General features: G+C 35.5%; 4 protein-coding genes across 5 annotated transcripts; all 4 read left to right on the top strand.

The window, feature by feature from the left end:
• The first annotated feature begins 12,274 nt into the window (after positions 1-12,274).
• Positions 12,275-16,513, top strand: LOC132030304 (large ribosomal subunit protein bL19cy-like). Its single transcript, XM_059419880.1, has 5 exons — positions 12,275-12,452; positions 12,850-13,158; positions 13,940-14,026; positions 14,124-14,257; positions 16,176-16,513. Exons 1-5 carry the CDS (start codon positions 12,429-12,431, stop codon positions 16,282-16,284), a joined length of 663 nt encoding a protein of 220 aa, XP_059275863.1. The 5' UTR covers positions 12,275-12,428; the 3' UTR covers positions 16,285-16,513.
• Positions 16,514-19,291: 2,778 nt separating this feature from the next.
• Positions 19,292-27,068, top strand: LOC132030303 (vesicle-associated protein 2-1-like). Of its 2 annotated transcripts, none has more exons than XM_059419878.1 (8): positions 19,292-19,492; positions 19,649-19,743; positions 23,185-23,279; positions 23,384-23,465; positions 24,232-24,341; positions 24,436-24,555; positions 26,041-26,115; positions 26,758-27,068. In XM_059419878.1, exons 2-8 carry the CDS (start codon positions 19,686-19,688, stop codon positions 26,890-26,892), a joined length of 675 nt encoding a protein of 224 aa, XP_059275861.1. In that variant the 5' UTR covers positions 19,292-19,492; positions 19,649-19,685; the 3' UTR covers positions 26,893-27,068. The 2 variants fall into 2 exon arrangements, with proteins under 2 accessions (XP_059275861.1, XP_059275862.1); XM_059419879.1 differs by having other exon boundaries at positions 19,296-19,492; positions 23,209-23,279.
• Positions 27,069-29,568: 2,500 nt separating this feature from the next.
• On the top strand, positions 29,569-35,957 carry LOC132030302 (uncharacterized). Its single transcript, XM_059419877.1, has 15 exons — positions 29,569-30,092; positions 30,177-30,226; positions 31,462-32,442; positions 32,535-32,601; positions 32,698-32,760; positions 33,301-33,364; positions 33,483-33,576; positions 33,668-33,751; positions 33,832-33,921; positions 34,023-34,050; positions 34,253-34,735; positions 34,834-34,895; positions 35,093-35,202; positions 35,287-35,374; positions 35,469-35,957. The coding sequence occupies exons 1-15, from the start codon at positions 29,696-29,698 to the stop codon at positions 35,775-35,777; spliced, it is 2,970 nt and encodes a 989-aa protein (XP_059275860.1). The 5' UTR covers positions 29,569-29,695; the 3' UTR covers positions 35,778-35,957.
• A 1,424-nt stretch (positions 35,958-37,381) lies between these two features.
• LOC132030301 (bax inhibitor 1-like) lies at positions 37,382-40,728 on the top strand. Its single transcript, XM_059419876.1, has 6 exons — positions 37,382-37,560; positions 38,671-38,814; positions 38,946-39,037; positions 39,735-39,921; positions 40,030-40,185; positions 40,304-40,728. Exons 1-6 carry the CDS (start codon positions 37,444-37,446, stop codon positions 40,355-40,357), a joined length of 750 nt encoding a protein of 249 aa, XP_059275859.1. The 5' UTR covers positions 37,382-37,443; the 3' UTR covers positions 40,358-40,728.
• The last annotated feature ends 31,361 nt before the right edge of the window (positions 40,729-72,089 follow it).

Below are 72,089 nucleotides of genomic sequence, written 5' to 3'. Positions count from 1 at the left end.
TTTATTTTTGTAAAACGTTTGTACATATGAGAGTTTTGACTCTTTCTTCTTTTTTACCGTCATGATAAAAATGGGACACGATTCATTATGATCGTTTGGTCCGCATAACTATTGGAGGCTATGGCGGTGGCGGTCGCGGGCCTTATTTTACGTAGCAAAATTTTGGATCTCTTGTCACTTTAATCGGTGTCGTCGTCGGTGTGAGCACGGTACTCTGACAATCCGAGCCTTGAGGCGGGTGAGTCTTTGTTTTCCTACTCCGGGTGAGTGCTCGTTTGCCACTTGTACTTGTTCGGTAACCATTGTACTTGTTACCTCGTTAAAAACCTTGTCGGAAAACCGCACCCGGGAAAACCGTTACTAAGAAAAAGAGGTGCAGCACGTGTTTTCGAGCCTAGATTCTATTTTCCATCCAGATTCACCGACTTCTGCCAAAAAATAGAAAAGGTTAATGAGAAAGTACGGCTCGCTTACCTTACTTGATGGTATCTCTTTAGGTGAGCCACGTTCCGGTTGTTGCGTAGTCGTTGGCCGTCCATTGACTCTAGCCCGGTACGATCTTTGCCCGTTATACCGGTCACCTTGTACGAACGCTTCCAATTCGGACAACTTCCCGTCGTTGGGGTTTTTGGTGTACGAGTGACCTTTCGAAGCCTTTAAGTCCCAGGCTTGGAAATGCGAAGGAAGTGGATCTCGGTTGTAGTATCTTTCCCGTTCTTTGTTTTTGGGCCGCTATGCGAATAGACGCGCATTCGCGTGAGTTCATCCAGCAGTCAGTTTCCTGGCTCATGGCTTCCTCGTTTGACTCCCGGTGGAGTCAAAAAAGGGAAAGGTCGGTTCCCCAAACCTCTGGGGGATAAAACCGGGCCCCCGGGGGGTTAAACCCAGTGGGTTTCCCGGTTTGCCGGCTTGGATGTGGCCCTGTGGGCCCCGGCCCTTCCCGGGCCCAATACGTCTTTCCAAGGGTTCCGGCCCCCGAGCCCCCCATCGGATTTTGGGAATTGTTTTTTTCATTATTTGCCCGTTCCCCGCGTGGGTGATACGGGGTTGATACGATTTTCTTGATCTTCGATCCCGGGGAGCGGCCCCGCGCCCCCGGGGGCCCGGGGGCCCTTTTTCCGGTTTCTCGGCCGGGGGGTGCCCCCGGCCGGGGTGATCCCCCCTTGGGAAATCGGGTTTTTTTCCTTTTTCTTTTCTTTTTGGGGCCGGCTTGGCCGTTTAGAAAAATGTGGGGCATAAAAAAGAATAAACGGGCCTTAAAAGGGGCTTGGGGTAGTGGGCCCACGTGTCCTTCCCCCGCCGGGAAAAGCGAGGTGAGATGACGAAGTCCCCCCCCCCCGTGCTCACCGGGCCGATGGATCATCGGGGGCATGTTTCGACGACCTCACATTTCGGACAAAATTTCTCGCGTCCTCGTCCGTCCGATTCCAATGGTAACCGGCCACACGACTGTTTTCGTGCCAAAAGCACTCCGGAGTGGTTGCCGCCGGGTTCCTGCGTGTATCTCTCGTACACGTGCTGCGTTTCGCCCGGCCCCAAACGTTTGCAGCCGGGGGTCCGAGAAGGGCTGTCGATACGGCGGTCATCCGCCTAAGCAAAAGCGTGCGACCAGTGGTCCGTGGCGACCGTGATTCTTCCGGGTCATTTTGAAGTTTACCGTCGCGCGGTAGTCGATGTATTTGTTGCGTAATCGGGTCAAACCCATCGTACATGTTCGGCGCCCCGGTCTGCAGCAGGCGTGTTTGTCGGTGTATGGTTGAGCCGGGGTTGGTTTCCTCCCCGTTAACCGAGGATCCTAAATTTGCTGAGCGTCGGCCTCTTGTTCTGCTCCTCGGTATGTCTGCACGGTCCGTTCTCTAAATACGCAGAAAATACCACTTGGGCTTTCTCGGTGCCCCACATCGTCCCAGATTCAGGTCCTTGACCTCGAAAACACCGTTCGCACCGGTTTGCGACCAAGAGCGGTCGCGTCGAGCCTCGGAATTCGGCTCCCGTGCGCCGAGCCAACTCGAACTGCCAATCATGGCCTCGTGCTCGGCTTCATTGTTAGTCAATTTAGCGAGTTCTATCGGCCCTGTCCGAATGATGTCCCCAAAGTGGGACTTTTGAGGACGATTCCCGGCCCCCGGAACACTTTGGGTTCGAGGGGCCCCGTCCGTATGTAGGTCCAAATGCCCGTGGTTTTCTCCCGAGGTCAGCAGGGGTTCATCGACCTCGGGGGACCTAGCTGGGGCAAAGTCGGCACGAAAAGTCGGCCAAGACTTGGGATTTGATGGCCGTTAAAGGATTTATGTCGATATACGTGACACGGCCCAATTTCCCTGCGACCCATTTGTTGACCTACCGGACAGCTCTGGTTTGTGCATGATATTTTTTAAAAGGGAAAAATGGTCACAACACTTGGGTGGCAATTTAAAAAAAAGGTTTGAGTTTTTTAAAAGGGGGGTTCCCAAAGCTAAGCCAATTTTTTCCCAAAAGAGGATACGGGTTTCCACTCCCCAAAAATTCTGCTAATAAAGGGAATTTGCGGGTGATTCCTCGGGGCCAAAACGCCGCCCCTTTTCTCCAGGCAAATGGAAGGAAAACGGCTTCGGCCCGGTTGCCGTAAAGGGGGACGGTCAAATCCTTTTTCCTCGTGGGGCCTTTCCCACACTCCCTTTTCGAAACAGTGGGTTCTTCCAAAAGAAAAACGGTGGCATTTTTGGAAAGGGCCTTGAAAGAAGCGACTTAATTTGGGTTTTTCTTGGTGAGCCTTTGTACCCCTTTTTTCCGGGTTCCCACCTAAAAGTCTCGATGGCTTTGATTTTGTCGGGTTGATTCCCATCCCCGGGTTTGTTATAAACCAAGTTTCCCGGGCCCGGGCGCCCCCCCCGGGTTAACTTCATATTGTGCTCGGAACGCTTGTCGAAGGTTTTCTTGCAAATACTTTGAAACGATCCCTCTTATTTCCAGGGAGACTTAACTGCTCCTGCTCGTTAATATAAACTTCCATCGTTTTCTATATGTTCTTGAACATTTAGATTAACTAAGCGTTGGTAAGTTGCCGCGTTTTTAATCCGAAAGGCATGGCGTTATAACGATAGTCCATATCAGGTTATGAAGGATGTTTCTCTTGATCCAGGAATTACATCGGTTGGTTATACCAGGTAAAGCGTCGAAGAAAACTTAACATTTTCATGCCGGCCCGATGGCGTCGATCATTGTCGATGTGCGGCAGCGGAGAATGAATCCTCGGGCACGCCTTGTTTAAATCTTTATAATGGACACACAGCGTGAAATTTATTACCTTTTTGGGCACCGCTTTTGCGTTAGCGAGCCAATCAGATATCTCGCCTCCGGATGGAACCCGTATTAAAAGCTTTGTTACTGCGTCTTTGATGAAGGCATGCTTTGACTCCGACATGGGCCTCCTTTTTTCTTGGGGGGGAGAACTTCAGTCAAACTTGGTTTTTGTGAAGCCAAATTCGGGGATATACTGTCTGTTTTACGACCTTTCCAAAAAATCGGCTTGGGTGGGAAAAATCGATTAATTTGTGCCGGGCCGGGGTAAGGCCCCTGCCCAGTGCACCCGTACGGGAGGAACCCAAAGGGAAAGATGCCCCTCCGACCTCCTTAAATTTGACCGGTTTCGTCCAGGGTTTAAATACCCCGGGGTGACGGATCGGGGCATCCCCAAGTCATCCACCGGCCCCGGATCCGCCCCTTTCTTTGATTGTAAAGGGGGGGTCCTTCCCCGGGCACGCCCACCCCCCGGGCCGGTTCCTGGGCCCGGGGGGCGGTTCCTTCCCGGCCCCAACTCTTTCCCCCTTGGGGCCCTTTTAACCCCGGATGGTTTTTCCCCCCTCCAAAGGGGGGGGAAGTTGATGCCCGGGGTTGAAGGGACCGCCCTCTCTATGTATCCCGGTACGCGATAACGCGTTATACTTCGTATCCGCCGATCACGTAGAATAGAATGCATTGAATGGTGACCTCGATGTTTGTAGACGTTGAGATCTCCTTTTATTGGTTTCGCTTCGCCATGTTGAACCAGTACCGGGTTGCCGGTGCGATTCGATCGAAAACGTCTGTTGTTCGACCACTCTCCATCGAATTATGTTGGTGAGCTACACGGATCGATCAAGATACGTTTAACCATAGTCTTAAAGATAAGTACAGTGTACGACGCGTCATTGTGCGGTTGAATGAGCGCCTGCAACGTCGCGTCGTCGAAGGAGATGGAGATAGGATAAATGATCTCGAATGCAGCTTTCGAACAACGGAGATCTTTGTCCTTCATTGCCGGACATCCAGGGGACGTCCAATCCCCCCGACTATCATATTGATCACATGCTGGTGTTCGACTGGTTCCGATCCTTCGATGAACTTCTCTCCTTATAATGGCTTTTGGCTCGTTCCTCAATAGGTCTCGGAGGTGGCCGTTTTTCGGCAACCGGGCTACCTCTTCTCTCAGCTTGGCGGCAATCATCGGTTTGACGGTAAGGTTCCGTGATATTCCATAAACAATACTCGGATCCGGTTGCCGGGATCATCGTCATAGTTTCGGCCACCCAGGACATCCGAAACACGACCGATGGCGAGGCGAGATCCGAGTGCGGCGTTGAAGTTGTACTCGAAATCCTTGAAGGACCTTTATTCTTTGGCTGAACTCCCGAACTGTCGACACGAGCAGGGGCCCGAGGTGTTCGGCGGACGTGTGTCCGTTACGCTACCGGCCCAGGAGGGCGGCTCGGGACTTCCCTTGATTTTTCCGTCTTGAAATTTGGTCGCTCCGGGTGCGAGTATGGCCGAAACCTTTCTCTAGTCGATTCGGACTTCGCTTCGTAACTCCTTCTCGATTTCTCGAAGCTTGGTTCATTTTTGACCTTACGGAGAGAGCTCGAAATTTGGTCATTCTCTGCCCGAATCTTCGACTCATCACCGATTGTGGACATCGGCCCATGTTCTGACCTCGTATTCTGACAAGTTTTCCTTCAACTTGGCCGAGGCAACCGAGCTTAGCATATTGAGCCCCTTTGTGGCTTTGTGCGGCCCGATTCTTCGGCAGGAGTAATTCCGTCCGTTCCTACGGGAGAGACGAACTCCCTTAGTAACTCATCGTCCCTTTGCGCGGCCTTACGGGCCTGCACCTTGATGGCACCGGCATGGGCCTTTACGAAGGCGTCAGCCAGCATTTCGAACGACGTGATCGAGTGCTCGGGTAGATGGTCATACCGCGTCGGTACTCACTTGACGGAGGTTCTCCCGAACTTTTCGGCCAATACCGACTCAATTTCGTCTTCTTCCATATCATTGCCCTTTATGGCGCGGGTATATGAGGTCACGTGCTCGTCGGGTCCGTAGTGCGCGTCGTGTTTACGTATGTACGGGGCATTTTAAACCTCTTTGGGATCGGTTTTGGGGCCGCGCTCGGTGGGAAAGGCCTTTGAATGTACCTTTTCGAATTCGGCCCCTTCGACCAAAGCGGGGCCCCCGGTATCGGTCCACCCGAGAGAGTTGTATGTCTCCTTCTTCTCGGTCGAATCACCCCGTTTTGCCAAAGTCTCAAGCATCTTTAGGACCTCGGTGGAGAACCGGCCCCAGGCTCATTGCTGCGACCACCCGCGGCTCATTCCTTCCCGCTCTCCAGTGTGCCATGGCCTTTTTCAAGCCCAACTTCCCCTTGTCCGCCTTGCAACCGGGCAATCGCCGATTCCTTGCTCGGCAATTGCTGCTGCTTTGTTCTGTGACGTCTCGAAAATCGAGGGACGCAAATTAATGCCGTCGCTCGGTGCCCTACGATTCCCCGACTTTGAGTCGAGAACAATGCAACGAGTTATGAGTTCTTAGAGGATCAGTGGCCGGTAAGCGGCATTCTCTTGATCCACGGTGTTTTGCAGATTGAGCCCCTCCCTCGAGTCGGCGGGTTCGGGTCCGGGGATTCGCTTAAACGACTTCGTCGTTCGTGCCACCTCATTTTTACGCCACAATTTCGGTGTTGTTAACGTGGCCAGGATTGCCCGACGTCAGACCATAGATTTGTTTTTTGACGGGGACGAAACCGGGGGTTACGGTTTAAATGAGTTTGATAAGAATCAAGACTAAGAACTATTATCTTAGCCCCACGATGGGCGTAATTATTACCCGAAATCGGATAACGTTGAATTTGTGAATGGGTATAGGATATGTGCTTTGTTCTTGACGTATGTAAGATAGAGAAATATAGATTTGAAGGCTCGCCACTAAAAGCGACCAAAGATGTGAACGTTAGGAGCAATGAATTATCTTATTAGCAATAATTCTGAAGAATGACCTTGGCCGAATAAATGAGAAGGAGAATAAATATATGATTAACCTCTTGTAAGTGTTCTTTGAAAGATAAAAAGGAGCCAACCTCCCCCGAAGGAGGGTGCCCCATGTTTATAATCTTTGCCCACATGAAACCTTCGTACAATGTGAGCTAAATAAAATAATAATAACGAGCTTGCTGCGAGCAGTTTGGTGGGATTAGGCCGGGCGCCGTCGACACACGCATGGTTGGTGGGCGCCCGTGGCCGGGGGCCCTGCGACGCGTGGCTCACGTGCGAAACGCGGCATGCCGGACCAACGACCGCACGGTCCGCCGGCTACACGAACAACGGCTATGCGGACCGAGCGCTAAATCGGAACAACGGCCATACGGATCGTGACTATACGGACAGCTGCTAATTGAACCATGACCGTACGGATCAACGACTGTCTTGGGACAGTATTGCCGGAACAACGGCCATACGGATCAACGATAAAGGTGGTGGACCAAATGGTCTCCTTGCTCAGCTCCGGTCTAGGCGCCCCTCCGGTTCAGTTCGAATGTCATCGGGCACGTTCCTCTCTTCTTTCCCTCGGTCCTCATTTCATCGGTTTACGTTATATCCGGTATTGACCGTATACAGCGGTAACTACCCCTTCATTTTTACTTAAAGATCTTGAGTTCAAGTTTTGTGATTGAAGCTGCCTTTGATATGGACCATTTTACTCTCCAAGTGGACTTTTCGACGCAAATCTGAATTAGTCCACCTCAAAATGAGTACCGAACACCGGGTGTAAAACAATAAAACATTTTTGGAATTGGGGCTTAACGACATGAATACGGATTAGTCAATACTATAGCATACCAGTGCGAACACGTGGAAACAAAAAAAAAAACACATTAGTTATAAATGTTGGATATGGTATCCAAAGGCGTATGTAGCATATTAGATAGTGGTTGAATCCCTATCTTTCGACACGGAACATAAATTTATATATAAAAATTTACTAAAATTGCAATAAATAGTAGATATTATTGAAAAAATAGTTTAATAGCTCAAAAAGAAATATTATGTTTGCTATTAGAGTTGTAAGACAATTAAACCACCCCATAAATAGCCATCAATTGGTGATTCAATTGTAACGTTATAATAGTCATTTACTATTCCATTTGACTATTGGATTAATGGCTGCTAGCTTTTAACACTCAATTGAATAGTCATTATAATCTTTATTACTAATATAGTGAATAACGTTACCCTCTGTCTAATTTGTGACCTATATAATTACCTTCGCTCAGTTTGAAGGAAAAAAGCAACAAAAGAGATAAATCGTTCAGCCATTTTTGTATAACCATATATTTATTTCTTTGTCTTCTTCTGTCGTGTTAGAAATATATCTCAAGACAAATTCATCCTCCCATATATTATGTGTGTTGGGTTTTCTTTTATTAAATCTTTGTTAGATTCTGGCTCTTCGTTTTGTACTAGAAGAGCTTGTTGAATCTGGGAACATCCATCAATGCATTGGTGAAATATCCTTAAGGACGATTCTTAATTGACATGCCTCAAGCTTTCAAAATTAAATACGGTGTTAAGTGATCAAGTATTTTTTAAGTAAGATTTTGAATAGATATAACTCTAAGTAACTTTAAAATATAATTGGTTAATCTTAATAATCTTAAAATCGAACTCATAAAATTTAAATTAGAAATCACCACCTATGATGGTATCTGTTACGCTACATTTTTAATTGAAAACATGTTGTCCATTGATTAGTGAGAAGGACACGTGTCGAAGAATCAACACGCTGTTTGAGGATACTGAAGCCATATGATATGATGCTGCGTGAACTGTGAATACTTTAGAAAGGCAGATTTCAATATTTATCAGACCATCAAGCTTTAATATTTAAACATGCAGAACAGGTTTCCAATATAAGGCAACAAATTATGATATAATTAACCAATTAAATATTCAACGAGGAAGTAATTCAGAACTAATTATTTTGTGAATATTACACCCTCGATGGATAAAGATGATTATTTCGGATTTTTACACAGTATCTCACTTTTAAAGATTATTGACAATAGAGTATTTCCTAGATATGAAATTGAATTTGATCCATATGCTTGACGAATGAAGTATACTGTCTAACATTTTGGACTTCTTGTGGTGCGGTAACCAATTTTGTCCCTCAAATGGAACTTATACTAGTGGGACTAGTTAACTTTTAAGAAATCCGACAAGTTGTTTGATTCATAAACTTATGCCAAGCAAACGCACAGTTGAAGGCAAACCATACAATTTTTTCAAGAATTAATTGCGGTTTTCCACTAAATGGGTAGTCTTTAATTTTTGTCCTTCAAATGAGCTGTTCTTTAATTTTTGTCATTCAAAATCGAATTTATCTTAGAAGGACATAGAAGTTTTAAAGGGAAATGACATAACTTGTGTATATTATTATGTGTAACTTATGTCCCTCTAGACATAAATTCGATTTTGAATGATACAAATTAAAGACCGGCCCATTTGAAGGGCTAAAATTAAAGACCAACACAAAATAGGAACAAAAGTGCAAATGACCCTTTTTTCGGTATGACCTTTATTGGTGCTATTACGGGCCAGAACTATAGTAAAGGCCCAGTTACAAAACAGATACATTTTTTTGCGCGGAGTCTTACTTCTTTTAGGGTGGTCTTTGGGATCCCCTGGCTATTTGAAATGTTTAAATTTTGCCCTTTTCATTTTCCCGGAGTTCCCTTCGTTTGGGGTCAAAATTTTAAAAAAAAATTCGCAAGGCGATCTTTAAATTTGCTATGCGCCAACACCAGGGAATTACACATTTTATGCGGACACGCGCGATCTAAACCTTTTAAAAAAATTAGCAAGTATCACGTATGCCGGGATGCTTTATAATTCCTTCACAAATTTATCTTGGGGGCTTATACTTTTAATAGACAAAGACTTTTATGCGGACCGCGTAACTTGAAGGAATTATCAAAGTTATCTGGGACCGGATCTTAGCGCCATAAGTATCTTTGGTCCGTATCTTTGGTAATTCTTCCAAGAAGTTATCTTGGAATTGAGGCATCTTTTAATGGGCAAACTTTTATCTTGGGATACGAAACATAAACTTTTTTAATGATTATCAAAGTTATGCGGACCAGACATACTTATGTAAGTCCCCTTAAGGCATAAGTATGCGTCGGGGGCGGCTATTTTGGTTCATTCACAAGTGTATGCCGTTGGGGGCATATAAATTTAAACTTGCCTTACATTTTTTTAAAATTTTTAATTGCGCGTGGTTGAACACAGAACCTATGGGTTTATCTGAAGAACAAAATTCAAATTTGAAATATGACGAATTTAAAGACACCCCAAACGAAGGGCAATTAGCAATTAACCAAACAGAGGCGGTCGCCAAGGGCCCAAGGGCTTAAGATCCTTGGCTCGAATAAGTAGAAATGGCACCAAGGTTGCCAATTTTAAGGAACCTTTTAAAACATATTCAATATTTAAGTGGCTAAACTGCAGACCTTATGGGTCGTTTGGCGTGAAGGATAAGCAAAAATAGTCCCGAGATAAAATTTTAGTGCCTCCTTATCCCATGTTTGGTTGGAATAAAAATCCAGGATAACTAATTCCAGGATTAGTTATCCGGGATCAGAAATTATTTATCCTTTGAAAGTGGAATAACTAACCCCAGGATAACTTATCTCGGGATTAGTTATCTCGGGATACGTTGTTTCCCAACCAAACGAGCCCTAAGGTTGAAGTTAGACTCATGAGATAACTTCCAGCCAAACATTTGAAGTTTAAACTGCATTCCTTCAAACTTTAGATTGAGTAGGCGTTTGGACATGCGGTTTGAAATCATGAGATGAAATCAGCGTTTGAACATGCATTTCAACTCATGGTTTCAAACCATGATTTCAAAAAATTTAAATTTAAAACTTGACCCATATGTTTATATTTTATAAAAAAAAAAAAAAACCATAAGTTGGTAATATTTTTAACAATTACTCTCACCAACCATTTACCAACCTCATTAACTTCCACCAACCTTTATTTATGTATACCATACGGGAGAATTATATTAAAGAGTAGTTACATTACTATTCATGTTAAGTTTTCTTTTTTATTAAACTAAAGTTTGATCAATTGATGTTGTATTTTTTAGAAAAGTCTTTTAGTAGTGTATTAATTTTGTTATGAACTATGACTTGCTCATTTGGTAAGATTGTATAAGAATTGGGAATGTTTTGATAGTTTTCACAACTTGTGGGTTTTTATGTTTATAAGAGAAAATACAACTTAAAATATCAAAATTACATGTCGAAACATGGTTTCAAACCATGTCCAAACGGCTCCCGAGGCTTTCGCAGTTTGAACTTTGAACCTAAGGTTTAAAGTTTAGCTATCTCAATATCAAACCTTAGAAAAACATTGGACATTCATATTTAAAGTTTGAACTATCAAAACCTAACTTCAAACTATCAAACTTTCGGTTGGGAAATGAAGATTTTAAATACTTATTTGTGAGATTTAAAACTTTAGATCATTCATAGGATTAGCGGTAAAATTTGTTAAATTTAAAACTTGAACTTTCATTAATTTTTGAAAAACCAAATGCAAAACGTTAAGTAAAATATCTAAAAGGGGATGATTTATAAAGATAGCCTTGAAGGTAGGTGGTCTTGAACTTTTGACCCATTTTCCTATCAAGAAACTTCAAGATTAATAATTTTTTACCTTTGACATTTGAGGTTTGCCTATGACGGTGGTCAAAAGTTCAAAACCAGAATTTGTAAGGTCATTTGGTGTAATTTCCCGTCCAAAAGCGAATATCGGTGCTATTTCCACTAGGGGTGGATTTTTTCGGATTTTTTTCAAAGTTCGGTTCGGTTTTCGGTTTCGGTTTTTTGAAAGTGGACAGAACACCGCACCCAATTAGTTCGGTTCGGTTCGGTTTTGAAGTTTGGTTCGGTTTCGGTTTTTTAATTCGGTTTTTTTTAGCAATTACACATCTCTCCATTTATTTTCATTTTTCCTTCTTGATTCTTCGAGTTACGGAGGTTTACGCTGACTAAATGTTTAAAGGTTTGATGACTTTAGAATCAACCATAGTGATCATCCACACACATACAAGATAATATCTTCTATATACAAAATATAATGTATTATACAACGTATAATAAAATCATACGAGGTATATAAAATTTTATATAGTGTATAATTAAATTATGTGAGTTATATCTAATTTATTATAATAGGTGAAACAAATTATATGAATATTATTCTACGTATAACATTTTTATTATACTATATATAATAAAAATCAACACTCAAATTATTAGTATACTTGTATTCAATATCCTATAGTGTTAAATGAAAAGCGAGATTTTATTTTTTATGGAACAATGAAAGAAGTTGAGAATAAGGAGGAAGTAGAAAAGGTAAGAAAAAAACGTGGAAAAAAATCTTGCGAATAAGGAGGAAGTATGAAATTGTATAAAAGCGATTATATCTTATGAACAATAAATAGGTATTGGAGTTATTCACGTCAAGGGTTTAAATATATAGCAATTTGATTTACTATAAAACATTTAACTTGTCATGTAATGTTTAATAACATTTAGTTGCTAAGAGTATGTAAATATTATAATATTATTGTCTACTTATGTTTTTTTCCCAAAAAAAAAATTGTATTCATGTAGTAAATTTTCAAAAAAAAATAAAAAATAAAAAATAAAATCGGTTTAACGAAAAACCAAAAAGCGGTGAACGGGAACCGAACACCGAAATTGTTATTTAAAAAAACCGAAAACCGAAAAAACAAACCGAAAACCGCTAATTTTTGTCCAGTTTTATCCACCCCTAATTTCCACTCAGTGCACCCAACCATCCGACCATTGGGCCATGAATCCAATCTGGGGGGATCCGAAGACCCGAATAGTACCCAGATAAGCAAACACTATTGTGCGGGCAAACATCTTAATAGGATAAGGCTCTAGGCTTTCTTCCTTCCTTTTTTCACCGTTGCACTACTGTATTTCTTCAACAACTCTTCTTGATTTCCATGAATTCTGCTTCCTTCATTTCTTAACTCTTAACAAAAGAAAAAAAAAATAACCCTAAACTCCCTCACACCTTATACACAAAATGGGTTCCATTGTTCTGCCTCAGGTCTGCTTCTGCACTTCCCAATTTTCATTTATCAACATTATCAAGATTCTTTTATTTTTGGGTTTAAATTTTATGCTTTATTGAACATACTTAGACAGTAGCATTAGTACTAGTGTCGTAGTTTGTTGTCCTTCGATTTCTGTTACTACTACCTCTTGTTTCTTGGCTTCGGCTATGACATTATTTAGTTGTTGTTACTGTTCCCTTTTTCTGAATGCTAAATGATTTCGTTATTATTCGATATGTCTGCTTTACTTCTGTATTTGATTTATGAAAGAAAACTTGCTTTGATATGAGTTACTTGAGCCGAGGGTCCTTCGAAAACGGCCTCTCTCTACCTGGATTACATCGGGTATGTTGTTTTTATTGTAAAGTTTATGCTTTATTGAATTTACAGGCATTAGTTGTGGTTCCAAGAAACCCCACAAGATGTATTCCACAGAAGCTAGCATTTTCGGCATGCCTCTCTCGAAAGCCTTCTCAGTTGAATGTATTTTCACACAATTCACTGGGGCTAAGTTCAAAGTGGGAAATTTGCTCTTTTGTTGTTAGAGCTGAAGCTAAAGCTGAAGGGGAACCGGGAGCTGTTGAGGCTGAGGTCCCAGCAGAAACAGAAAATGAAACTGAGGTTGAAGCTGAAGCTGCAGTTGCAACTGAGGAAAGGCCACCATTTAAGCCGAGAACTAAGCTCGGAGATATAATGGGGGTAATTTTTTTAAATCCACTGTTTACTTTTGCTAATTGATTAACAGCTTGTTTGGATGGTTGGTACATGTCGTTTTATAGTATATCGTACTGAATTCAATTGTCATTGTACTTTATCGTTTTGATGAATACAATGTGTGTATAGGTTGTATCATTTCTCGTCGTTTCATAATGTACCAACAATTTGAAGAATAAACTACAATATTACAAAGAAAAAGTTGGGCATGGGTAGAGGCTATTTGTATTTATCATTGGTTTCATTGAATTCTGTGTTAGATATCTTAACTTGAGATTGACTGTTCTAGCAATTCAAATTTCATTTTTGGGACAACTTTCATGTAGTTTGTGATCAGATGTAATTGTTAAGATAAACCAGTTTGGTCCGATTTAGCATATGCTGATATTATTCACCGATTTGGGCGTATATGCTGAAATCTATATAGAAAAGGTTGGGTGAAATAGAATTATTAAATAACAAGTAAGGGCAAGATGAGGGGAAAAAAAAAGAAGGTAAAGCTGCCATTGCACCAAATCGGTCGTTACATTAAATGACACTTCTCATCATAATATAACAACGGATTTAACATTATGATACAATGAATTTAAGTAGCAATCAAAACAGACATTGGATTTAAAGTAACAATGCGGTACGTTACAATAGGTAACAACCATCCAAACAAGCTGTAATTGATATTGTCTCTTATGTTTGACAACAAAGATATGGATATAACAAAGGATTGTTTAAATTTTTTGTGCTAATTTGATGAATGTTTGCACTGTAGATATTGAACAAGCAAGCAATTGAGGCATCAGGTACTGTGAGGCCTACACCAGATATTAGGACTGGTGATGTTGTTGAGATCAAATTGGTAAGTAGTATCTGTATGTTGATCATTTGGTTTAATTGGTTTGAGGTAGAGTTTCCCTCCAGAAAGTTTAATTGGAAGGTTGTGTATGAACTTGTAGGAAGTCCCAGAGAATAGGAAGAGGTTGTCTATTTATAAAGGTATAGTCATTTCAAAACAAAATGCTGGTATCCACACGACAATTCGCATTCGGAGGATTATTGCTGGCATTGGAGTTGAAATAGTTTTCCCAGTGTAAGTCTTACTTTCTGTACTTTAATGTGGTGGCTTTGCAATTTTTTTTTTTTTTTTTATGGTTTCCTTCATGTATACTTGCATAGAACCTTGTTGGCTGTCACTTTTAGCTGGGAAAGCTGCATTAGCATGGCGTGCTCAATTGAGTGTTTCAAACAAGAATTAGGTAGAGGTATATGATATAGCACTACTCGAATAGGATATGCTTGCAGCTCAAAGCGGCATTTACAATGTCTCACAGTCAACCAGCAAAAAGATTCCGAACTCTCCACTAGTTTGTGGATATGCGTTGAAACTTAACAACATTAGCTTTAAGTCACAGTCAGTTGTTTGTATCTCTTTGCCTTTTCTATTAACGGTTTCATTTCTTACGTGAAGAACTTTGTAGTGTTAAACCTTTCATTTCTAATTGTGTCAGCCACCTATCAGCATATAAAAGAGGGGGTATATGAGATGTGGCAGCACATGTGATTGATACATTTACTTTGGTTGGTAAATCAGAACTTAAAGTGATCTTAGATTTATTTAAGTGTACTAGTGAATACTTGGACAACATTCGATGGGTGTCTAAAGTCTAAACCCACAAATTTCTTAGAACACCACCTGGTTTTTGTATGTCCCATTTCTGTCCCTTGGCTACAACATGGGACATGGTGAAGAGAAAAACCTAAATCAGTTTTTGGTTGGTTTTCTTTCTAGCAGTGGCAGCAAAAGTTGACAGAAACAACATTGAAATAATTGTAGAGAGTTCGAGTTATTTGCTGCTACTTTAGTTAACTTTGGCTGATGTATCGTGTGTTTCTCTTACCATCAAAATCCTGCTCGTAGAAGTTTACCGCGTAGAAATGGATTTGCATCCATCCCTCACCATCATATCTGAACACTAGCATCCTCAGAAAGCTATTCAATGTTAAAAAGCTATTTAAGTCTGCAATTTTCTAGTCTTCACGCACAATATCAACTAAAGAACCTGTCCAGTCTTTAAATTCTGGCTATTCTTGAACCAACCGACCACCAATTAACTAATGGACTGGAAAATCTGGATCGGGCAAATCTTCTTTGTCCCACAGCTCTTCTAACCAGCACTATGCCTTCTGTTGTTCACCATCGACTTTTATCTTCATTAGCCAAGCGTGCAAGATTGTTGGCAGTATGATGGGAGTAAAAAGTGACAAAAAACTAATGAGTGGTGTAACACCTTTGTAGGAATATGGGAAGAATGTGTCTTTATACTTCCTTTGGATCAGTATTATTTCTGGTTCAGTAGTTTAAAACACTTTTCCATGACGAGAAAGACCGTTTTCTGGTTTTGAGTTGGGAGGGCCGTGTTGAATTAGTGACATGGACACTAAGTTGTTTAGGGAACAAAGACCCAACTTGCTAAAAGTTTCGGGATTACATATGCGATTTAACTTGAAAGTGAAAAATATCTCAGGAACAGAAAACCTTGAAAACAACTTACTAGTCATCTATCCTTGGTGCGTTGTTCTTGTACTGAATGTCTTTTTTTCTTGTCTCCGTTTAAGCTCAGAGACAGAATTTGAATTTGGAGTATCATCTACAAAATGTTATCTTAACATTTCTTTTCAGCTGTTCCATTGTTTTATGTTAAATTTCTTCCCTTACAAGACTGATAAAAGAAAGAACAAGTTTCTTCTGTCAAAATGTGCCAACTATAAATATGTGATGTGTACTCTATATTTGACAAAACGGAATCAAATGATGTTTACTCCATAGTCCATATTTGTAGATGGCATGCTAGATTTTGAAGTTGACTTAATAATTCTGAATGGCGGAAGAGCTTACATTTAATATAAATTACTTCACACCTTATCTTTTCTATTCTTGATCCAAGTCTCCACTCAAGAAATGGGACCTTATATAATTATTATTATTCTCCTTTTGCTATTAATGACAGGTATTCACCAAATATCAAGGAGCTCAAAGTAGTTAAGCACCGAAAAGTCAGGCGGGCCAGATTGTACTATTTGCGTGACAAGCTCCCAAGGCTCTCCACTTTTAAATGAGACCCCTATATAGTTGGCCTCTTTGTACTATCCTTTACAATGATAGTTTTTGTTCCTTTTCCTTTGGCAATTGAAAGTCTTTGAAGTGTAATAATTTGCTTGAGACATTGCTGAATAGGTTGTTATTCATTCTTTTGTGTAGTCATTGGAGTGTGCTGTTTAGATACTGCTTACTTTCCCTCATAATGCACATGAGGAAGTACACAACTACTTGGTGATTTCTTTCTATTTGTCCAAGTATCGATGGACGGTATTATCCGGCACCTGTGCTGGTGGGAGGTAGTAGGTAACTCGTGGCATTATTTGAAATGTGTGCAAGCTAATCTGAATAACACAGTTATCGAAATACTCAACTACTCTCTCCCTTAATATATGCATGTATTTATCTATATATACACACACACACTTGAACCTTCCTTTGTACTTTGACATTTTTCCCTCAGATAAATTATTTCTCCCTCAAACTAGTCAAACTTATTCTCCTTAAAGGAATTCTTTTAGACAATGAAATTTGATTTATAGTGTTTGTCACCGAGTATTCATATATGCGTTTTATTTAAGAAATGAGAAATCAATATTCGAATCCACAATGAAGATTGAATACATTGATCTCCTACTTTTAACATAATCAATCTTTTGGAACCCATAAATTTGGAGTATTATTCATTTTGAAACTTGATTTTGACATCTTATTAATTACTTATTATGTATGTTTTTATTTCATGGCATTTTAAGTTGTTCCATCAGTTTTAATATGGCTCCTTCTTGGAATGTTCCAAAATGCTTTCATACATCAGACTATTTACATAAATTCCATGATCCCTCTCTGTTGTCGTCCCTTTCAGTGGCACGGATGGCATAAGGTGTGGGCTAAACTAATTTATTAATCGACCAATGTTGTTTGTTATTCGTATAATAATTCTATTTCTGCTACATGTTAAATTTTAATTGACATTAGAATAAATGGCACGATTCGAAACATTATATCACCATAATATACATGAGCTGGAATGAAACTATATTAACTGTCTGGTGATAACTGTCGGTTGTTTACATTTGCTCAACTAATTTGAGTTCTACATAATGAAAGTCTACATTAGGTAATACGAACAGGAAACAAAAAAACTAGAGTAGATGCTCCCCCTAAATCTAATGAGAGAACAAATTTAACAAGGGAATTATTGTGTGTCCCATAAATCAAACTGTCTGATCAGAAAATTTCCTTTTGAGATACTCAGGTGTTGTATAGATTTGAATTTTGGATTAGAAAAAAGGTTGTGTATTTAAAATAGTTTTGAAAAATAATTTTAGACAATATCTGAGCTATTTTAATTCATTTTGTGAAAAATCTATGTTAGGTTTATGAATTTATTTATTTTAACTTGTAGTAAGGGAACAAACGACTTTGGCTTAATGGTGTTAGTTTTAACATGGACCACAGCCATTTAGTTTGGTAAATTAAAATTACTCTACAACTTTTCTTCTCAAATTAGGCTGTCCCCCCGCTTATGCTATGGAATAAAATAACTATTACTAACGTACAACGACTTAGTACTCGTAACACACTAGTTTAATGGTAATTATTGAAGACCGCTTAAGCTAGCCCATTGTTTCAAACAGTCAACAACATTGTTAGTAATATTACAATCAGAACTAGAGCCTGTTTGGATGGGCTTATTTTTTAGCATAAAAGTGATAAGCTTTATAAAAAAAAAATAAGTTGGGCGTTTTTAGAACATAAAAATTTCTTTAGATAATTTATTTAAATTGGTAAATTATTTTTTGAGCATTTTAAACGAAAATGACACTTTAAACTCAGTGGTAACACTCAAAAAAAAGCGAAAACGGCTTTATAAGCAACTTATAAGCCAATCCGAACGGGCTGCTAATCCTCATAGATGCAATTTCTAGAATGGCTGTTCATACTGTTTCCATCGCAAATATTGGAGTAACTATCAAAATTGTCAGATTCCCAAAAAGTTGCTTCTTAGCTCTTGCTTTGGCGAGCTCATCTGCTAATCTATTCTGCTTCCTGAAGTTGTGCTTCACCATTGGTTTATATCAAAAACCTACTATTAAATTAGTAAAAATATATATCCAAATCGAACATGTTCTAAGAATCAATATTTAATCGTTGACATAGGATATTATTTCTCCTCAATTTGCTTAAATATATTAATGCCTCCACTGTAAGTTTATCTTTAACGTAAGTTTCCTATGACGGGTTTCAACAATTTCAAAAGAGTTAGTCTCTTTCTTAAATTTTTTATCGAATTTAAAAAAGAGTTAGTCTCTTTCTTAAATTTTTTATCGAATTTAAATTATGTCATAGCGGATTCAAACTACGTCATAAAAGGTATAGTCATTAAACTTAGTAGGTGTTTGGCTATACTTTTCAAATACTTTTCACTTTATCTGAAATTTATTGAGTTAGAGTTGAACATGGAGTTGTGTCTGATTATACTTTTTGCAAAGAATATTTGAAATGATGTTCACGTTTAACTGTACCTAAATACAATTCCGAAAGTGAAAAGTGAATTGGAAAACATGTTATAAGCTATTTTCTAAATTTGAAATACAACTTCAAGTTGAATTTGGAATTTTCATGATCAAATATTGATTTTTCAATAAAGTGAAAAATTATTTCCCATAATACTTTTTGCAAAGAATTTTTTCACTTTATTTAAAAATCAGCGTTTGATCATGAAAATTTCAAATACAGCTTGAAGTTATATTTGGAATTTAGAAAACACCTAAAACCAGTTATCACTTGCAGTACATTCAAACAACCAACTATTATTTACAAAAACTATAACCAAACACAAACTCCAACTTCGAAATCCAAATAAAGTGAAAAGTATTTAATTTTCATGATCAAACACCTACTTAATAAGATTGAGAAAAAAGAAAAAAAAAGACGTGCACATATTTATGGGATAAAAATAATGATAATTCAGGCGTGGACGACACAAAATAAAAAAGGAAGGAGGAAAAGCAGTCCTAAGATTGGCTTTAGAATCGGACGTCAGTTATGCCATGTGTCGTGCCATCATTTCCACCACCCTCCCTTTCTTTCTCTCATCGCCTTTCCCTCATTATTCATGATTGATACTCATACCCCCACCCTTAAGAAACCTTCATAACAGAAAATATTCACTTTCTCTCTCGTTACTCTACCTAAAGCTACTTAGATCTTTCCGCTAATAAGGTATTTATTTCTTCTCCTTTTTATTTTTAAACGCCATTCCTATGATCATCAATTGAGGAAAACGCTGTTTTTTTGTGTATATGATTGTATTTATTTATCTGTTTTGAGCTATTAGATGCATTTTGTGTGACCTAGGGTTTGTGTATGCTTTTTTAGGTTTGGTTTTGATAGGCGGCTGATCAGGTTTGTAAACATGTCTGGTGCTACAAACCAGTTGATATCTATTACTCCTGACGAGCTCAAATTCCAATGTAACTCTCTCTTTCTCTCTCAGATATTTTTTTATTTTTTTTAATTGGATTTGTTGTGATGAGGAAAGTTGTAATTTTGATTTGGTTAATTGCAAGAGTGTTATAAAGAAGAAAATAGAACGGCCTGTAAAATGAGTTTTATTTATATATTGGGGATAAATGTGTGTGTGAGAGAGAGAGAGAATTGAAAGAAGAAATAAAGGGAAATGTGCAAGGTGAAAAAGTGGTCAAATTTGCGTTGTATTAAGCACTTATAGACTAATAACTAGTTTATCGGCACGTGCGTTGCACGTGTATGCCGAGTCATGTAGTACTTGATTTTGTAAGATAATATCAATAACGTACCAACAAAGCTTTGAGTAAATAATTATACATGAAAGTTTAATTATTTGTCAAGATCAAGATGATTGGTTATCATCTGAACCTACGAAGATGAACAATTAAAGTTTAATTAGATATATGTGATTTTTCTTTCTTAATTTTATACGAAAGCAACAAGTTTTAAGAGTTCCATGAGCTTGGCAAGTCATGATTGCGAATGCTAGTATTATCATAAGCAAAATTTATGTGAAAAACCACACTCCACACATTACAAATTTCGAAGATCAGTTGCGTTTTGAATTGTTGAATTGATTAGCACACTACTAACAACTATAATTGATATTTCAAATTTCCTAGTTTGAGAAGAAAAAAAGAGTTTATATGTTTTCAACCTATAAAATATGATATATAAGTACTTAAAGATTGTTGGCGTAATACTTTTGTAGATTGAACATCCCAACATTTCTTCTTGAACTTGGCTTCCAAGTTTTGTCTACTCTAAAAGACATATATAGCACTTCTCGGGCAAACTTCTTCTTGAGTCTTTGATGCATGCCTTTTTGTTTATATTTGCATGCACAATTGGACATGCGATATGTAGTGCCTTTCTTGTATATTTTGAAATACAATGAAATCTAGATTTGCTACTTATATATCTTGACTCCAAACAATTAATTGGTGATGTTTGACTATGCACATCTTTACTAAATATTTCAATGGCATACAGCATGGAGTTGGGAATTCGACATTCCCTATTTAGTTCTTTATAAGAGTCAGTCAACTGCTTATGTCTTCTTTGAAAAGGCAGCAATGGTAGAAAAGCAAATAAAAAAAAATAGTGATCGTCAGTTAGAAAGTATTCTCAATAATTACATCCCTTCACATAAAACTTGGTACTATATTTTTTCTATTAGTATTTAAATTATTTATAAGGACATTTAGGTCTTTTGATTTTGTAAGTTTGGGGACTGTTAGAAAAATAAGAAAACATAATCGAGTGTGAGATTGCTTTGAGCCGTGAAAGAATCAACTTTCCTTAAAGAGACATTGCTTGCATATAGATTAGGGAAAATACAAGCTATATGTTTCAGGATACAACGACAAAGCCATGTTTATACTTGCAAATTTTTCTTAGCCACTTAATTAAGGAAGAACTAATTTATAGAGTATGAAAAGTGATTATTTTGAATAGCCATCTTATTTCATGAACAAACATGTCCATCTAAATTGAAGTTTTAAATCAAACGTGAAATTACCACAACTTTTAATATATAAAGCCGTCAATCCACAAAAACATGTATGTTGCAACAACCTAAATATCTCTTTCTTGAAAATTAACTCTTTAAGTTCTTGCAATTTCACTCTAGAAATTCTGGTCACCAAGTCTGGCCTATCTTGAGAAAACTGGCAACCTTCGAAAATTCTTTTTGATCTCTGCCCATTGTCCGTTACATGTCATTGTGTAAAACAATTCAGTTTTCCAAAATGTTGAATCAGGACATAGCATCGATACAGATGAGGAAAGCCATAGCCGGTCGTCCTCTGATAAAATATTTCACTATTCCAATATTTTACATAAAAAAATACCTTAATTCTACTTTCGTTTTACAAATCGTAATGGCAAAAATATATTGCAGGTAATAAGGTTAAGAGTGTTAGACCGAGAAAAAGAACACTAAATCCTCCTTGTACATGCTGTTCTTTAGCACACAGGAGGCAATTTAAGTTGAGCAAGACTTGCTATATGGAAATTAATTAAAGTCAGAGTATGAAAAAAATATAGAAATGATGCAAAAATTGCAATTCTATTAGGATTCCGGTCATTGAACTAACTATCCTAATCAATCAATAAATAATATATTAAAATGGTTTTGCAAAAACCTCATGAAACTTGTGAAGAGGTGTAATAAGAGGACATAGCTCATGAGGCAGATGATCATTTGACCATGCAGAAACAAACTCCAGCTTTTACATATTAAAACATAGTCAAAAGAACAAGCAATTGGAATAAAGACTTTTGGAGGATTTTATGACAATTTAAAGTGAGGGTTCATAAAAAATAAAAAATAAAATGAGGGTTGAGAAGGACGTTAGAAGTGCTGTTGAGGTTAATAAATGGTTCATGATTGAAAAGTTGCGGCCGCTAGTGAAGGAACACATCAATTTGCAAGAGGCGTAGGTTGGGTCTGTTTCAGGACGTCTATTTGTTTTTTTTGTTTTTTTGTTAAGTAAACAATTAAGTGTTAAAAATTTAAAAGGGCATTATCGTAATTTAACTTTCAAGTTAGGGAGTTCATGCTTTTAATATAATATAGATGTATGTGACATTGTCTTAAAATTATGAGCTTTGTGGTGAAATTGTTGAGGAAACAATAGATGAGTTGTTCACACTATGATCTGATTCACGATCGGATCTATTTTAAGCTTATCTAGTGGCTGAGGGTGAGCGGCAGGCAGCAGGCGGCAAGAAGAGAGTTTAAGAGATGAATGACTACCTATGAAAAGGAGATAAAAGAATAAAAAGACAAGAGAGTGACAATATGGGTGAAGTTTGAAAAGGATTTCATGTAAGGTATATTTGTTAATGTTTTTCTCTCGATTATTTGTGCAAAATATGAGCTCCATTTTGAATTTAGGGGAGCCAAAATAGTGATTGTTTATCCAATTTATGTTGAGGTGAGTAAGTGTAAGAGATCAGTTAGTTAATTGAGTTAAACTATAAGACATGGTATCTTCCCATCCGCCTAAGTCTGGATGGACAGAGTTATTTGGTACCTCCGCTGGGGGAAGGGAACACGTACCAGTGAATAATTGAGGTGCACGCAAATTAGCCCAGACACTGCCATCACAAAAAAAGGGAAACTTAGAATTGCTTCAGTAATGTTCATTTGCACCTTAAAAATAATAATGTTCTTATGCAACGGAGCATATTCAACAGTAGATTAAGCCGGCAACATAATTTAGATCTTTGTACTTTACATGTTTTTTTATTTTTTGTCTTCAGTCAGTTCTTTGAGTTGCGTGAAGGAGTTGTTTCTTTTCTTGCTTGTTTGTGGGTTGTACTTGTAGGTCAGAGGCCTTTTGTTGGTACTTTTTGTAGCATACACTTATCATACCTAGTATCACTTGGCTTTCCTGTGTTAGTTGAGCTGGAGAAACAAAGCTACTGTGATCTTAAAGTTACAAACAGCACAGAGCATTATGTTGCTTTCAAGGTATGCTTTATCTGAATTTGTCAAAATCTCATAGTTCCTTTATCACTTTTTAATGACTATTACAACTCATATCTAGATATATTCTGTTTCATTTTCTTTGTTAGGTGAAAACTACTTCTCCTAAAAAGTACTTTGTTCGGCCAAACACGGGTATCGTACATCCCCGGGATTCATGTTTTATACGAGGTGCCACTCTGAATCTTGAAGTTCTGTTAGAAGCACTAAAATCTATTATATAACAGTTAGCTTCGAATGTTGTAGCAGAATATTTACGCAAACATAGTCCTGCACAAAAGTTTCTTTACACTATTTTCACCGTTAGCCAGAAAATGTAGTAAAGCATCATTTGTTCATGGCATGGTATATTGCCACATGTATGCACATAATGTTCAAATATTGGCTTGGATTAGTTTACTCCTTTATGCTGATTGGACATTCAAACTTAGGTGTGATAAATTTATCTTTCAGAGTTATGACATGGAATTACTTTAATAGCTTAAGTGTGTTTTGTCTCGTGTGCAGCACAATTTTCTTTTTTGTTGGATTGTATTTCACGGCAGATACTACCCTTTGATTGCAATGATGATTACATCCTTCTTATATGATGAGAGTTTAGGAACAGGGATATTATGCTAATCATATACTAAAACAATCCAATAGACAGGTATTCTATGACAAATGTTTCTGCAATTTGGACATTTGTCACCTGTGATGTGGAAATCTAATGGGGTGTCTCTTTTTATTAAGAGGACGCCTACGCCGTTAGATATCCATTTAGTGTACCTCATTGTACTCAATATTTTCTTCTTGTGACATCTCAGTAGTCCATGCAGTTTGTTATTCCATCGGGACATTGACATCCTTCTATGTTTACACTTATCAAGAAAAAAAATGACATCCTTTTAGTGATTGGTTGCATCGTGTATTTTTCTTAACTTTATAATGTCTCTAGTCACCCTCCAAGCTCAAAAAGAGTACCCCCCGGACATGCAATGCAAGGACAAGTTCCTCTTACAGAGCACCATTGTGAATAATGATGCTGATGAACTTCCTCCAGATACTGTAAGTATTTGACTGAATTCTGTATAATGATTGGAGAGAGAATGTTTTCTTTTTATTTTCACTCTATGCTATTGACTACTATTTCTTAATCCAGTTTAATAAGGATAGTGGAAGAAATGTAGAAGAGTGCAAGCTTAGGGTTGTTTACATCTCTCCTCACTCATCTCCTGGACATTCAGAAGATGCGTTTAAACAAAGTTCTGATGTCAATTCTGTAAGTTCTAAATTCAGCTCATAGTCTAATTTATATTTCAAGTCCTTATTTTCTTCTTCCAACAGTCATGCTGCTCGATTTCTTAGGATATAATGACTGGTGACTATAATGTATACATGCAGCATGATATTTTTAAGAAAACTGGCCTTAAGTTTCTTTAATGATGTCTGGAGATTTTGAACAAGTTTTGTCATTTTTTATAACTTCAGTCTTTGTTTTTTCCTTTTCCTTTTCCTCTATATAATAGCCACGTGTTGCTAGATTTCATAATGGAAGTAGTCTTTCCAGTGGTTTTCTGTGCATATGCTCAATTTAGATGTTTGGCTTTCAAGATAATTATGGGTATGAGACAGTGATTAGGTGCTTTAGGTGGTTGCTTTAGTTTGTGTCTTTGTGATGAGAGGGTTAAATAGATTTTCCTGATGAAACTGGTGAAAACAAAAAGAAAATTGAGAGAGGACAAACTACAATTATTCTTCTGCTTTTCGAGGATAAATTGATTATGGCAGAACAGATATGTACCATCTCACCTCGCTTCTCCATCCTAGATGGAAAATAGTGTTTAACAAATTCTAAGAAGAAACGTTTAACCATTAAGAAATGGAATACAAGCTTTATTATTATTATTATTTAAATAGCTGTTCATGTAAATGGCTATTTTCCTCCCTTGAGGAAGAACAGGAATAAAAGGACTTTGTGGGACCTGATAGAGCAAATAGCGTGGTTGAAGGTTTACTTTGATAATTAGGATGTCAAGGATGGTCTGTGTTGAAACGTGATTGTGAGCACTTCTTTTGTTGGTGGAGACTCTTTCTTCTTGCTCCTTAGGAACTACTTGAGGAAAATTATTTTAGAATGTAATATACTTTAGGAGACCTCATATGGAGATGTCCATTGCAGACAAAATTCGAAGCAAGGAACAATTGCTAAGGCTTATGTTTTTAAACAGGATTTCTTTTGGGGAAGTAGTCTATGCCCATCAGTCACTTGAAATTCAACATGAGCTTATTTGATCTTCTCACCCATCCCCATAAACCCTGGTCAAATCATGGGCCATGTACCATCTTGGAGTCAGAGCCACGTTGCCTTGCATCCCCACATTTGATGCCAGGTGAAACTTTTCAAAACAGATGGTTCTACTTCTCCATCTTGAAAAAGAGAACTGCAACTCTAGATGTTGAATTTGGTCAAATCGCGGATGAAGTACTCTCAGTTTAAGCTTTCGTTACTGACATTGCATGTTGTATAAAGCTCCATAATCGGTATTCAGGGCAAAGAAATATTCTGCGACTTTAGAAAGGTTTTAGCTTCTAATCGTATGGAGGCTTAAGTTGGCCAATTAAAACTTTCAGTCAGTCTTGCATATCATGTATGTACAAAAGATTTATATGCAATCACGATCTCCAAGTTTGTACATGAGATGGAGAATCTTATCTTTGTCCCAAGTTTGATACTGTACTATATTCTTTCTCTTTGATGGTATAGAGTCAAGCAGTGCAGCGTGCCAGAGATGAAAGGGATGCAATTTTCCGACAAACACAGCAGCTGCAACAGGAACTGGTTAGTGTACTTCACATTTTTCCATTTGTCTAGTTGTGACAATTACTTTCATGCAATAGTATATGCTGGTCCAAATTAATACCATATAATAGTACATAAGGTTGCTCAATATGCAGAACTATCTGATCAGATTAATCCTAGTTGATACACGAAAAGAAGCAGAAGATAAATTGCAAGTGATATATTTTAACTTGCTATTAGGTTGGTTCTTATACGGTCATTAGATAAGGCCAAAAGACATGACAGTTCTGGGAACCAAAAAGAGGATTTATTTGAAATTACCCTTTCACATGGGAAGGATAGCAACTTGATTAGGCTTGGCTTGGTTTTATTTGAAGCAGACAGGGATAATGTAAAAAAAAAAGATTTGAACGTGGAATTAACTGGCTGCATAGAAATTAAACTGTGCATCAACTAAATTAAAATAAAAAGGACAAGAAGAAGATAGCTATAGATCAGTAATAATGAATCTTACCTCTTCAAATTTCTTGTGTGTCTGAATCTAGGGCTAGCATTGATGATGGCTTCTTTTGTCCATAATTTTTTCTGAGTTTGAAACTTCAGTTAAGTTTCTATCATCTTGCATGCATTCTTTCGTATAGTGGCCACTATTCTCATGCATGCTGGTTCACTAACTTGCAGGAAATGTTGAAGAGACGAAGAAATCGGAGAAGTGATGCAGGCTTCTCTCTAAAGTTTGCACTCCTTGTGGGACTCATTGGGTTAATGGTCGGATTTCTGTTTAAACTGTTGATGTCTTCACCTTCTACAGAATAGCTCAAGTCCCCTTGTTTGTGGAATTAAAGTTTTTCTTTTAGTTTACTGTATAATTTTTCTAGTGTTGGCGAGCTAGAGAGCTTCTAGCTCTGTTCTTTCTGTGTAAATTGATCATTTTTGTGATACTTTGTATTTGTTCTAACCATTTTTCAGTTCATATATGTTTTTCTTGAAAATGAGCAGCTTTTCCCCCGTCACATGTGCCACAGTGCCAGAATTAAACAATGAGAGTAATTTTAAAATTTAAACTGATGAAATACTTATTAAACAATAGTACTAAAAATAAAGTCAGTTTTGGGAGTTGAAATATGGTTGAAGGCTTATGAAGACAGCAGTCAAACTAAAAGATGGTCCCCGAGGCACGGATCAGTGGTCTAGAGATTACAATTCAAACCCTTATATAACAGAATAATTTCACTGATCTTCTGTTCCCTACTGGCTATTGCCAATGGAAATTTACTTATTGCCTTGTTGATTAAGTTGAAAAGAAAACGGAATTAACAATGGTTGGCATAAACGATGATGTCCTAAACTGTAAGCACAGAATTAACAAGCTTCTTCTACAGTGCAATTTGTTTGTACAGTACGTAGGAGTGGTTAACCATAAACCGTAGTACGGGATACCATGTTCAAGTAAAAAATTAGAGTCGAACAGAATCAAAACTTCAACATCTCAGCTCAAGAAGCACTTCAGGAAACAGGAAAATGATGCAATACTTCATAAAGCTAAGACAATAAAAATCTGATAATCTGATGATGCAAAATCATATACCTGTAATTCGTTACGTACTCATTTTGTCAATCCCAAGAGCTATCTTTTGAAAAGTTGGATAAAATCTAAATGACATCCTCATTAGGAAGAAATTGCACGAATTGTCTTTCAAATGGGCTGGTCATTAGTTTTTGTCCTTTAGGGGGAACTTGTGGAATATTATGATGAAAAAATATAAATTTATTAACATTTTAAAAAAAATTATAAAAAAATATGGCCAAATTGCAAATGAATAAAAATATATATGCGTAAATCAGTCCCAATTATATGTGCTTTTTTTTGTATATCCTTCATTTTATCTTTAATTTTTGAAAAAAATTACTGATACACTCCGTTAATTTTCTATAATCACTTTTATTTTAATTACAATAAAATAAATATTTAATTAACCATAATTGAATCCCTAGTTTAGAGGCACACTTAAAATTTACATCTTCTAATTAACGTTACGTTTAATCTCTTAATATTTTTACATCTCTCTTACACACACACAACACACACACACGGCGTAATTAATTTATATTATAATTTCTCTCTCTCTTCTATAATATTATATATACATGGTATAAAATTTCATTTTTTAAACATAAGAAGGTTAACCTTTATTTTTTTTATGGTATAAAATGATCATTTTTAGAGGTATGCATTTATAAATAGTATAATTCAACATATACTATAATGGTATTAAGATATAATATTAGATATACCTGATATAATTATTTTACTGTTATAGTTTTTTAGGATAAATTATGAAATATATGTATTTGTTGTATATTCATGGAATAAATTTGTTAAGTTGAAAGTATTTTTTTATTTTTGTGAAAAAAGTTTACAAATATAAATATATATTTGTAGTATATGTATGATATAACTACTATCTAAAGTCTTCTATATATTTGTGTATATACTTAAATAAACCATCAAATACATGTGATGCAAAATCATATAAATAAAATGGAAAGAAACTATAAAAATACAATTGTGTTGTAGAATATAATCATTTTAGCAAAAATATAGGAAATCAGAATCAAATAATATGCTGTTCAAATACATTACCCTAAAATACATTGCCCAATTAATAGAGAGAGAAATCATTTAATATAAAATCCTAAACTGATTGAAAACTTAATTAAATAGTTTTGCTAAGGTTCTGTAAAAATCAATTTATATTAACTATAGTATATATGTTTTTCAAATTTCAAATTTTGATTTTTTATGTTTGAATGAAATTGGATGGAGGAATATAAAATGGGCTGGAAAGGTAATCTAAAATTTTTGTGGAAGGGTATGGTAAAAAATACCAATTAATAAAAATAATTAATTGATCCCACCGTTATGGCCTTAAATCAAGGGATATGTTTTATTTTTTTCTTGTGTTACAAAAAATATAAGCATCAAAATATGGCCAAAAAAATGACCCACCCTTATTTGGGAAAACATAGCTACAAATGGTAATTTTTAAAAGGTAGCTATAAATGATAGGAAACTACCAAAAGGTAGTCATTTTGTTAATTTTACCTTAATTTTTTCCCTTCAAATTGGTGGCCTTTAATTTTTGTCATTCGCCTAATACCCCGAAGTTGTGGGTTCGAATCCCAATTCAGTAAAAAAAAAAATCGCAAGGCAGAATTTGCAAATTCTACACATGTGCAAATTCTACCTTTAAGGCCCAAATTCTGCCTTACATGGAGCAAATTCTGCCTTAAGGCCTGAAATTCTGCCTGAAGGATAAAAGCTAAACACCCGCATTTTGAGGGACAAAAATTAAAGACCACCCCAGAGAAGGTCAATCCTGCAAATTGCCCATTTATGTGCCCAGCCCATGTTCCCAATAACAAGATATTTAAGTTCCATTTGACTTATTTTATCTTTATTTTTTTTTATTTTTTTATATTTTCAATTTCCGATAAAACAAATTGGCGGGATTATCAAACCCTACAGCAAATCATTTTCCCGCTCTCCTCTCTCCCTCTAATTCACTCATCTCTCTGTAACTCATGCCTTTCCAGATCTGAAATAATCATAATCAAAATGGAGGAACTTCAACTAACCTCATCTTCCATTACCGATATACATAAAGCATGGCACATTTTCGCTCTTCTATTATCAACAGGTCGTCCAGTTCATCCATCACAACTTTCATCAAAATGCACATTATTTTCCACTTCACCGGAATTCATTGAATTTCTCTGTTCAATGCCTAATTCACCTCTACATTTGACGAGCAATTACTTCGTCACGTTTTCGCCCATTGGATTCACAACAACCGTTAAATTCTTCGCTAATGCGAATGCGTTTAAGGATTTCCTGCCTCGGCTCGAGTTTCGAGGTATTATGAGGACCTATTATAGGAAAAGGAAGAGAGCTGGATCGGATGTTGACGATTTACATTTGGTTAATAAAAGAGGATTTTTCAACAATTTTGATGGTACGACACTTTAATTCCTATTTTTTATCCATGCGTTATGATTATTGCGGTTAAATTGAGTATTTTGTTTGTTGTTTATTTCAGTTAAGGAAAGAAGCCAAGTTATGATGCCTTTTCGGAGGATTTGTGGACAGGTAAATTTGAAGCTTTTTATACTTTAATTTGAAAAGTTGTGAGACTGTGTAGTTAGCTAACGTGTACTTTTTGCTACTCCATTTCGAGAGTCAAATTTCTTTATTTTGACCGTGAATTCGGACATGCAATCTTTAAGTTTTTTGAAAAATATAATTTACATATTTAGAATGAAGTTCTCATGCTTCATTTCATATACGAATCAATACGAGATTTGTACAAAATCACACAATTATAGAGATTTAAAAACAAAGAGGCACTAGAAGTCGAGTTGGTTGAAGAACTTGAAGAAAAACTAAGGTTTTCAAAACACACTAAAAACAGCATATATGCAAACACATTGTCGAAATAAAACTTACAAAGATGGAACATGAACAAGCATGAGAATCGGTAGAGGGATTGAAGAAGGAAAATGATGGTGGTGGAGTTGAACGAAGGAAGAATTGTGTGATTTTGTACAATGTGTTTGTTTGAAAAATATAATTGACATAGTAGGAAGTTCTCATGCTTCATGTCATATACGAATCAATATGAGAATTGATAATCAGTTCTATATATTGTACGACTTAAATGACATGAAATAGATGCCCTCCTATCCACCTGTGCTTATGATTAATAATGCAACAGACCTAATATGTATAAATAGAAGTGTTTCTTCGCTAATAGTTTTAAGTTTTGGATGAGATGGTTTATACACATCAAGGAGACAGGTTGTGAGTTTGAGTATCATTGCTTCCAATCTATAGGATATTTTCACAATTTTAGCCCAAGAGAAGAATTAGGCTTGCGCGTTAGAGGGTGTAGTGAAATCCTTATATAAATAATCAAAATTCTCTCATCTCTAATTGCTTTTACTTTTAAATGAGATAGTTCACACACTTCATAGGTAAGGGATCATGCAGTGAGAATCCCCGTCTTAATTCAAGAGTTCAGATGGCTATTAATGCAAAATAAGAGGAATCATATGACGATAATTAGGTGACTGGAAAATTTTCTAATAGAACTTGAATGAGGATCAAGTAACATACATGGAAGATCACCAATGCCTGTTGGATAATATGACTCGTTAGTTTTCTCTGAATTCTCTTTCAGAGGATTTTGGAAGGTAATCTTGCTTTCCTCACCATCTCTATCAATATTCTTCTTAATTGGCTCTCATTTGACTGTATTATTTTGTTCCACTTTTTGCTCGAGTTCAGAATATTAATCTTTGTTGTCTCTAACATTGCTGGTACAGGCATATCTCCCCAATGACAATTTGAGTTGTGGCAAGAACCAGTTGACAAGAATACCATTGTCATTGGCTTGCGATTTCAACGGATGTAATGAAATGTTCAGAACTTCTTGGATAATTGATGGTAGTGCCAGACCATCAAGTTCTGGACTTAAGAGTATTGAATATGGACGCGAAGACAAGATAGACAGAGGAGAAAACAGTAATGAAGAAAATTTTGTACATATACCTATCTGTAAATCTAAAGTTCTTAGTCATAACCTGTTCAGCTCCCCTAGATCAACAGCAGTTAGTATCACAGACCCCATGCTTCAGTTAAAGCCACTTCCTACCAGTTCATTGGAAACCACATGTACCTGTACAGCTGCTGAGATGGTTGGTACTACAGAAAAGAAAATAAACTCTGGCATAAATTCCTGTACAATAGTGGACAAAGAAATGGAAATTCCGCTATCTGCAGCTGATGCTTCTGTCCAGGATTTTGAAAGGATGACTCAAAAGGAAAATTTTATGGAAGGCAACGAAGAAGAACCAGCTTCGTATCCTGTTAGCAATAGAAATGTTAACTGCACTGAGACTCATCCAACAAAGGTGAACATATCACCTCAAGATTCTCATGCAGAGAATGCTACCAAGAATTGCACGACTTCACTTCTCCACATAGATAGAGCAGAAAAAGATGAGCCTCTGCATGGCCATGCCATCTTGACGCCCACACAATCTTTTGGTCATAAGCAGCTGGGAAAATCATCCCCTAATTCAAAACCCTCTCAGAGGGATGACGGGGAGCCGAGGAATTCCAAGGCACTGAAGAATCATAATGCCGCCAGTCTGCTTCTCGACAAAGAGCAACTCAGAAAAGATGCAAAGTCAATTCCTATGAAGCTGAAGCATAAACAGAACTATGACTTGGGTATGAGCATTAAAGAGAGGAAGGGAAATCCAAAAGATAATGGGGAGAATTTCGTGTGTAACTCCACAAAAGTAAGTTCCAGCGCATCATTTTAATTGACTTGTATTTGGTAAGTTTGTTCCAATAAAATCATGATGTAAACCTCAAGGTGCTTGTTTTATAGAATCAATTGGAGCAAAAACAGTTGCCTAACTTTGAGTCCTATATTGTGGAGGAAGAAGAGGGTTCAGGTATTTACCTTTGTCTGGCTTTCAATCTATAGCAATGATTATTCTGAAGTTTTTATCCTTTTATGCCTTTAACAATCCTGATGACAATATTTGCAGGTGGTTATGGGACGGTGTACAGGGCAAGAAGAAAGAGTGACGGAGTGAAGTTTGCAATTAAATGTATGATATGCACACTAAACTCTTGCAATTATATTAAATTTAAATTTCCTTGATTTGCAATATCTGTTCATATGACTTTGGGGGATCCTTTAGCAGTTGAATGTCGTTTAATTCTTGCATATTTTTGAACTTGACTGGTTAACTTCCATGATGCATCTGTGGTACGACATAGATGGACACTCATTTACATTACTGAGCAAGGTCAAAGGGAGAAATATTGTAGTATAGGTTGATGATGCATCAAAAGATTTGAGGCATTCTTCTGTCTTCATTATTACTTGATTGCTCTGTGGCGCTGTATTTTGCTTTTTTATATCTCTATATCAGTTTGAGGCATTGGTTAAACTCTTGTGCATTGTTACTGTGCTGAAAAGTTGTTTCATTATCAAAGAAAAGATAAAATGGAGCATCTATGCTCTTTTCGGCATTGAGTTTCTCTCATACAAATCCATGTATGTCCCTCAGTTGCCTAAATTGGGGACCAATTTCGATGCTTCTGTGGTGATCAATATAACTGATACGTTGATTTTGACTTTGCAGATCCTCACCCAAATGCTAACAGACAACATGTCCAAAATGAGTTAAAGATGCTAAAGCGCTTTGGGTAATGATGTAGGAAATTGTTTTTAAGGAACCACGGATACATACACATGAATATATACATATATCTACAGCTCTATATGCACTACAAGAATTCTTCTAAAACCTTTGCTTTATGACAGGGGAAAGAACTTTGTAATTAAGTATGAAGGATCATTCAAGAATGGAAACTCTGACTGCCTTGTTCTAGAGCATGTCGAGCATGATAGACCAGAGGTTAATTCTCTTTTTATCTTTTGAGTTGTCTAGTTTTAACATATAGTAGTCATTATTTTAACATGTTTACTGTTGTGGTTCAAACTTAAAGGTCTTGAAAAGAGACATGGATGTTTCCCAGCTCCGGTGGTATGGCTATTGCATGTTCAGGGCACTTGCTGGTTTACATAAACTAGTAAGAATATCAGAAAAGATGCAAATGAACTGAATGGTTTTCCTGGAAACACAACTAATTTCTAATTTTCTTACATGCAGGGTATTGTTCATAGAGATGTTAAACCTGGAAACTTTCTCTTTTCAAGAAAGCTTAATAAAGGTTACCTCATCGACTTTAATCTTGCCCTGGTGAGTGTGCTATTCAACTTGGTAGAAATTTTCCTTCTTGTTATGTTATTGAACTTGAACAATCTGATTGACATTTTACTCTATATCCATTTGCTGCATAGGATCTGCACCAAAAATATGGAACATCAGGTACTTCTTCTTGATGATTTTCTTAATTTGAAAGGTGTCTTGTGCTTCCAAGTTTCCACTACATCATGATTTTAAGTCTCTTCAACAGAAGAATAAACTCCCAATAATGTTGAATACTTCAAGTTCGATTTTTATCACTTTCTCTTTTCTTGTATATTAGCAATTGAATGTTCACTAAGAACTGTATATGTATAATTCACAGACAAGGAAAAGTCGAGCCATGGTGCAAGCTTTAACAGTGGTCCTATTCCCCTCGCCAAGTCTCTTCCTCCAATTAAACAGAGAAGATACTCAACTGCAAAAGTTGAGGAAGGCATCAATGAGGAAGCAGCAAAAGGCATGAAGTCTCTAATACGGCCCAAAAACCTTAAAAGGAAGGCTGACAAACAAAAGGTTGGCGCTGATGGTTCGGGGATAACCTCAGCAAAGGATGCCACAAGCAATAGGACACCATCAGCAGAAAGGTTGAGAGAACCCCTTATATATCAAGGTAGGAAGGAGTATATGAACCTAGCACAGGAAGCACTTCAAGGTTCTAACCATGTAGATACGAATGGTCCAACTTCCAAGAGAAAGCGGGTTGCTGCAAGTCCCGGAAAAGTAGAAAGGAAGTATTACATAACTCCAATGCCATTGCATTCATCTGGAATTGCCATTGGTGGTGCTGGTTTACTGAAAAGCAAAGGTCTGTTATTTTGTGTAACTAGCTTTGGTCGGAACTGTGGTTTCATGTTTTTCTGTGCTTGAACTTTTGCACTGGGTTTAACTTTCTACTGTTTCCAGGGGACGGGAAGCAAAACCGAGAAGGACCATGTGTTGGAACCAAGGGTTTCAGAGCTCCAGAGGTTAGTATAGCAATAAGCTATTGTATCCATTTGCCTTGTAATAACTTAGCCCTTGCCCATATTTTCATTCATGAAGCATGATATACTTACTTTTTAGAAGTCATGTTTACATCTCCATCATAAACATTCAGTCTCCTTTAATACATAATAAAAAATTCACTATCATCCTCACTCATGATGGATGGCTGCATTGGCAGGTGCTATTCAGATCTTCACATCAAGGTACAAAACTTGATATCTGGTCAGCTGGAGTTACTTTACTGTATTTCATTATTGGCCGAACACCATTTGCTGGAGACCCTGACCAGTAAGATTCTGTCTGTATTCATTGCCATTGAACAAGATAAATGATACTGAGAATTTGCTAACCATTGTATATTTCTTTAATTAGGAACATAAAGGAAATAGTCAAATTGAAAGGAAGTGAAGATTTGTGGGAAGTGGCCAAACTACACAACCGAGAGTCTTCATTTCCAGCGGTACTAATAGTTCCAATGTTTTCTTTAACTGTTTTTTTTTTTTTTTCCATTCAACTCCATGCATATCTCTGAATGGTACATTACCATGAAACAGGATTTATTTGACGTGAAATCTCTGTCGCCTGTAAAGTTACGAGATTGGTGTTCAAGAAACACCCGAAAATCAGATTTTCTAGAGATCATTCCACAATCACTTATCGATCTTGTGGACAAGTGTTTAACGTCGAACCCAAGATTGAGGATTAGTGCAGAGGAAGCCATCCGGCATGAGTTCTTTGCTCCATGCCATGAGGCTTCTTTGAGAAAGCATAGGCTGTATCGTCAAGGGCTCAGCCAAGAGGGCCAAAGCCCAGGGTCTACACTTCCCTTACCAGAAAATTCTCAAACATGTGGAGTATTGTAAACAAAGTACAAGTAGCTTTTTGAAGTTTTTTTTTTTTTTTCCTTTTGACCTGTTGTCATGTAAAAATAGCTAACAAATGAATGTAATTCTTTCAACAACTCTTGAATTTAGTGTAGTCTTATGCTTTACTGATGTTGTATCTTAACTCATTTATAGAAATTTAAGGCTATTGTGCATTAACATTTTACAAGCACCTAGACCTCTACTTCCTTTTAACTGTTACTGGAACCAAGTGTTGTCATTCAAAGAAGTGAATGAAAGCGTTTCACAGGTTTAGGTGATAATGTGAAGTGTGAACCATCAGTTTACTTGCAAGGAAAGGCAGGAGGTTCTTCGTACTCCTTTGCTCATTTTATTCTTTGAAGGTTCGAGGAAGCTTGTTATTACTTAGTAGTAGTATATATTTTATTCTATTTTATTTTCAACACGCTCTTTGGGACCCTGAAAAGGAGAATAAATGTCATAGATGACATGGCATGCTTCAATTGGCGGAACTACGTGGAAACGTAGAGGTGACATGGCAGTCTTCTACCAAGTAACTAACTTGTGGCCGATAGATATTTTGTAACTTCGCATATAAGTAATTAATATACTATGGTTTTCCCTAGGTTCTTCGGGAACCAATGACCCAGTAATTCCCTTAATTGCCCCTGTATTTAATGTTTAAAAGTACTATTCTCTTCTAAATTGTTAACAACTCTATTAAACATTAATTATATAATTTGTTAAGTAATTTAGCTAAAGTAAACAACAACAAAAAAATACTACTACAACATATAGTTTGTGGAATGCTGAATGTTGCTTCATTTCTGCCAAGAGACACGGGATAAAATCGGTTCCTAGTATCTCAGAGCCTACTGTTATATAAAATATTTTTCTTGAAACAGTCATATATTGAAGAACTATTTTAATTGTGTAGTGCAGCAAATGACAAAAGGCCGGAATGGCATAAATAATGAAAAGAATTTTTTAGAATCCCATAAATTTTTTATTAGTAAATGAAACAAACAAATAGGCAGCTTATTACCAAAACTACTTGTCATTATGTAATATACTGGATTTATTTATTTGTTAAGCCTTCAGAAAACAAGAAGAAGTATATAAGTAGAATTAATGAAAAACACGCACGAGATATTTTGTACTTCCCTGTCTCAAATTATTTATCGTGTTTATCTTTTACACGCCCATTAAAAAAATATTAATTAAGAGTAATTTATGATTATTTACTCTATTTATATCCTATAATGAGGCATTTATAGTCTTCAAGAACAATTACTACTAAAGCTAAAATAAAAATAAAAATAAATTTAATTTTTTCTTGAACTTTTAGAATGACAAATAATTTAAGACGACTATTTTTAAAAATCACTACAAATAATTTAAAACGGAGCGAGTAGTATATTTGTCAAAAAAGGCAACAATATTTTAAATTATAATTCGATAATGTAAAAAAGAAGTGAGAAAAGTAAAAACTAAAACTGGGGATATAAATGTAAACTTACAAGAAAGTAACGCGGAATATTAATTATTTCCAGTAAATTCGAGAAGCAACGAATTATCCTTTAATCAGCACTATATAAAAGGCATCTTACAGGTAAAGACTTGACATATCAATATAGCATTTCGACTTTGAAAAAATATTGTTTGCTCGTATCAGTACCAAAAAATGGAGGGTTTCACATCGTTCTTCGACTCACAATCAGCATCTCGCAATCGTTGGAGTTACAATTGTCTCAAAAATTTCAACCAGATCTCTCCTATCGTTCAAACTCATCTCAAACAGGTCTCTTTTTTTTTTTTTCTTTTAATTTTAATTGAAATTTGAGATTCTTACGGTATTATCATATTGTTTGAGCGTTCTACGGTTTGATTATTGTTTTGTTATTTGGACGGTTGAATTTTAGAACGTATTAGGTGATAAGAATCAAGTTATTTCTCTTTTTTCTTGTTAATTTTGATACAGATTTGATATTTTTTATGTTTTTTTTTTGTTTTTTTTGTTATTGCGGTTAGTTTTGTTAGGTTATTGAGATTTGAGATTCCTTACGGTTTGATTTTTGTTTTGTTCTTTTGTACTAGTTTGACGGTTGAATTTTAGACAAATTCGGTGATAAGAATCAAGTTATGTTGCCTTTTGGCTACGTAACTTATCAGATTCTTTGTTATTTTGTTGAGAATTGCACTAAATTGAAATTTGTGGAAGCCCTAATTCTTACCTTTGAGTTCTTGACGTTGAAAGGAGAAAGAGTTAAATTGGAAGTCATGAGTAATTTGTTGAAATCTTATTTGAATAGCTCTTCTTTTCCACGTGGTTTAGAGTTTATTTCCGCCATGAGTTAATTAAGTAAAATTTTATAATATATTGAATGTTTCTTTGGTCATAAAGATCTTGAACATAAGAAAGGAAATTAATTACTTAGGTAGCTGAACAAGAGCTCGTGTTAAATGATTAATACGCCCTCCGTTTCAATTTGTTTGTGTGGTATTGACTCGGTACGGAATTTAAGAAAGTAAAGAAGACTTTTAAATCTTGTGGTTTAGTTTCGTTAACTAAAGATTTGTAGAATGTACCAAAATGCTATTTAATTGTGTGGTAAGTTGAAAATAAAGAGTTGCCAAAAAAGGAAAGAGATATTCTTTTGGAGAAAAAGACTAAAAAGTAAAACAAACAAATTGGAACCGAGGGAATATCAGTAGACCTTTAGTGAATCAGCTTTTGATTGATTAATTTTGCCAAGTCATGCCAAATTAAGGAACTGATTTGCATTGAAATTTATCAATGTGGTGGAATTTGGTACCACGTATTTAGCTTTTTCCCAGTTTCTTCCTTAGTATATGGGGTTTTATTATGGCAAGTGTCTTATCCTGATGTTGATTTCTTTCATGGCTATAGGTCTACCTTACTCTATGTTGTGCTTTAGTAGCATCAGCTGCTGGGGCTTACCTTCACATTCTTTGGAATATCGGTGGCGTCCTCACAACACTGGCTTGCTTGGGAAGCATGGGGTGGCTTCTCTTAAGCCCTACTTATCAAGAGGTATGCACCAACTTTACTGCCCTTGTAAATCTTAGCAGACACTCATCGTGGCCTTCTTTAGCTGTGGAAATTTTGTGGTTGTGTTGATTATTGAATTTTAACTGATATTTCTGTTATTTTTTGGGGATCAGCAAAAAAGGGTTGCTCTTCTGATGGCAGCTGCGCTCTTTCAAGGCGCTTCAACGGGTCCTCTGATTAAAGTGGGCATTGACTTTGATCCAAGGTGTGTCTCCCTTCATATTGTCCTTTTTCGTGTTTGAAAATATCGTTCCTGTTTTCTTGCGTGCTAGTTTCAGTCTTCTTGTTGTATGTTAAACTACTAATGTGAAAACCAGATATGCATTTAGCTCATTTTTGTTTTGGGCTTTTCTTCTTCTGAGTTGGAAGTGGGATTCCTTTGTTGTGGTATTAGGGTATTATGTTGGGTCTCTATATTTGCAGTGCTTTATTTGACACTTGTCATGTCTGCTGCTTTCGTATGCATCATACCTGGTTTGCTCTTTCATTTGTGAATTTAAGGATCAGATCCCCTTCTCTGATATGCAAAAGCGCCACCAGATTTTGCCCTAATATTTTTGGGGGAGTTGAATTCTGCAAAGGGAATAGAATGAGAGCTCCTCTGTTTCAAGGCCCTTGCAATCCAACTTAACTCAGTTGGTGATAGTCTGGTACTCTGATGCATGATTTTAACTGCAGCATTATCATGAAAGGGTTTAGTGACTCCTATTACTGGTTTTCTCACCACTGCACTCTTGTAATAGCCTGTGTAATTCTGTGTCCTTGTGTCTATTGTGTCTGTTTTAAGTGCAAGGTCAGCTAAAATGTGCAATCCTTATAGTCCAATACTGACTATTTAACAGCTTTAAGGTTTACAACCTTGAGGGGAGACTCTTCTGATACATAACTTTCTTCCATTGCAGCATTGTGCTTGGTGCTTTTGTAGGTTGTGCTTTGGTTTTTGGTTGCTTTTCAGCTGCTGCCATGGTGGCAAGGCGCAGGGAGTACTTGTACCTTGGGGGCTTTCTTTCTTCTGGTGTCTCCCTCCTCTTCTGGTTGTCCTTTGCGTCCTCCATCTTTGGTGGTTCCATGGCCCTTTTCAAGTTTGAGGTATACCCATTGTTTCTTGTGTGCTTGTAGTGTCGACTTTTAGCATCCTTTATTTTGTAAGTTGCTCTAATATTTTTTTCCGTTAACGCCACACCTCTTATCTGGCAGTTGTATTTTGGGCTCTTGGTATTCGTGGGCTACATTGTCTTTGACACCCAACAAATTATTGAGAAGGCTCACTTGGGTGACATGGACTACGTCAAGCATGCATTGACCCTCTTCGTAGATTTTGCTGATGTGTTTGTACGGATTCTGATCATCATGGTAAAGGAGATATTTCAGTTGTGCTTATATTGATTTCCTACTGGGTTAAATGCTTGATCTTTCCTTGTTTTGGCCACCAAAAATTGACTCTTGTTTCCTCTTTTTTTTTTTTTTCCAGTTAAAGAATGCATCTGAGAAGGAAGAGGAGAAAAAGAAGAGGAGGAGAAACTAGATCTGGTCAATAGGCTACTGAAGCTCTACCTGTTTGATTCACACACTTTTCCGTTCACCTCAAACAAGCATGTTAATAGTTTGACACTAGCTTTTGCTTAGGCTGTGATACAATGTTATGTGATGTGCCATTATCGCTGTGATGGAACATGTGGCTCTTTTATGAACTTTTTAACTTTTGATAAGAAATTCCTTGTGATAGAATTGTAGGTGATGCTTTAGTTTCTTTTTAATCTCCTTTCTGTATTCATCCGTTCTGAGTGCGTTGTCAGTCTTGTGTACCACCCAAAGCTGGTTCCCTTTCTAAGGGGGAATCCTGTATATTCTTTACCCGTCCCTGATTTCTCTGTATGTAGAATGAGTTGGTGGAGATGTTCTTTGTTAGTGGGATGAATATATGCGTAAATGCAAAATAAATTAAGAAGATTTATGTTTATATATGCTATAACTCTGTTAAGTGCTGATTGTATTTGGAGGACGATAGGTCAAAACAAAATTAGCAGCAAGGGTTCCAAAGTACACGACAATGGACTGGTTTAAATGGTCTCTGCCTAAATTATCGAAGCTAAACGGCTCCTTCCTCTAGCTCAAGAGACATGCCATTTGCCTTGAGTAGTTATAAGTACAATTTCACTATCAAGAATGTCTTGATCGGAACTTCGTTTCCAGTTTTACTTCCGGTTTGTCGAGTTGCCCAAAAGCTGTGTGAAAAATTAGAAAGAAGATACTCTACCCTTCGCGGACCTAAATACCACTGGGTATATGTTGTTATTATAGGTTTAAGTTTAACTATTGTTAATTTGAAGGTAAAGTTTAGAATTCCAAGATTAATACGTTCCGCTTAAAGGAATAGTTCCACTGAAGGTGTATTTTGTTAATTTTTTTATTATTTTATTCTTAATGTTTTCTTATTTCTCAAAATACCTCTTACAAAACAAAATCTATAATCTCTTCTTACTCATATTTGTCATTTCTGCTTTTCCTTGCAAATATATTTTAGAATTTATAGGCTTTTGTAAGAAATATAAGTGTATTTTTGTCATTTAAACAGAAAAAGACTTATTAACACATGAACTATTTGTTATTTGTGTTAGTATTTTTCATTCAAACACATAATTATATATATACAATTAATGTCAATACTAAAAAATGATTTTTTAGCACTTAAAATTTATATTGTAGTTACCATCAGTTAATGTCTAGTGAGGCGTAAGTTTTTTAAATTTTGAACTCATATCAACTTGTCGAGGCATAACTTCTGATGCGAAATTATAAATTTAGGCCCGGTTAAAAAAGAGATAATTACACTCAGTATCAATTGGGGTACCAATACTATCAAATTTAGCCCATATTTGAGTTTCTTGCCCACAGTAGCCCATCTTCAGTTTAAACAAAAATTACTTGTCAAAAAATGACCCAGCCTTCTCTCTCTTCTCCCCTCTCTCTACCTCCGGTGCTGCCACCCACCACTGCACATCGCACATCGCCGTCGGCGCCGAAGAAGTCCTTCTCTCTCGCTCTCTCTCCTCCCTAAACCCTAGATCTAGCTCGCGGCGGTAGCCACTACACATCGCAGTCTCCGCCATGGAAATCTTTCTCTCTTGCTCTCTCTCCTCCCCAAAACCCTAGAGCTAGTTCGCGGTGGTGGCCAAAAATGCCGGCGAAACCCTAGATCTAGTTAGCCTCTCTCTCCCATGCCTCCTACTGCTACTGAAACCCTAGATCTATTCCGCCGACGTTGTGTTTGGTCCAGGTTGTTTGGCCGGAGATGGAGCACTGGCGGCGGCGTTGTGGTTGTTGTATATGGATGTATAATATTGTATATGGGCGTACAATATTGTATATGGGTGTATAATATTGTATAATATTATGGGTGTATAATATTGTATAACATTGTGTAGGATTGTATATGGGTGTATATAGATATATGTTATATGTATATGGGTGTATATGGATATATGTTATAATATAGTATATGGGTGTATATGGATATATGTTATAATATTGTATATGGTTGTATATACGTGTATACGTATATAGGTGTGGGTTAAAGCTTTGCAATGTAAGTTTTGGGGTATTTTTTTGCAATGTAAGTGAAGAATTGTATATTTATGAAATTTTCCGGTTAAAAAATTCTTTGCCTTAGTCGTAAAAATTAAAGACCAACACAAAACAGGGACAACAGTGCAAATCATTCGAAACGGGTCATATTTGCGGAGCAACCCTGACCGACCCGACCCGGTTAAATGATCCATGTTTCAGTAAAACCCAGGAAAAGGGACTACTGTCTGCTAGTCTTCTTCTTCTTCAGCTTGACCCTAAATCCAATTCTTCCAACTCCACAACAAAATTATTATTCAGTTTTTCACTAATTGGAGCTTTGAGATTTGTTATAGAAAAAAAAAAAAAAAAAAAGCAAATGAAGAAGCTTATAGAATTTGGAAGAAAAGCAATGTTCTATATTAGGGTTCTGTCAGGTTATGAAGAACGTAGAATTCGTTCTTATCGATTACAACTTCAACAGCGTCTCCAACAGGTTCAAAATCATTTCCTTTTTGCTGTTGGGTTGTGTCTTTTTTTCTTCTTTTTAATTAATTCTGTTTGAAAAATACAAGGAAAGTTCATTGTTATGGTTGGTAAACAGTATGAGTATTTCGTTGTTAGAGGTGTAGTTGCACAATGTTGAGTTAGATTGAGGAAGGGAAATCTTATCGGAAAAAGAAATTAATATGGTGAATGGTTACCAATTACCATCCGGGTTATATGGTTTCTTTAATTTTGGTCTCTTCCTACTACGTGATGGCAGCATATTAAAGCTTTTATCTTGGTCTGTGCTAGCTTTATCTGGCACTGGACATTCTATATTGAATCACCGAATGCAACTATTGGACCTTTAACTTTATCCCTTACCTAAGATTTGTGTTTATACTGTTTTGGTGTGTGTATGTTTCATTATAAGTTTGTTGTTTGGATAACTCTAGAATACATAGTGTAGAGTCTTTAGTCTTTGGGTCAAAAAGATTTCATTCAAGACTTAATCGAGGCATAATTTATACACCATCTCAAGCTTCTATTTCTCTTGAGCATAGTGATCTTTTTATTTTATTCGTGGTTTTTTTTTTTTGTGTGTGTGTGGGTGGGGTGGGGGGTTTTGGGGGGAGGGTGAACTGGGGATAGGCAGATCTTCATGCTCGGTAGCGGTACAGACGACTCCGCTATCTCCAATTCCAATTATATTTCCGTCGAAAATTTTCAAAAGGGGTATATTTATATTAAGTCCATACGTATTGTAAAAAGAGAGTAATGCGTGCAGGTGTACTTTGCACCACTTTATTAAAATCCTGGACTGGCCTCTTGGTTAAGGTCATGTTTTCTAATTTGTGTAGGAAATGGGTGGCCCCTGACGGTTTTGGGCTTGGTTCAGTATCCAATACACCCACCCAGAAAGTATAAAAGAAGCGCTATAGGTGCCTGTTGCTAGCAGCTAGACTAATACTTGATGATTTATTGCAATTCTTTTTTGACAAATTGGTGTCTTTGAAAATATTAGTTGGTAGATTGTTTTGCCTGCCGTGTTTTTTTGTTCTAAACCCTTTTTTCTGCTTTCTGTTTCTGTATCGACGTGTGTCTGATCAGGCGGAAGAGAAGAAGGCAGCAGTAAGGAAAATCCCTGAGCAGATGATTTTATCAGAAGTTAGGCATCGGTGGAAGAGATGCAAGCTCTGAATAAGAAGTTAGAAGATACTGTAAGCTCACCATTTTCTTGAGTCTTATTTTGTTATTTTGTAATTGAGAAGCATGCTGCCAATCACCTTAATGGTCCTGACTATAACACTTTAAAAACGGTTGAACTATTGATGGTGCATTTTTTAGATTAAATGTTTGAATAACTTATAGAAATCGGATTCTCCGCAACAATGGGAATAGGGAAATCTTCTTCTGCAAGTTTAGCGTTGCTCTATCCCGTATAATGGTGTTGGGCAAAGTTCATTGTTGTATATGGTGGATAAGATAGACATAGCCAAAACTCTTATAATGGGTGTGGTAAAAAGTGTGTTAAATGAGTAATAGTTTAATTATAAAAGAAGTGAACAACACAAGGTGATAAGATGTCATATCAAATTTAAAATAGTAACGTAGCGTTAGCTTATATTAGTTTGAATTGACCCGTCAAAAAAGTTTATACTGAGAATTGCCAGTGGGAGAGAAGAAGTAGTCGAGTCTTCTTTAGACAGACCGAAAAGCAAAGTAGGTTAATTTATTGGGATGGATCCCTTTACTTCTTTTTGTTTCTGTTTGCAAATAGAGAAGAGCAAGTTCTCTACTGATATCAATTTACTTCTCTCCTTAGACTCATGTTTATTGTAACTGCGGACTCATGTTTATTGTAACTGCTTTGCCATCTCTTGTAGTATTTGATCGTGGTCAATTCCGCGAATGAATCCTTTAGACAATTTGTACTACCCAGATACTTATAAAAGAGAAGTGTGTGTTCTCCTTTTCCGGTTGTCTATACATTCCCTAGTGCTTTGTTCCTTTCTGCACATTCACTCCTCTCAGAAATTCTGGACTCCTCGCCTTCCCTTTTCTTTCTGCAGACTGGCAATTCATTGAATTCACAAATGATAGGTGTTGCAAAGTTGCTTCCCTTTAGTTTGGAGCAGATATTACTTGCATTTGCCTTGGAACTTCCCGTTCAACTGGCAGGCCCAGAATGGGTTGAACAGATGTTTTCTTAAGGACTAAATCACCCATACTCTGATGTTGAACATATACTCCCAAAGCTGGGAGAGCGGAGAAAAAAGGGAGGGGCCATGCAAATAAGCCAAGTGGCTCATGAGTCAATTAGTATTTCTCCCAATTCATACTTGTCTATCTGTTAAATCAGAATTACTTGTTGCCTCATGGTGTTAAGAGAATGTTGATTGTACTGAATGCAAAATAGGGTTAGGTTCAATCTTCTGCTACTCGTGGCTTTGGGTTACTTATAGAATGTGCTCCCTGTGTTATTGAAGATTTTCTGGCCTTAATTGATGAATGATTATGGTTGAATATTTTCAGGAGACTGCTATAAATGAGTATTTCAAGCCTTTAGACCAGCAAGCAGAAGAAGTGATGAAAATGCAACTTAAGGGAGATGAAAGTAGAAAAGATGAGCTGATGGAGGCCATGCAGAAGCAAGCACTTCTTGGGATGGCTCAAGCAGAGAAACTAAAAAACATGCAAATGCTGAACACAAACAAACATGTCCAAGAGAAAGCATCTGCAGAGACGCTCAATCAGAAGTAAGATAATTTTGTAGAGTATTAAGTTCGTGGAATTGGTACTGTAAGAGTTCTTCTAGTTTTGCTAAAGCAAGAAGACATTATTTTGCCAAAGCAAGAAAGACGAATCAGGTCCAGCCCTAAGCATCTGATCAATTTGTAACAATAAAGAGCGATAGTCCTCCAAAGGTAGAGCTAGGATTTTGTATTTATGAGTTCTGAATTCTAGAAAGATAGCTTAGTGGGTTCTTGATAAATTATTTATACATATTTAGGTGGTATTTTACACACAGTGACAGGGTCTTAGGCCTAAGCTACCGGGCAAACCCGTGGCCAGCCTTGTAGGCCCACCCCTGCAAGCCACCTCATTCATTTTAACACCATATGCCAGTTTTAATTGTGGAATTTTTTACTTTGTTCCTGTAGGAAATTTTATGTTCCCTGCATTGAAGTGTTCTATTCCTGTAAAAAACATGTCGAATATAGCTTCAGCTTGGTGAGATGAGTAGATTCATTCTGAGAATTACTTTAGTTTCTTCTAATAGAAATTGTCTCGGTTGAAGGCAATTTTATGTCAAAATGATGCATCATTATGTTTCTATTTGGCATATTCAATCAAACTGTTAATTTAACTTTTATCTTAAGGAGTTTTGAGTTATCATGTCAGTTTTTTTATAAAAAAAAAAAAAAAAAAAAAAAAAAAAAAAAAAAACTGCTGTAAGAGGCTAGATTTGATATATATTGAGTTTTCAAACTCCAACCTCACATAGTTGTTTTGAGTTTGAATTTCTAGTGCACAAGGTACTAGATATTCCCCTTGATGAATGAAATTGACATGATTCTTGGGGAAGTTTTCCAAATAGCCACTTTCCAGCTCCTGTAATTGAAAATAGACAATATCATAGAGTTTCACATATGCTATTTTTCAAAGATATGATCTAAAAGTGATCAGTAAAGCTTTTTCTATTCCCCCCCTCTTCATTTCATTGTCGTTGGATTAGAATTCAAATTAATAAATTCTAAGTTGACTGCAGAAAATATTATTTTGGAAGAAAACCTACTATTGGTGGTGGAAGATTTGCTTTTACCCAATGGGCCTGCCTTAGAAGGGGAACTTTGTATAATCTAGGACTAGACCAAAGGTTGCCCAAATGAAAAGAAGTTCCTATTATAGACAATTTCTTGGTTTAGTTCCTTTGGTCTTTTGACGCAGTCTACAACTACATATTACCTTGGGATAATTGCACTTTTAATTTCTCGGGTATTGATAAATTTTGATTTTGGTCGTTTATGATATTTCAATAAGCATATTTAACTTTGAATTTGTTAAAACGTGTTTTTATTGCTTTATACGGAAAGCATGTTATATTTAGATTATTTTAAGACTTAATTATCCTCAAATATGGATCAACAACATGAATTTTAGTTCAACACATGGATAATCAAATGGTTAACATGTATAATTCGTTAAATTTCTGGAAGAGTCACAAGAAAAAGGAACAAAAGCGCATATTTTAATTGCTTGAATGTTTATTGTGCTTAATTGAATATTCCAATGCTTAATCTCTTGATATATTCCAAATAATTAGGAGTTTGTCCGTGGACTAAACCCTTATTTTAAAAAGGATTTTTTTTTTTTAATCTCTTGATATTTCGGGAATTAAAAGTACAGAATAATTAGGAGTTTGTCTCTGTGTGTATGTAGGGAGGGGCGGGGGGTTGAGAAAGATTATTTACTCTAAACAAAGACTCCTGATCCCATAAATTTAAAACTTCTAAATTTCACAAATTACTATGACCCACAAAGAGCGTAAATCAAAAAGAATAGAAGGTACATAGAATAGATCAAAAATATAATAAAGGATGGCACAGCCAAATCACCCTAAAATACAGTTCAATTGGATTTATCCTCTTTTATTGTCAAACAAAGAGCTTTCTTGTTGACAAAGGGCTTTCTTGGTTGTCTTCATGTCTATGGACCATCCACTAAGATACACCCAAACAAAATATTTTTAAATAAGAGAGAAAGAAGAAAGAAAAACAAAATGAAGATGTCTCTGATTGGCTTTTCCTTCTATATCTTTTCTATGTATCGTTTTAAATTTCTAATTTCTTGGACATTCAAATGGGACATACGACATATTGTGCATACAAAACGACCTCCAGTCTTTTATTTTTATACTAAAAAGATAACGTTATGAGTCAAATAATGCTCGATTTATTCACTAGAAAAGAAACATCTTGTTATATCCCTAATACTTGTTTAATTCTTCCGTTGATCTTTTCAACTCGTTTTAGTCTTAACTTTTGCTCACATTACCGGTCTCAAGCTCAGATAAAGGAGGTAGAATATGATATATCGGCTGACAGTTAGCATAAAATTATCTAATATATTCAGAACACATCCTCATTATATCAATTGTTGTTGTTTGTTCCTACAAAGGGTCTATTGGAAACAACCTCTCTATTCCATAAAAATAGAGGTAAGGTCTCCGTACATCTTACCCTCCCCCTAGGATTAAAACACTTCATGTGATTACACTGGGTATGCATGTTGTTATTTGTTCCCATTTGTTTTTAGTCTTGACTTATAGAAGCAACAATAAAGATTCCTTATCTTATCCCATCTTTTGTTTGTAGAGAGGAAAAATCAAATGGCTATATATCCATGAATTTTTCTTTCAAACATATCAAGATAAAGAAGGGGAGAAGACTTCTTTACAGCAGCTCCCATTACTTTTTTCCTTCTTTTATTTTGTGATAAAGTAATTGTTCATTTTAGTTATTTATAGGGCGCTGTATAAAATTTAGAAAAGAAAACTTGATAGAGGGAGGTATTGCAAAGTTCCGGCCGGGCCCTTTAAATTTCTATATTTGTCTTCCATTTTACTATTTATACGAAATATTAATGTGGTAATGTTGTTAGGAGGAAATCCAAGCCCTAAGCATATACTTTTGGTCTCATGAAAGACATAAGATTAGACTTATATGTCTCATCAATATGCAAATCTTTATCAGCACCCACCATATATCCATGACCATTTGGATGTCTTTCTCTATCTGTCTCTAGTCTCATTTTCCTTTTCATCAACCCACTAATTAATTAAAACAACTCTCTTTATCTTATGTTGACATATTCTCGTTTTCTTTTGCCTCAAAGAAAAAATTATTTAGAATATTATTCTCTATATTTTGGCTACGAGGCGTAATTAAAAAATTTGTCTTACAAGCGTAACCAACTAATGATACTGTTTAAGTTCCGTTAATATGATCATGATGTTCGACTTGGATATTAAGAAGTTAATATGTATATTAATATGACTTTTATATTGGATATTTAAAGTAAGCCGTAAGCCGTAGTAATTACGATAGAGGGATTATTGGTTTTTGAATTTCATTTCTCTGGGACGTCGGCTATGTGCCAAAGTTATTATTATTTTCCCTGTTCCAAATTTAAGGAGGTATTATTTTCAATAAACTAAATACTATCCCTTTATGTTCTTGCCTCAATATTCCCTTTTCGTTTGTTCCTAAAATATGACATATTTTCATACTTGGAAACAATATAATTTTAAAATTCTCTCCTTAATAATGTGATTTTATAGATACAAAAATATTATGACATGTTTGAGATCACAAGTTTTAAATATTTTTCTTTCTTTCTTAAACTGTATGTCTTGTCAAACACGTTCACATAAAACAATTATAGGAATTATATATCTAACTGTCAGTATTATGGATTTGGTCTAACCCTAGGGTATCACCGACCTTTGCTTTAACCGACGAAGAAGACATGCATATCACCATCTTTTCATGTCGTGCTTCAGTCTCTTTGACTTTGTGTAATATATTTGGAGTTATTCTTTTCAAATTGAATTACCTATAGACTTTTTAATCGAACAAAGACTATTCATCTTCTTTAGAAGTGATACGATTGGGACCTACATGAGACTTGTATATATTTTGTGGAGTTAAATAAATTAGTTCACGAATTGGTTATGTAAGAACTTCTCGAGGGGTTTAATAAATAAAGGTTTGAGTTACTTTCCATGCTAATTATCTTAAGATATTTGATGGATGTTCAAATTCTTTCACTTGGTATAATTTTTGATAAATTTATACACGCACTTGAGTTCGCGTCAAAATTTATATTTGAACCATGCATGGACCTTTGCGGTTAAATTTGCCCTTTCTTTTAACAGAATTATGAGATGGCATATGCGGAACTTTAATTAAGTAGGTGGTACTGACTTATAGAGCACATCGATATTAGATCCAATTCACAAATTAATAACCCGACAGATGCGAATTTATTTGTTCGGTAATTGTTGGGGCTAGATTTGTAAGAATCACTAAGTTGAGCCTAAATTCGGAATCGATTGGAGTTGCACTCAATTTTAACCAAAAATCGCAGATTTAAACGAAGAAGTAAAGAGCAATACTGAGGAGTAAAGACTTTATATCTAGATCTTTAGATTATTTCCCATGTTTTACTTTATAAATTTTGGGTGTGTATATCCATGTACGTTGATAATTTTTTGAGGACTTTATAAGAATGTGCCCAATAGGATTAATTGGTCCTTGGAAACTTCAAGAGGACTTAATAAGCAAGAAGGAAAAGACTCACTAATTGGCTTTTGGGGTGATTAAAGCACCCGTGAATGACATGAAAAGCTAAGTCAAGAATATTGTGTTTTAATTCACCAACGTCCTTTTAAAAATTAGTGCAATAAGCATCAGATGATGTTGATATATAGGTCTTGGCGAAGGAAAAGATAGAGGTACTAGTTACACATTTGGAAATTACTATTAGACTTCTTTAGTCTTTTCAAAATCTTAAATTAGATTCCTCCTTTTTTTTTTTTTCTTTTTTTTTTTTTCTTCAACCCATTAATTAAGGATTTCCTTTTTATCGACTCCGAATTGCTGTGTTTGTTTTTTCACATTGTTAACAGGAGAATTGGCATGGTGAACAATTGCCACTTAACTTTGAACTAGTGAAATTGTAATTTGAAATGTGATAATAAGGTCCTTATAATGTTTCAGTAGGAAAGCTTCCAATATTATTTACCGGTTTCATGGTCGTACAAGTATAAAATTTACAAATAACCATTTTTCAATTTTTATAATTCACCAGCAAGGATGAATGGTTTCCCACATGGAGATAAGTAGGTTGGATGAATGGTTTATTCCCTATGTGGTTTGCGAGCTATTGCATAGTTATTACAATGCGCGCGCGAAAATGGATCAAATCCCTCGAGGTTCTAGAAAAAAAGATTATGATAAAAAAAATTATAATTAAAAAAATAATCACAATCATAAAATTTGAAGCTCCAGAATAATGTCTTGAAAGTTTCACATTTCCTTGATGTATTGAGGTGTCAAATTTGTGGGCGGGTTAGGGGGCACATTATGGTAGTTAGCGGGTTCTACACGCAATCTTGTGGCCTTTTAATTTTTTCGCATTTTAAGTGATTTTTGGTACGAAACTTTTGCAATATGAAATACAAATCTTCTATCACACATTCTTGTGCAAATCCATATCATAAAAAAAGATTATAAATTATAAAAAAATCATTATTATTAAAAAAGACTAATAATACAATTTACTACTAAAATTACATTCTTTTTTTCTCATTATTTTTTATCTTTTTGTTTAATTTATTTATATATTTTTTTAAATTAATTTTTTTTTAAAATTGTGTTTCAACTGAAAATTTGCAGAACACTCACTTCTTGTGAAATTTAAAAATAAAGGGTTGGGTTGGGTTAACGTATGTTGACTATTGACTATATATGTTTCAAACACAGCCAAAACCGGACCAGTAGACGTTATTTCTATATAGTACATGATAATAAACTCTCAAGATTCCTCTCTACTCAAATATATATATACATATCATCTCATTTGGTTTTGACGAGATCTTATCATGATCTCAATCTTGATTAAAAGTCCCCAAAATTCAATCAAGGATATTATCATGCTTAATAGATGGGATATTAAGCATAACAATTTATACCCAACATTTGGCACGGGTAGTTACACTGAAGAAAATGATATGAGTAACTTGCTAATATGCTTTTTCTATCATTATATATAATTTAAGCCTTTTCTTAAAAAAGAAAATTATTCTGGTTAACGAAAGCTTAATAATTGAAAATAGACAAGGAAACAAACTAGTATAGCAAGGAGACAAACTAGTATATATAGCATATCCATCATATGTTTTGATGATAATGAGACTTTAACCTATAGGAAATTGAAGATCGAGAAAACAAAAATTATCACTAACCAATACTGATATCCCATGACTCATTCCCTTGGATTTATATAAAGGTAACATGGAGACATTCCAATGCCTTGGTCCAATAATTCAAGTCATTCTTTCTTGGAATTCACAAAATTTATTTAACGTTAATATCTTCGATCATTTCCACTTGGTTAAAAAAATTAATTGAACCATTTTATTATTCTCATAAGAGATATAAGTAGTCTGATAGACTCGTAAATATGATGAAAGAAAGGAAATTCTTTTTGATGCTTGCACATAAAGAAGATAGAATAATATTGCAATCACCAGACTGTAATTCCAATCTAATTAGTTTAATATCAACATAATGTTAAAACAAGGGTTTTTTTTATAATGAAATTCCTTTAGTGAAAACAAGTTGCTAAAATTTATTAGGTTGTTTGACATTTTAAGTGTTACCTTACGTAAATTTTAATCCTTAATTTGACTAAGACAACATTACTTGGAAAAAAAAATTACCCTAAAATGTCTAATTAGACAAAACAACCTTTGGTCATAACTAAAGGCAGGTAATGGATATTGGCTTTTTTCCTGTGGTGTCCTGATCTTTTTTTCTTTGGTTTATCCTTCTTCATTTTTCCAATTATTTTTAGTTTAGTAAACGTAAATTGAATCGGGTTATACAACAACCCGTTGATTTAAATTGGGCCATACTAAGGCCCGTTCAATACTAAGGGCCCAAATAAATTTCCAAACCCATACCACTTTCTCCTCTTTTCCTTATAGGGTAACTTACATAAATAGAAAAACAAAAAAAGGAGCTTGCAGATTAATTTCAAAATATTATAGAGTCAATACCTCAAAACCCACCTAAACTATTCACGTTTTATCAGTTTAATACTTAAGTTATAGGGTGTTATTCTCTGGATTATAACATTTCATATCTAAGACCTCCTTGTCAGGGGCGGAGCTACAGTGATGCAAGGGGGTTCGGTCGAACCCAGTAACTTTTTGCGTAGACCATATATTTATACTAGAAAATCCAGAAAGTACATATAATAATTTACATGCGAACCCACATACAAATGAAAGTGGACGGTTCAGTGGTTAGGGCGCGGCTTGCAAAGTTTCCCCGAGATCTGGGTTCGAAACCTGCTAGTTTCATCTTTTATAGTTCCTTTTTGCTATATGCTATCTCTTTTTAAAAAAATAAAGTAAACTCACTCTCTGCATTAGTGTTCTCTAGACTCAACCAACCCGTAAGCTTTTTTTTTTTTTTTTTTTTTCCTTATACAGGTTTTTTTATTTTAACAAAACAAAACATTAAAATTGATAATTGAAAAAAAAAAAAAAAAGCACCGTCTACACTAAAACAAAACATCCGACTCTTGGGTTTCTTCATAGACGTTCAAAGTTAAACCCAAAATTTGATTTTCCAAGAAGTTAGGGTTCTAACTTTTGTTGAACATCGGCTCAAGCTTATGCTTATATAGTGTTTAAGTAGTTTGTCGCTTTTTTAATTATATTAAATACCGGTACTTGTTCGCTAGTTTTACAGTTGTTATACATTAGCATGAGGTCGTTGTCCTGTCTTAAAATGCCGAACCCCCAACTTCAAATCCAGGCTCCGCCTCTGCTCCTTGTAATGTCAAGTGGCATGAAGAGTCTTTATAGTATATGAGAGTTAGAAAATATATCAAAAAAATATCCATGTGACATCTTACACTATTTTTTATCGCTGATTGTGCATTCAAATATCTCTCATCCTTTTCCACATGACATTTGTTCAAAGAACATTAATATAGGTACATTACCAAAATAATGTTAAGAAAATGTGCCAGATGCTCAAAAGTAAAAAGAAAAAAAAAAAACTTATCCTCCTTCGACCTACCCTCGGTATTAAGGTTCTTCAAAAGCTTTTAACTTTTTAAAAGGATTACATTATCAATTTTGGAATAAACTATAAAGTTGTCTATTACGGTTTCAAGTCGTGCAGGAATCAATCACTACCCTGTTAGATGCAAATTTCCATGAACCCTGCGTGAACATGGAATACTTCGTGTATGAAGCTGCCTTTTTTTAGCCGTATTAAATTAGATAGATAATTTTTAAAGTCATTTTAACTTTTTGCGAAGTCTCACGTAAACCCTTGCGTGGATTATGTTCATGCTGATCATATTGGAGATTTAAATACCAATTTAAAGAATTTTTTTTGGACTTGAATAAACTTAACAAAGACTGAAGTTTGAAAATAATTATGACAATGAATTAACTGATCTAGCTAATGTTGTGAATAAAGAAAAATATATAGGCAGTATAGTAGCTACTTTCATCAGAATTACTTCATGCCTATCATTTATTGTGCATTCTTTAAATTCCAATATCCAATTTTGATGTACTAATTCCATTTCTGGAGTCTACTTCATTATTTTTTTTTCCTTAATTTGGTAATGGACGAAAAATTCAAAGATGTTACATTATGCAGAATGTAAATCCGAGGATTCACGTGCCCACTAAACATAATGAAACATATCGGAATTTCAAGCCTCTCTCTCTCTTAATTTTCCATTAATAAATAAATAAAACACCGATCAGTATTCAATAATTTAGTACCTATTGATTTGTTGGAGACAATGCCCGTGATCCATTCATTCACCATCATAGACCACGTTCTTTTTCCTTTATCTCAGACAGTTAATTGGAAGTAACTAAAAATTCAATTAGAAAGTAGTAATCACAAAAACAGACTTAAATCCAAATTTATATATCGTGCTTAAAACTGAGATTTGTTACCCATTCAATTATTTCTTTGAAGTTCTCGACTTTTATTCCCTTTTAATAATGAGTGCTTCTTGATGTAATTGATGTGAAAAACGGAAGAGAAAATGACATAATTAAAATGGGATAATAGCATTTTTGTCCCTAAGTTATTGGTAAATTATGACTTTGGTCCTTGTAATAAATGACTCAACATACTTAACATTCCATTAATTAAAGTGCGTCTTTTTGGTCCCTTCATGTAGAAAATATGTCATATTTGACTACTTATAGAATTATACTACCATCAAATTTGGAGTAATAACACAAACTTAATATAACACATATCTAATAAAATGGTGAACGGTTAATAATTATAGTAAATTTGTGAATATTAATAAGAAAGGGACCAAAAGTGCACAATTTAACTAATTAAAGATTTAATATGCTTAATCGGATATCATAAAGACTAAAATAAAATTAAAATTAAAATAAAAAGTAAGGACTAAAATCAGAATTTCACAATAACTAAGGGACCAAAAATGCTATAAAATGCTTCCAAATGTAAAGTAGTAAACTCCATCTAATAACCTAATTTCATGACTTATTTTGGGATCTGACCAACTGATCTATCACTGGCCGAATCTGGATTTTATTACTAAAACAATGGTCAGAAGTTACTCATTAAATGTTGTGTTGCCTTTTTCTTTACGCAAAATGCTTATTCAGCACATAAATTTGTATTTGACGAAATCAATATAATAAACTGATGAGTTTAATTCCTTAAACCAAGGCTTTAAGCTCCAACCTAGTGGGATGATCATTAAGGCAAAGGATATGTGGTCCTTCATTATCATTCATCAATTATTTTCACAAACAATAAATATTATTTCTGCTAAGGACACAATAATTGATTGGTAATTTGGTATGAAGTAATATACAACAAATTACAAGAAATGGTAAACTAGCTTTTTTAGCTAAAGGGTTAAAGGGTTTCTTGTGGGATTTCATAATGTATAAAAGTCTATTATCTTGAAATAGTGAATTATTGATATATTCATATGATTGTCCAGTTTCACTTCACAAGTGTCAAAGGAAAAATTATTTGTAAGTATTAATCGCATACGTTTGGTCCTTATTATCAAAATTGACATATTTGAACCAATATTTTAAAAGGGGAACACGCAGGGCAGGGCATTATATCTATCACTGGCGAGCATCTAGGCGTAATGATATATATATACGTAACCATACTCTGAATTTCCGAATCTTGGTTATAGAACAACATTTATATAAGTTATAGACATACTTTTTTAATTAAAATATATACAACTACTATGATCTAGATTGTAATGAAAAACGTAATGTGTAAAGCCTATATATTTTTTTATTAAAATTAATACAACTAATATGATCTAGATTGTAATGAAATGCATATCCTACCTATCATGAGGCACCCCACGGGACAAGCACTACATGATCGCGTCATAGCATTGTAACGCTACCTTGCTTGAGACGAGTTTCAAGCGTATGTCCTAACTTAACCTTTTAAAACACTTACTAATACACATATTCTATAGAATTTATTGAGGTGTATCAAAAAGAAAGTTCTGTTAAATGTGTCAAAACTGAAGTTTACTTAATTGAGTTTGCATATAATTTATCAAATCCGCAAAAGAGACTTAGTAGTTGTGTTTTATTTATATAAAAATATATTAGTAATATAACAATATTTACAGTGCATCAAAACTAAACTGTGCTTAAAGGAGTTGCGAGCAGTTTAAACCTATAATCTTTTATTTAAATTTAATTTAACGAAACTTATTAGGTCGTCCTCCCCTAATAAAGACGGCTTCGGTTTACTTTATATGATTAAAACAGACAGTGGGGATTTTCTACCTTTCATCCCTTGGCTATAGTGTTGCACCCTACCTAGCAACATCACACGTGGCACATCCAATGTGACATACTTCAGACCTTTGGCCCGAACGTGGGGTCCACTACATGTAGAATAATAGTATAAAGTACACCATTATATATACACTAATACGGAAAAAACCTTGCTGAGCCTAGGCCCAAGATCAAGATAATAAAGTAGGAAATTTTTACTTGGTATAGCTTATTCTAAGAGATCATTATTGATAATAACTATCTTTTAATTTATTTATATTTAGTAGCTACAGTGATTTTGTAAATTACCATTTGTAGTTATATCAAAATACACCAAGTTGGAATGGTTTAACTCAGGTTCGAACCCAGCCAACAACATTACTTTTCTTATATATTTTTTTCTAGCTTCTTCTCTTTGTATTTGAGTGTATTTTTCGTCATATGTATTTGACCTGAGTGTCTTGTATCTGAATGTATATGAGCCAAATACATATGAGATGCGTGTATTTAGCTTGCTCAAATACATATGAGCCAAATACATATGAGATGAGTGTATTTGGCCAAGTCAAATATATATGAGCCAAATACATATGAGAGCATTTGGCCAAGTCAAAGACATTAGCTACGAATTGTAATTTGGCAAATGGTAGCTACGGATAGTAAGAGCCTCATATAAGATAGTTATATCTGTAAGTTTGCCAATAAAGTACTCCTTAAGTCTCAATTTATGTGGCACCATTTAAAATTCGGGAATCAAACGGTTTAATTTTGACACTGAACTCGGGCATAGAATTTTTAAGTCTTTTGAAAATTTTACATATTTAAAAACTATGTAAAAAGTACTATAAATTTCAATACTTGACAATTCAAATATCTAAAAGATGTATGAAAAAAATAATGATTTGTCTTAATTAAAAAGTTTGTTTCCTTTCAAGAAATGCATGTGAGGAAATGATATATTTTTTTTTTCTTAATCTAAGTGGAATATTTTCTAAATTTGCGTTATAATAATATTATAAATACGATATAGCCCCAAATAAATTAGGATTGACTAAATTTAAATAATTAAAACATGTCTAAGTGCAATGACGTGTCTAATAATTTTGTTCCTTCTCATTTTTGTTTTCTCGAAGGTTCGATTTTGAAATTTATTTTCTATTTTATAATAGTGCTAAATAATTAAACGAATTTATATATTCAAAATAACATTTCTAATCAAAATTTATATCAAGAGAAATCTAGTGGCAATTTTAGAATAAATAAGAATATATGATTGACACTACCAGTACTAAATGAGTTCTCCAAAATTATTATTATCACCATTTTAGATTATCTTTGTGCATAGTTATTTCTATTAGATGACACTATCAGCATACATAATTTTGCATTTTCAAAGGGCTCAAATTATATGTACCATATTGGTTGTGGCAACCAAAGTAAAAAAGAAATAAGGGCAAAAATAAGATATAGAAAAAAGTCAGGGTATATACTTTACCTCTAAAAAGTTAATCTAAGGGGTCATGTATTACCAGTGTTTTAAAAGGCGAGGGCGTAAGACGGGGCGTTTTACGTACGCCTCGGTGGGCGTAAGCCCGAGGCACGGGGCGTAAGCCCCGTGGGGTTTTAATTTTTAGTATTTTATAAAATGATATAATTATAATAAATACTTTTAAATAGGTGAAATAGCGTAAAGAATTGAAGAAAACTAAGTATATATATATATATATATATATATATATATATATATGCTCCACCCCAAAAAAAAACTAATTAGAACAATCTATTATACGTCTATATATATATATATATATGCTCCACCCCCACAAAAAAACTAATTAGAACAATCTATTATACGCTACTTACAAGTACAAGTGACTGCTCGTTACTTTTTTGAGATAGTAGAAGACAAGATAAATAATTGAAAAAGAATATATATTAGGCATTCTAGCAATAAAAAAAGGTCTTGACTTTTAAATTTAATGTTTGATTCCTTTTTAAAACATTTGAGTAATTACATGTTGACTTTTGAGAATTTGGGCATTATACTAAGGACTTATTTAACAAATTTCGTTTTAGTTTGAAGAAGTTTTCTGGGTTTACGCTCCAACACGCCCCAATAAAAAAAACTCGCCCCAAACGCCGGCGTACGCCCCGAATTGTTGGGCGTACGCCTTTTGGGACTTTCGCCCCGACCCATCGCCCCGGGGCATTTTTGGTACGCCCCGCCCCCGGGCTCGCCCCGAGGCTCGCCCAGAAAATGCCTTTTAAAACACTGTGTATTACCAAAAAGGGTTGAAAATATCTTGATTTATTGAAAATATACTTTGGTAGATGAAATAATAAATAGCAAATACAAGGGCAAATATTTGAAAGAACAAATCCTTTTTGGTTTGCAAGCTAACCAAATAGTTACAATGTAACTAAGTACTACAAAACTCTTTGGATTGTCTCTCATATATAGTAGTAATATCAGTTTGGTCATGTCATTCATCAATCACTAAATATACTGGTCCGTACTGCAGTGTTTTAAAATGCAATTCAAGACTCATTTTGGGGCTCGCCTCGATGCGAGGCACTGGCAAAACGCCCGGGGCTCACGTGCGGAGCTTAGTTCCTGTGAGGCTTACGCCCTAAGAGCCCAATTGTACGCCCTAAACACGCCTAACTCCCAACGCTTGGGGCTCGACTAACAGTTCTTACACAAATTATATGTTAAATTTAGAGCTGTCAAAATGGGCTAGCCCACACGGGCTTTGTTATTTGACAGGCCATTGTGATGGGCCGTAAAATAGCACGCCCAACCCATCACTATGTGGGTTTTGGGCCTGGCTGGGCCAGCCCACCTTTAAAAAAAAATATATGTCTCATAATTCTCTAATTTAAAACTGCTAACATAAATATTTACAAGACAATATTACATGGTGTTACTACTTGCTAACCAAGTCTCAAATCCACAAATAAAATTATTCTAATAATACTTATTAAGTTTGGCTTCAAGTAAAGATTTGATTGTATGTTTTCGGTATGAAATCTCTACCATTCTATGCAAATATTTTGAGTACAACTGAACAAGAAAACGATCTTATAGGACCAACCCTTCTGCGATGAATAACTTTTGATATTGTTAACACTTAACATTTAATAATTGATATCACTCGAACCAAATAGAGATATTAATAACAAACTAATAGTAATGAGTAGCAATACAACTATCTAAATTGGAATATTAACCTAGCTTTGTTCCCATAGATTTCAATAAAATGCAAAAGAAAATGACAATTTTCCATCCATTTAAAATAAAAATAAACTTCTCAAAGAAACTTCCATGACACTTATGACATATCCAACACCAGCACATCATCTTCATAAGCACATTTGAATCTGCATGTGACAAAGTTGTCTTAACATCTTCACTTTCTTTCTATTTTTTTATTTTTTAATTAAATTATTTTATTAGGCCTACGAGCCGGCCCAACCCATGCGCACTCAAGACCAGGGGCACGGCTTACTTGGATTGGACTAAAAATCCTCGTTCTTAAATGGGCTCCAAAAATACAAACCCAACCCTATCAAATCATGGGCTGGGTTGGGTCGGCCCACGGGCCTTAGCCCCATATTGACGGCTCTAGTTAGATTTAGCCCCGTATTGACGGCTCTAGTTAGATTCCTTAATTAAAATCTTGACCCTTATAATTCTTTAACAAATGAATGATACTTAATAGTTTTCATCTATAAAAATAAGAAGATTGAGTGTAACTCAAACAACAAGTCGCAGTATTGATTATTTACTATTAGAGAACATCATGAGGGTGAATATCACTTAATATTTCTTTTAAAAATACATAGCCAATTTGTACATTTTCATTTGTCATTGATTTTTTGTCCTATATATCAAAATTATCATATTTTATTATTTTGCTATTTGAAAGTAATTTTCATTTTATTCATGAAGGAATTACGTTGTAATCATAATACTGAGGGAAAATAGTTATAGTGCACCCTAACGTTTGGCCGGATTATTTATAACACACTCAACCTTTACGGGGGCCTATTACCCCCCTTAGCTATTTTTAACTAAAATAAACTCCACCCTAAAACTGGACAGCCAAATTTATGGCTGAACGTGTTGTGCAAGCGCCAACACGTGTAAATTTTACAATTTAAAAAAAAAAAAAATTATATTCTTTTCCTTTTCCCCATTTTGGGTAATTATATTTTTTTTCTTTTTCTTTCACTTTCTCATTGTTGCATCCTTCACAGCTCTTTCCATTCTTCCTTTTTATCTACCTAATTCATTATTTGAATTTATGAGTAGCAATCTAGGTTCAAATTGAGCCAAATTTTTCCCATCTACGAAAATTTCTCCGGTGGGCTCTGTTTCCTTTTTTTTTTTTTTTCTTCACAAATCTGAAGGAAATTTGGGAAATTTTTCTAGGGTTTTGGGGTTGTTCTGATAAAGTAAAGCAATTCAAATGGCTGTAGGAATAAATTATATTAGAAGAACATAGATATATACTTTTCAGAGAGTTTTTATGAAATTGAAGAAGATGATTGAAAATGGTCATTGGAGAAGATGATTAAAATAAGAGGAAAAAAGAAGAGAGAGAGAGAGAGAGAGAGAGAGAATGAAAAGAAAAGAAAAAAAAAACTAAATAATGGTTGTAGGAAAAAAAAATAATATTAGAAGAACATAGAGATATACTTTTCAGTAAGTTTTTATGAAATCGGATAAGATGATTGAAAATGGTCATGGGAGAAGATGATTGAAATAAGAGGAAAAAAGAAGAGAGAGAATGAAAAGAAAAAAAAATAAAAAAATAATGGCTGTAGGATTTTTTTAAACATTTTTAGTGCACCTCGCTCTCTCAAAGAGAGTGAAAGACAATCTCTTTGCCAACTCAACACTTGGAAGCTTAATAATACCAGTTAAAAAATTTGCAGGGGGCTAATAGCCCCCCCCCCCGTAAAGGTTGAGTGTGCTATAAATAATCCAGCCAAACATTACGGTGAATAGTATGATAGTAATTTTGTTTTAAGAAATTGTGATTTTAGAGTTGATTTGTATTCCATAATAGCTTTTATTTCATTGTATTGTTTATACTTGTAAAATTATGTTATATATAATTACAAGTTATAAGCAGGGGTGGCTCAAGGGTGAGGCTAGTAAAGCTTTTGTTTTAGACCCTCAAACTTTTGAGGCCCCAAAATTTTTTACTGATGAATTTTATGGTTTAAGCTTCTCTTAAATAATATTGAAGATTGTAAAAAGAAGTACAAAATATATATAACAAAAGAAAGAAAAAATACTATCTACGTTTTAAAACTTTGAACTAAACTACTCAAGTTTTCATATTATTAAATAAAGTTTTTGCAATAACATCCTAGGTAATGTCTTTAAAACACATAGCTAATATCTTATTGACTTAAATTGATCCTCACTAATATAAATACTAATGTTACTATTATCATTTATTTATAGTTTTCTTTTATTTTTTTATGTAATTTACCTATTTAAAAATATTTATTATATTATAATATTTTACGAATACTAAAATAAATACCCATGAGGCTTACGCGACGTGCCTCGGAGCTTACGCCTCGCCGAGGCAAATGTAAACGCCCTGCCTTACGCCCCCGCCTTTTAAAACACTGCTTGCTAAGCAAGTTAGTCATCCAAAATCATAAAACAACAGTTACCAGCATGAAAACGAGGAAGTTACCGAGCGGTCATGTTGGTTGGAGCGCTATTTACACTTTGTGCGGTTGTCTTTGTTGTTCGGGCTCATGGGTCTCAAACAGTGACACAAGGCAGCAATCCATGGCGGTCTAGTGCAGCGTAACTCTCAATGAGCACGAAATTAAAATATGAAACTGTTTTGTTATAAAGTTTTTGTCTGTTTTAAGTTTTTGTCATCACAGGATTAACTTCATTACGGAGATCTGGGCGGTTCCATAGAGCGGAAGACCATGACCATTAAATATTAATAATCAATTTAATAAATGATTAGTTACAAATGAATTCTTTATTGAACATTTCACAAGTTTCCTCCTATTTATTTGGCAAAGATTTTGTACATGAAGAATTAAATTATAACCCTTTTCTTGTTCTTGTTAATTATGCAAAGAATAAATAACTTTAAAGAACTCTTCACTCCACAAATCCATAGAAATTGCACCCGGTAGCCGATTTTATATGTGTTATTTAACTTATACTCAATTTTTTCAATGTATTTAACTTGTAGTTAAGGTTGACAAAGTTCAAACAAAGTATTGACCGCGTCTCCTCTACTTGGTGAATTGTAAATTAAAAATAAGACATTTAATCGTACTTGCATACAGCCAATTGAATGGAAATTGACGTTCTGGGCTTTTGTAGCTTTATGATGATGAGTGTAGTTTTTGACTTTGTAGTGATTAGTGTCGCATAATTTTGCCCTTATTTTGGAGTGGTTTTTAATTTTTTCCCCTCAAATTGGTGATCTATAATTTTTGTCCTTCGCTTAATATCATGAGGTTTGGGGTTTGAACCCTGACTCAGTCAAAAAAAAAAAATCACAAGGCGGAGTTTTATAGCAAACTTAGGCCTATTCGGGCCAAAGTTAGGTCTGTAGGCAGAATTTTGCCTGCCTGAACTCTACCTTAAGGTAGAGTTTTGGGCAAAACTCTAGCAAACGTAGGCCTGTTCGGGCCAAAGTTAGGTCTGTAGGCAGAATTTTGCCTGCCTATTATGCCTTAAGGCAGAGTTTTGCCTGCTAAATTTAAGGCAGAGTTTCGCAGGCAAAACTCTACCTTGCGAATCCAAATTCTACCTGGCGAATTTTTTTAAATTTTTTGAATGAACGAGGATTCGAACCCGGAACTTAGGAGTTTTAGGTGAAGGGCAAAAATTAAAGACCAGTGCGTTTGAAGGGCACTCCGCACAAAAAAATGTAATTTTCCTCTCATTACAATCAATTTTGGTTTCGACTTCTTTGTATGAACAAAGATGAATCAATGTATCAAAATGATTAAATCCAAATGGAAAAAAATTATGGTAAATAATATTATGACGAAGGTTAATGTAATTGCTGTGTAACTTCAGACCTGAATGTATGTCTAAAGTTGAATTTCACTCAAACTGAAGTTCAAAATTAAATGTACAAGTTTGAAGTTAAGTTTGATAGTTCGAACTTCAAACATACGGGTCTGAAGTTGGGGAGTGTCAAACCTAATTTCAAAACTGAATGTTGGAAGTTCGAACTGCACAAGAGACATGCCAAACTTGGCAGTCCAAAATGAAGTTTATAATTTCTAACTCAGATTTTCAACTTCAGTTCCGTCAATCTAACGTTAATTCCAAAACAACTAAAATATTAAGTATTTTATAATTTTCGATTATGCCTTAAATAGTCATCCAATCGGCTACATGTGCACTTGCCCTACTCATTGCTAGCTTTAGAAAAATCAAAGGTGGAAAAGGAGCATAAGACGACTAGGAAGTTGTTAGGGAAAAGAACACCACTTCCAAGACTTGCTTTCAAGCCCAAGCATTAACTTTCAATGTTCATATATTACCTTCTTTATAGCTTTCTTGAATTTCTAGACAGTTGTTGGCATTTGCTTAGTGACTAATGACTATCAACATTATGGATGATTAAGATTTCCTTCTGATTTATTAAATTATTCTAAGATGGTGTCCTATATGAATAACCAAGCCTATATTTTTTCTTGCTTGACTTGTTAAATCCATTAAGTTCATAAGATTCTATAAGTAACTTGAATTCGTTGTTAACTTCAATAGGAGAGTGACAAATCCAACGCTACCTTCCAAAATAGACCGGATTGAAAAGAAAGGAATACTAGTAGAGGTTGTGATTCCAAATTCCAATATAGGTCAGTCATTTCAAAATTGAAATAAACTCACATAATAATTTAAAAAAATTGCTTTGTGTAGGACTGAAAGGAGAGATATAGATCGATTGCTCTCTATTGATTTTATATAACAACTACAACATATATAAGTAATAGTATCTTTTTTTGTGGAAAAAAAAAAGTGAAAACCATCTATGGAAGCCTGGACAAAATAACTTACATTTGATAAGAAAGTAAAAGAGAGGAAAAACAAAATAAATGCAAAGTAGAGGGTGTTAGTATAAGACCAAAATATTGTGGTGAATCACCTAGCTAAATGTGACAGCAATATGTTATCGTATTAATTTAATATGTTATGTAGTTTCTCCTTTATTTATTTTAAATATCCTAAAGGCAGACAAATTAGGAATTATGTACTATGGAAGCACTACGTTACGGACTAGCACTACTTTATATAACGATGTTAATTAATCAATATTTAATATATAGTACCTTTGTTAAGAAAAAAGAGCAAAAAAAGAGTGGCATATAATGAGCAAGCTTAAGTGGACCAAGTTGGCTAGATTCTTCAAAACTATGCAATGCGCGGTTGTGATGAAAGGAGTAAGTAGCCAAAGCATGTGATGTATAAAAAAGCACAAAATAGTACAAGTCATATTACCTGCCAAGACTTTTAATTCTATTGATGAGTCATTAAGTACTCCATTATATATTTTTATTTTTTACCCTACCAAAAATGGAGATAAAAGGATTAATAAAATCATGAATACGTGAAACCCAACTCAAAGGTAAATAAATGCCTTAGCCGACCAAGTTGGATACCTTTTTTTCCATATTGTTCTTCTCCCCCACTCTTTCATTTTCTTGAGTCCCTTTTCCCCTTTTTCTTTTTCAAAAGGGGTGACCTTGTGAATTAAAGAGGAGAAACAAGAGAAGGCAAAGACCATGGGTGAGATGTGCACATGCATTACTTAGATGTAGGGTGCGGTTGGTACGAGGAGTTTTTTAATAATTGTTGTGTTCGAGCTAACTTGCATACGCATCGACTAATTTTACGGGTTGCCTGCTGGCTGCTACTTTCTACTAACGCATATATTGGATAACTCTGTCCATCAAAGTTAGAACAAATGTAAGAAATCTCTAGTGTTCTTTTTCCTCAACACACTTTATTAACCACTTGGCATAACTCTTGGTTGCTAGTACGAAATAAGTTATTTTTCATGACAATTGTATTCTAGAAAAATGTTTTCTCAAAAAATAAATGAGTTTCTTATTTATTTTTTGTTTTTGACAAGTACGCTGAAAATATTGTCCTGAGATAATTTATATATAATCTAGGCGAATACTCCGATCCTTCCATTTACTTTTACTTGTCCACTATACTAAAAACACGTTTTCACTTTTAGTATATCAAGAGAAAAATACTCTCTCCGTCCCATATTAGTTGTTCACATTACTATAAATATCCGTCCCAAAATACTTGTCCATTTACAAAATCAAGATAGAATTAATAAAAATTTTCCTACTTTGCCCTTAACATTAATTGATCTTTAAAGTAATCAATATTGATTAGAGTGCAATTAATTGGAGAGAGATAAGGATAATGTACATGGAAACGACCCTCTTGTGTAAATGCAAGGTAAGGTCACAATAAACAATACCGTGGTCCGGCTCCTTTCCCGATGCGCATAGCGGAGCTAGTGCATACACGCCTTTTTTTTTTTTTTTTTTTTAAGATAAGGATAATGTAGTAAAAATGCACTTTATTTATGAGTTCTTAACGGGCGTATAAAGGGGAAAATAGACAAATAATATGGGACGGGGGAGTATATTTTTAATGTTTTACCCTTGGCATTAATAACTTATTCCTCAAATTATTTCTCAAAACCTAAGACTAAACATCAGTTAATATATGTATTGTGATAAAATACCCATATCAATTTGTTTCTTAAAGGATGTGTAAGTCCAACCTGGACAAGTAAAAGTGAACGGAGGGAGTACTATAAAGTGGGTGAGGGGTGGTGGTTTCTTGAGGCAGGGAGGACTTGTTTTCCCTATTTTCACTAGAATAATTATTTTCCATATCTTTAAGGATCGCTTTTTTCTTAGAAAAATATTTTGACCAATCAAATATGAAAAAAATTGAAAAACGTATTCTAAATTGACCAATCAAACATTAAAAAATTGAAAAATATATTCTAAAAAAAATATTTTCCTCCCTCCAAACACACCCGTAAAGTGAACTCATAACTATTATAAGCTAGTATAATTTTAATATTGTCTTTCTATTATTATTTTTTTCTTTTGTTTTCTACTAGTATTATTTTATATTTTTGAAGTTGCCTTGAAGTTTAATAAGTACATAAATTCAATTTGACCAACCCAACTCGGAGGGCAAGATTAGGGGCTGCGAATATACTGAGATTTTCATTTAAGGATTAGCTTTTATTAGGTGCTTTCAAATCAATTGTTGTATACATAAGTCCATTAAGTGTGGTAAAGGGACTACTCACAAATACAACCAAAGGAGGTGTATTGTTGATGCTTGTTTGACATAATCATACTCTTTATTTAACTTTTTTATAATTTTAAACAATTCAAGTCCATTAAAATATTTTTTTTAAAAACCTTTACTTTGATATGATGTTTCTATTCAAATTAATGATTTTTCTAATCTCACCAATATATTAAGTAAGCTAATTAAATTAATATCTTAAAGTGTATACTTAAATGAAGGATGTAACAGCTTATAGTATTTCTTAATGCTTAAGCATCAATGTGGATACAAAGTTTCACTTAATATACCCGAATAATAGACATAACCTATTTTCATCTTTAGGTATATCTAAGAAAAAATTTATTTGAAATACATACACTATATCAGATTTTGTCTTGGACTTAAGTATATTTAAAAACCAAAAAAAAAAAAAAAGGAATATCACTAGAAAATATGTTTCTATGTTTCAAATTTCACAAATTTGAAATCTCTTCTTAATCAAAATGTTTATGTGAAAATCAATCCGAATCGGTTTCTAGTGTTAGTCAATCAAGATTCATCATCAAGAGAGGGGAGAACCTTGACTTTAGGTTAGGCCGGTCTCATCCATTTTTCCGTAAACCATCACTTCTTCTTAGTAAATTTTACCACTTAAACATGAAACACAAGAATTGAATTGCTTTCTATGAGTATATTACACCCATTTTAACTTTTGGTGATGCTTAAAAATGTAAAATATTATAATGATGAGAACTGATAATGTTAAAATTGAATTGATTCAAGAAAATTGTATTCTATTTCTTTGGTAGGCGCCGTGCAATAATATTAACTAGTAGAGTACTAAATAGTAATTTACGCAAAGGGAATATTTTTTGTTGCCAAATATTTTACTCCCCTTGGTCCATTATTTAATTGGAATAGGAGTTCAAGATAATGACATGATTTTTAGTTCAATGAAATATTAAAATAATATATCAAAATTTAGTTTCATACAAAAAACAATCCGCCAAAATTTAAATTAAATAGTTCAATGAATCTAAAGACCTAAAAGCTATATAAAATAAATTTTACCGAGAGGTTAACGAAGGCGGATTGGAATATTGTCGCTTTCAAGGTCCGAAACTTGATTTATGACTAGTCGAGTGGTTGGGACGGATCGACGGGCTCGAGAGACATTTCACGACATTCTAAGTGAAAAAAGTAATTTATCAATTGGAACATGGAAGTAATATTTCAACCAATATGCCATTATAATCCCTCACATTTTGCCTTCAACTATGTTTAGGACCGCTTGGAGATAGCGTAGATAAAGGGCAAAATCTCTGAGGCAACAATGCATTCTTTTAATTTAAATTATGTATATTTATAGATAGCCCTTTAAATTTAGTACCAAATGTCATATAGGTATCTTAACTTCGTTAATGATCAGGTAGACCCAACTTGACAGAGTTATGTCTCATCAGTCCATCACGTTGCCATATCAAAATATATGTGTTTCATTCAAATTTATGCATGTGAAACCTTTAAGTTCTGTTTTAATTATCTTTTTTCCCCTTTTTAAAATAAAAATTCAAGAAACCGGATAGATTGATGATGATGTTGCTCATCGTATTCGATAAGTATGAAATGGAGGGTCGTATCGGGGGTACTGTATGATAAGAATGCGTTATCAAGGTTTAAAGGTAAGTTCTACGGAGTAGTGGTTAGACCTACACTATTGTATGGAGCAGAGTGTTAGCCCATCAAGAACGCATACATTCAAAATATTGTAACGACCCGTTCGGTTGTTATTTCACTTTTGACCTTTTTACCCCCGTTGACCCTTCCCAGAGCTCTGTTAGTATGATTTTGACCCGCGGGGATGGGCGACACGGTTCCCAAGGTAATCGGGCAAGTTTTATTATGATTTATGAGAATTAGAGCCTTAAAGTGAAAAACCTCCGACCAATAGTTGACTTTTGGGTAAACAGACCTTTTTCGAAAATCCATCGATTCCTTGAGGTTCGGAGGGTCGATTATGACTTGGTGGAGGTATGCAGTTCGGTTCTCGAGGCACTTGGAAGTGTTTTGTGCTATTGGTTGGAAAATTATTTTTGGTCGTTGGGGCTTGACCCAGTCAAATAGATCTCCGATGGGAATTCCGAGGCCACGAGTGAGTTCGTAGCGTGTATTTACGTATATGTGCATATCTTTTTTGTATTTAGGAGGTCTCGGGTGGATGTCGGGATTTGGGGTGAAACTTGGTGAAAAACCAGAATTCTACTGGTTCTTGTGTCTCGCATTAGCGAGACAGTGTGCGCCCTAGCGGATCCTCCTCAGCTAGTATTGGTCCGCAGGTGCGGAATTCCTGCTACATTAATGAGATCCGCCTCAGCGGATGATCCTCCTCCGAGGCGAGTTGGCAAAGCGGAACCCTTTCCGCTGGAGAGGGAATCGCTGAATCAGAATCATTAAATACCCTAGTTCGAACCATTCTTTTCCCAGTCCCAAAATTAATTCTCCAAGTGACTCAAGGGCGATTTGAAGTGTTTTTAGAGTTGATTCATCTTAGGGTAAGTCTCCTTTCAACTTGTTCTTGTTTATTTACCTTCCTAAGCTAGAAAACTATGGTGGAATCTAGAAAAGGTAGTTGGAGAAGATGAGTCTTAACCGTAAGTGTGTTAATTGAATTTTAGGCTAGGAATGTGAGTTTCATTAATGAACCTTGCTTTTCTAATCATGAAATCTTGTGAGTTAGTAAATGATAAGCTTGAGTTAGTAAATGATAAGCTTGAATCTCTAACTTGGGTTGAGGAATTGATTATGGAAAACTTGGGTTTATGCCTACATTGGAGGGTTTCTCTTGAATGATGAAATTGATCAATAATTGAGCTTAATTAGCAATTGAAGAGTAGAATTGAACTTTTAGAACGTTGGGTTACCTTTTCCACTCTTGAAATACCCGTTTTACCCTTGTGGGTCGGATTTCCCTTCTTTCTTTAGTTGATTTTCGATTCAAATGAATGTATAGCAATATGGTACTGTTATTCCCCGTCTCTAACTTAGATTTCGATAATGACTAGACTTGAGTATTCAGAGGCTCTTCGGAAGGGCAAGGCTCACATTTGATGGTTCGTGGCACCAGCTCGGCATCGATGTAGGTTACGGCTTACCTTTCGGTTAGACATCAATTAGCGAAGCATATGTAGAAGTTAGTTATTGATGGAGAAAGCATGTTAAGCCTTCGGGTATGAAGTTGGGATGGATATTCTTAGGTTGGTAATGTTGATGACTTTGTGGGCTTGTCGCCTTATTATTGTGAGTTTATTTGTCGCCATGTGTGCGGTGTTGCGCTCGTTGCCTATTTACTATGTTGTTGATGTGATGCATTCATCTCTCACCTATCTTGCCACTTATCATCGATAAAGGAAAAGACAATGATTTAGGATTGGTATAGTGATATGTGCTCATGTAGAGGCACAAATGCGACTTGAATATGATTTACACTTGATATTGATATCATGCGTAGCATTCATACACATTCTAACGTGATTCATTGATATGAACTGTGATTTGATATTAATAATGATAAGTGAGGAAGTGAAACTGTCAGAAGCTTAACTGCTTTGTGATGTTTGCTACATCGTATTTCATAGGGCATCATATGCGTATATTATTTAATGTTACCTGTGGTCCGAAGGGAAATTGTTCCGGACGTGGCATTGCATAGATTTTGGGATAAGTTTGCGTTGATAGTTGATTTACGGATGTCGTTATGGTTATTCATCTCCATGATCACACATGAATTCGACATTCATACATATATTTCATCCTGCATTTCTCATGGTAATGTGATGTGGTCCCAATGGATAAATTGATGGAAAAAGATTATGGAAACGTATGATTAGAAAGTGAAAGATGAAAGTCATCTCTGGGCTGTGTGCGGAGTGACTAGTGTTGTAGTCCGCGGGTCCCTCATGGGTCATGACTATCATGACGTGGAGGTTATCCGTCCATAGCATGTGTGTACGGTATGAGATAGTTGGACAGTGCATAGCATTGCATCGCACCTGCATTCATATTACCTCCACTTATATCATTGATTCTGGTTGTTGCATTTATTGCATTGCATGGTACGTTTCCGTATTGATTCCTTGGTTGATGATTCATTTAAGTTGTTGTGTGCTTGTTAATTACTTACCTAAACACTTGATGGATTCGAGGAATAGAGGTGTCTGCCTAGGCTATGACTGTAGACTACTGAGATCTATTGTGATTCATCTATTATCGGAAGTCTAACGTGAATATGCTTAGTGACTATATTTGACTGCTTATATGTCTATTTGTTGATTTCTTTCTTTATATATGTGAACTAATCGTTGTCGGCGTAAGATACATACCAATACATAGTCTTTGTAGTAATACTACCTTGCTGTATTATTTTATGAGTGCAGAGTTCGTAGCAAATTCCCCTTTCCTACCTCGTGAATGATCCCGAGGCTTAGCTTGTACAGTTTCCAGGGTGAGCATTGGATGGATCTCGCTGCACGGAGACGCCGCTATATTACTTGTCTTAATCCCATCCGGAAACAGTATTTGTATTCTAGACTTGTATTATTCACACTTGTATTGGTAGCTCTTGTACTATTCAGACCAGATCCCGGGTAATTATGTATTAATATTCCGCGTTAGTAATTATTTATATTATGAGACTGTTTATTCCTCTTATTTATTTTATTTATGTTGGAATGAATGTTGGATGAGGGAAGGTTTCGCCCACCAAGGGGGTTTGTGTGGGTGCTCGCTCGACCCACAAGTTGGGTCGTGACAAAGATGAAGGTAGTAGAGTTGAGGATGCTTAGATGGATGTGCAGGCATACCAAAGTTATATAAGATAAGGTGGAGTGGCCTCTGTGGTGGAAAAAAATGAGCGAAGCGAGGCGGAGGTGGTTCGGACATGTGAAGAGGAGGTGTGCTGAGATACCACTAAGAGAAGTGTGATAGTTTGGCTATAACAGGTTTTAGAAGAGGTGGAGGTAGGCCAAAGAAGATGCGGGAGAGGTGAATAGACAAAACGTGATACCTCTTCAACTTACATGCAACATGACCCTAGATAGAAAGGTGTGGAGGTTGAGGACCATGGTAGAAGGATAGTAGGTGCCGAGTGTTATAGTATTTTTACATGGGAGAGGCAGGGAGCTAGTCTCCTTATTTAGTAGTCTTACCTAGTATATGCATAGTATC

This window comes from Lycium ferocissimum, chromosome 9, assembly GCF_029784015.1.
Source record: "Lycium ferocissimum isolate CSIRO_LF1 chromosome 9, AGI_CSIRO_Lferr_CH_V1, whole genome shotgun sequence".
NCBI lineage: Eukaryota > Viridiplantae > Streptophyta > Magnoliopsida > Solanales > Solanaceae > Lycium > Lycium ferocissimum.
Note: the sequence above shows the minus strand (reverse complement) of the source record. Positions and strands in the feature narration are given on the sequence as shown.

Excerpts from the sequence above, each read along its gene's own strand:
- LOC132030304 (XM_059419880.1), top strand. The coding sequence starts at position 12,429 with ATGGGTTCCATTGTTCTGCCTCAG. Across the intron at positions 13,159-13,939 it reads AGCTCGGAGATATAATGGGG|ATATTGAACAAGCAAGCAAT; the intron begins GTAATTTTTTTA and ends TTTGCACTGTAG. Across the intron at positions 14,258-16,175 it reads GTTGAAATAGTTTTCCCAGT|GTATTCACCAAATATCAAGG; the intron begins GTAAGTCTTACT and ends TATTAATGACAG.
- LOC132030303 (XM_059419878.1), top strand. The coding sequence starts at position 19,686 with ATGTCTGGTGCTACAAACCAGTTGATATCTATTACTCCTGACGAGCTC. Across the intron at positions 19,744-23,184 it reads TGACGAGCTCAAATTCCAAT|TATCACTTGGCTTTCCTGTG; the intron begins GTAACTCTCTCT and ends TATCATACCTAG. Across the intron at positions 24,556-26,040 it reads AAAGTTCTGATGTCAATTCT|AGTCAAGCAGTGCAGCGTGC; the intron begins GTAAGTTCTAAA and ends TTGATGGTATAG.
- LOC132030302 (XM_059419877.1), top strand. The coding sequence starts at position 29,696 with ATGGAGGAACTTCAACTAACCTCATCTTCCATTACCGATATACATAAA. Across the intron at positions 30,227-31,461 it reads TTCGGAGGATTTGTGGACAG|GCATATCTCCCCAATGACAA; the intron begins GTAAATTTGAAG and ends TTGCTGGTACAG. Across the intron at positions 33,922-34,022 it reads TCGACTTTAATCTTGCCCTG|GATCTGCACCAAAAATATGG; the intron begins GTGAGTGTGCTA and ends TTTGCTGCATAG.
- LOC132030301 (XM_059419876.1), top strand. The coding sequence starts at position 37,444 with ATGGAGGGTTTCACATCGTTCTTCGACTCACAATCAGCATCTCGCAAT. Across the intron at positions 37,561-38,670 it reads TTCAAACTCATCTCAAACAG|GTCTACCTTACTCTATGTTG; the intron begins GTCTCTTTTTTT and ends TCATGGCTATAG. Across the intron at positions 39,922-40,029 it reads TGGCCCTTTTCAAGTTTGAG|TTGTATTTTGGGCTCTTGGT; the intron begins GTATACCCATTG and ends CTTATCTGGCAG.